The 72,089-nt window shown below is 39.8% G+C and overlaps 2 protein-coding genes across 6 annotated transcripts; one reads left to right on the top strand and one right to left on the bottom strand.

Annotated features, from left to right (window-relative positions):
- Positions 1-23,464: 23,464 nt before the first annotated feature.
- Positions 23,465-49,999, bottom strand: CYLD (CYLD lysine 63 deubiquitinase). 5 transcript variants are annotated; one of them, XM_041400532.1, is made up of 17 exons: positions 49,836-49,999; positions 45,220-45,880; positions 43,709-44,011; positions 42,745-42,850; positions 41,607-41,702; positions 40,329-40,445; positions 38,452-38,831; positions 36,870-37,035; positions 35,893-36,034; positions 35,259-35,381; positions 33,906-33,997; positions 32,787-32,853; positions 31,224-31,356; positions 30,709-30,817; positions 29,790-29,949; positions 28,978-29,194; positions 23,465-27,540 (listed from the first exon to the last, which is right to left on the bottom strand). In XM_041400532.1, exons 2-17 carry the CDS (start codon positions 45,724-45,726, stop codon positions 27,478-27,480), a joined length of 2,781 nt encoding a protein of 926 aa, XP_041256466.1. In that variant the 5' UTR covers positions 45,727-45,880; positions 49,836-49,999; the 3' UTR covers positions 23,465-27,477. The 5 variants fall into 5 exon arrangements, with proteins under 5 accessions (XP_041256466.1, XP_041256465.1, XP_041256468.1 ...); XM_041400531.1 differs by having other exon boundaries at positions 29,790-29,908; positions 49,836-49,998; XM_041400534.1 differs by having other exon boundaries at positions 29,790-29,908; positions 43,844-44,011; positions 49,836-49,997.
- A 5,657-nt stretch (positions 50,000-55,656) lies between these two features.
- SNX20 (sorting nexin 20) lies at positions 55,657-63,306 on the top strand. The gene is made up of 4 exons (XM_041400769.1): positions 55,657-55,824; positions 57,829-58,006; positions 59,729-59,880; positions 62,399-63,306. Exons 2-4 carry the CDS (start codon positions 57,841-57,843, stop codon positions 63,065-63,067), a joined length of 987 nt encoding a protein of 328 aa, XP_041256703.1. The 5' UTR covers positions 55,657-55,824; positions 57,829-57,840; the 3' UTR covers positions 63,068-63,306.
- Positions 63,307-72,089: the final 8,783 nt, after the last annotated feature.

Genomic DNA, 72,089 nt, shown 5'->3' with positions numbered 1-72,089 from the left:
GTAACCTTTCCAAAATGTTGTTGTCATTATTATTTTTCTCTATGCTATTCTCCAATACCACCTTTGAGATCAAACACAGAAAAGTATTCACCAGTCAGGGATGCTGTGTATAAATAATGTTTTTTCCATTCCTCACCTAAGCATTGAGTTAATGTTTACTGTCCATAATTACTCTCCCACTTTGCTAAGTGATACTAAATTATTAAGGGTGCCATACTGTGTTTCTGGTTTGGGGTATTGTTTTCTCTTCCCTTCCCCCCACCTGTGCAATACTTGCTTTTTGTCAGCATCTTGTCTCTCTGGCCATTTTATCACCAAGTTGCTCAGATATTCTTTGCCAAGCCTCAGTCAGTTTATGTTTTTACTGTCCTGGTAATGTTGTACTCGATATTAAATTGCCACCAGGATATGCACTTCTCCTTTTTTCTTAAATCAGTTATGAATATGTTACAGCACAAGTCCCACGACAGAGATCCATAGGAAGGTACATACCCTTCACTATGAAAAATCAATTATTTAGTCATCATTTAGTTACCAACATATAGGATGGATTAGTTTATATGCTGAAGAAGATGTTTCACTGCTCAGCCTGCCCTTTTTTTAAAATAGTTTTCAAGCTTTGTGGTGGCCTGGATGCAGCATAGCTCAGTCAATAACGAATTTGGGAATTCAACAAGGCATCCTCCTGGTCTGTTCTGTGGACTTATTTTGTGAGGAGCATCCAGAGTCAATTCTTGCCCCATTATAAGGTTGCAACAAATGAATGTTCAATCACTGTGCAGCTGGAACAGGCTGGAACAGGTTGTCCTCCAGGGATTTGTCAGCTGATAGGAATATCTATAAAAAAGTTTTTTGTGAGGCTGAAATGGGAAGTCTGGATGGCTTCTTAGGAAATAAGTTATAATGCCAGGTATTGACATTTTAGAGCTTTTCATTCACTTAAGTAAAAATTCTTGGTATTCTTATTAGTAAAGTACACATTTACTTTCTTTCCAGAGTTTCTATAGTGTTCCTTCTCTTTTTCACAGCCTCCTGGGACTTTCCCAGTACTGCATACAGCAGCCATAGGGCTGACCTAAGTGCCCTGTTCTTTGCCTAAAGACAATATTTGGACTACAGGAAGTTAGTTTAGGAATGTTATCCTCTTCCCTGTAGGAATACAGTCAGGAGATTCCAAATCATCCATACTGCAGCTACTGCCAGCTGTCAGACATCCCCTTTGAGTCCTGAGCTCCCTGTAGCTGTTACAGCATTAAAGGAAAGGCACATTTGCTCTTCCCTCCCACCAGAGCAGCCACACACCAGACCTCTTGAACAGAAGGGTCACGCCAGCCTTTAACCAATCCTAATGTGGGAAAATGAAAAACAGTTGAAGGTGGCACACTGTAAGCAAAGCTTCCTCTTTTTATAGCCATCAACTTCTAGGGAGCTAAAGAAATAAGCTTTGTTATTAGAAGATTCAATATCCATTTCACCACAAGAAACTCACAGAGCTGTGAAGTTTCTTGCTAACTGTTCATTCTTAGAGAGATGTACATTTTCCCAATACATCTGGAAATGTAAAAGAATACCCACAAGAATACCTATAATGCACTACCCAAGACATGTTGACAGCATGCTTATTTTACATTTCTCTCCTCAGAAAAGTGATATACTGCTAATTGCTACTGTTACTGTTACTTAAACCCAAGTGGATAGTATTTATTTGGGTAGTATCCTCAATATCATCCAAGTTTGCTTATCTACTCAATCACAATTTATGTATTTTCCTTTTGCAAAACTTATATCTCAATGAAAGATCTCTTGCTCATTTTGTGTTGGGGTTTTATTATTATTTTGTAATGTTAAATAATACTGGCTAACACAGGAAGTGGATGAAGTTGGGTATCCTGATTTTGGTCATCCAGAAGAAACCAGTCTGTCCTTGAGTGAGCTTCCAAAGGCAAGATGTTTATATCACACCTTAATTTTGGCTCTGAGTGTAGGAGCCAAAGTAGGCACCCAGCTATGGGATTCTCCAGCACTTCAGCCCAGGTAACTTTCGTGCTTCTACAGCATCTGACATGGAGTTCACCTGCTAGTGACTGACCCAGTGTTTAACAGTGATTCACCACCGGAAATAGTCTTTGAAATTCATAAATTCAAGGCAAGCCTGGTTTATGGGGACTGATAATGCTGTATTAGTTGCTGGAAGTTAATGAGGTCCTGTGTTTGAGTACAACCAGATTAAAATGAAAAACGAACCACATTACATTCTGTTTGGACAATTATTATCAGTTGGTTGTAATATAAATATGCAAATTTCTCAGCTTGAACTTTAACATCCTCTGTAGAGACCATTCATCTCTTTAAAGTATTAATTTAAGTTGTAAAAGGATCCATACATCATTGCATGTCATTTTGAAAACAAATATTAATCAATTTTACACTCTGAATTGCCACTGTGCAAGTGTAATGTCCATTATTTTGGAGCAAGTCAGTGGCAAGAAATTTACATATTCATTCTTGGCTTAAGAAATCATATGATAATACAAGTACAACACAAGAAATTCAAAAGACTTAAGACCTTATCATCATCTATTCAATGGCAAAAAGCCTGCCTTTGCATTCTCAATGCATTGGTATGCAGATTAGGAATATGTTTCTCATTCCTATCAGTATAACCTTGAAAGCTGGTGACAGCTGAAGTGTAGTCATAAGTTTTCTCTTCCAACAGAAAAAACAGAAAGAAAAAGAGGCAACGAGTGTAAAGGATACAGCAATTTCAAGTTTTATGATAAGCTTTTTGATAGTGTATCTGACTACTTAGACTGTGTGGGTATGTAGCTTGAAAGTGTGTTATGTCTAGATTTAGCTAGAATTGTAATTGCAAGTACATCTCTGCTACTAAACTGAAGTTGATATTTGTGATATGGGAGTTAAACCTGTCTTTTCATTAGCTAACACTATAGGGAATAGTTGCAGGTGCTTGCATGTTAAATATTGTCAAGGACACCAATTTTGATCCCAGCTGTCTCCCAGAGAAAGGAGGCAGTTTTCAGTTGGAAAACAAGCAGTGCCAGGCAAACCCTGTGCTGAAAGCCTTGTCCTGCTGAAACAAACTGAAGCCAAGGCTGCAGGCTGGGCAGTTTGCTGGTTTCTTCTGTGGGAATCATAGCTGCTGAATTCTTGTTTTCCAGTCAGAATTGCAAGAAGCAAGAACAGAGGATGGGTTAGGTGAAGCTTTGCTAATGCTTCAAGTGTACGTCCTCACTCAGCAGTGGTTGTTTTTTCTCAGGCTTGAGTGTGTCAGTGATGAAGGTGAATCCCAGCTGATGCCAACGAGAATGCTGATTCCACTTGAGAAAAGCAAATTGCTCTTCTGGATAGAGCTGGAGACTCCAAAAGTGCCATTCCTGAGCTCCAGGATGACACACCAAGAAAAGAACAGCAGTGCAGGTATCCCCCTCATAACTACCTCATCTTTGTTAATTATGCAATATCAGGTTCTGAGATAATTGGCCTGGCAGAGGTTATACATAAGCTCCCTCTAGTGGATTATTAAGCAGGAATTTCTAAAAGCACATCTTAGACCATTTTCTGTCACTCCATGGCCATGTGAGACTGCCATAAGCACCAAACTGTTCCATGGAGAGAACTGTTGTTGTCTGGCCCTGCTTGCTGCCTCAAAAAAGTCTGTGGAAAAGTGCTGCCTGTACACCTGCAGTTACAACACAAGACAACTGCAGCACTTTTTGGCTGGGCTCGCTGTTCTTCCCTCCTTGGCAGGGTCAGTTTGATTGCTGCTTCAGAATACTGATGCTTCTTAATCATCTGCCTTTGTTTTCTGGTTAAGTGAATGGGTGAATACTTTGCCACACATCCTCCATCAATCCAACACGTTGTGAGAGGAGAGTTGGAGCAGAACACACACTCTTGCATAAATTTGTCATTATAGCACAATCAGATCATTAATACCTACCCTGCTCTTGCACAGGCTAATTCTATATTCCTGAAAAAAGTACACGTGGTTACAGTGCTGTCTCTCTGTCCCCCTGGGTGTTTACTCAGACCAAAACTGCAAAGGCAATACACAAGACACTCGTGTTCCTTGTTTGCACAGTTCATGCAGGTCAGAGGAAAATCATAAAGAGGACACGTGCAAATGGCCAGATTAAAATGCAACAGTACATCAGATATGTCAACTGGATTTAGGATTATAACAGACATGTAAGCAATTAGGGTATTTGCTAGTTCAAAATACTCACATGAATGAACCCACATTATCTTCTGAAAAGCATAATAATATGTAATTGCAGTAACAATTCCTCTTCCATTATGTCCTAGACATCAACATCCTATAATATCCTGCACAACTGATTGCAGGCAAACCCTCAGTAAGAGAAATACTCCCTGATGTGGTAATGTCCCAACACTGTGGCTGCTACCTAATATTAAAGAATTACAGTAGAAATGTTTCAATAAGAAAGTAGAAGCATTTCAGTTTTTATGTGGCATAGATTGCCACAGACACTGCCAAGCAGCTTTATAGAGTTCTAAATCTTCATTCAATGCCCCTTTACATCATTTGAATGAAGATTTAAGCCTCAATAAAACTTTCTGAGTGCTTGTGGCCATCTTTGCTGTATAGTAATCAAAGTGGGGTACAAGCAGACGAATGCACTGTAGTGCTTCTAATGATCAACACTATATCTAGTGACATTTTCCTTTGTAAGATGAGTTGTCTTAAAGCCTGTTTTCATGGATGGTGCAGCAGTACACATGGAAAGAGGCATTTATATGCAGTTTTTATGCAATCCTTTAAAAGATTGCTTTGAGGGTTGTGAGACTTTTTGTTACTTTTTCCCCTATGTAATGTTAATTTGCTCTATAGCTATTTTGAATTAATTTATTATATGGAAGATTTTTGGGAAAAATAATTAAAAATAAATGAAAGCTAATAATTAAAGGGCAACCTTCCACAACACTACAGCTGCATTTCCTTGTTTACTTATCAGTCTCCTACTGTAATTAAGATATTGCAGTGCAATGAGTTGTGACATTGAATTAGAAGCTCAAATGAAAATCAGCTTCTAGTTAAGATATCAGCTGGGAAATTCAACACATGTGGTGCATAAGCTCACACACAAGGTATGACTGAGTGGAACTGGAAAGAAACTTTACTGTGAGAAGATGCCATTGATGGAGAACGTTTTGTTTCAAAAATACCGACACACGTTCAGGAAAACTTTGTAAAAGAAATAGACAGTCAGTGAATTGTGAAGAGGATTTGGAGTTTGAATCCTTCTGCAGAGGAAGGTGTGGCACCATTCTGTGGATTTGAGCACCCACAAACTTCCACAAATGGAAAGTACAACTTCCCTCTTGAAGTTCAGACTCCCACCACAAGGTATTTATTTTTCATTATGTTTACTTTACATAAAGGATTCTGGTAATGATTAAAGTCTCTGAAATTGCTCCCCTTAAGCAGTTACCTTCAAAGAGGGATCTGTCTGGACCCATATAGCTCTGTATTAGAAATCTGGTGAAGAACTGTCCCTGTTAAATGCATTTTCTGGATACTTTGGCAACATCATTCTTCCTATTGAAAAATAGGGAAATGCAAAGTTTTATTGGTAGGGATACTAAGAACATAATGTGGCAACTACTTTCTGTGAAGCATAGAATTGTTTCTGTGTAATCCTTAAAAGATACAAATAAAAAATATTAGATCTTATTTAGAGAAACTGAAGCTGCCAGCACTGTGTAAAAGCAGTAGTACCAGTGTGAAAATCAAGCTCTGGTTTTTTCCTCTAATTTTTAATAAGAATTTTAAAGAAAACCAACTGTGGAAATTGCTCAACCCATCTCCTCTGGGGAGCCATGCTGTTTCTGGTTCTGAAAAAGGCAGCAGCTGTCCTGCAAGGGGAATGCACTGGTTACCAAGGCACTCAAAAATGGGCTTCTCACATGCTCATGATGGAGCTCTTCCAGGTTTTGTAAAAAGATTTCAGGTTTTACTAAATCGAATGGAGACAAGCTGATTCTTTGGCCTTGTTTTGGAGGAAATTGTCTCATTTCCAGTTCCTTTGTCAAGAGATGCAAAACTGGAGGAGCTCCATAGAAGAGAGACCCTCCTCAGAGCACCAGGGTGGGTGCCTCCCTTGGACAAGAAGGGGCAACAGTAGCCCATCCTTGCCCTTGCTGGTTTCTGGCTCAAAAGGTTAACACATTGACTGAAGTCAAACTTACTGTTTCAAGTTAAGTTGAACTACAGTTTTCAGCACATAAAATATGCAGGATCTGAACTGTAAGAGAAAATGAAGGCCTCGTTCTCCAAAACACCATAGCCTTATCAAAATTTGCAGAGTTATCTCAACTTTCACCAGCAGAAAATCTCTAGGCTCAGTCTAGAGATTTGCAGCTGAAGGATCAGAGTAAAACAGAGTAAAACAGAAAAAGAGGTATATTTCCCTTTTGGATTCAAAATCAGAACTGAGTTTAACATAATTTCCAAATGATTGATCCCAAGCAATAGGTTAGGAGGGGGATGTTTTGAGCAATATTGTCCCTCAATTTCCCTTGTATTTCTTTGTAAATAACATATTATCTATATTAAGGTAAACTGAATCTATTAGACAATTACCTAAGGGGATTGTGAAACTGGGGTCTGCATTATAAAGCACGTGAAGTTATGACAGCTGTGACCCCAGAGGAATCAAGGCTGAATAAAGACTGTCTCCATTGCAGACAAATGATGATAAAGTGATCCTTTTAGCCAGCAGTCAATGGAACCTGACAAGGCCAAACCTCCAACTAATGAACAGCCCAACCTTTGCTACCAGGGAGATGTACTGAAAGTTTAATCTCAATAAGCATCAAAATACATTTGGCCAAACATTTTTAACGAAAGAGTGGCACATATCATTAAACGGCCGTGAAGTTAGATGAGTGAGGAGGAAAATAGGAGCATGGGGGTGTATGTTCTTACTGTATCACAGGTGCACAAAATTGCCTTGATAGAACAATATCTTATTTTTCTTCTAAAATTGAATTTCAGATGGTACCTACGTCACACAGACCTAATAATACAGAAAGCAATTGTCTCAATGATTCCTATTAAATCTGTGCATTTCCAGATCCTTATAGAGTAATGTCAGTTACAGAACAATGTCAGGCTGACGGACGCAGCACAGCGTTAAAGAAAAAAAATCATGCACACAATAGGCCAGCTGCACATTAATAAATATGTAATGTTTGATTAAAAATATGGATCGTATTTTTCCCCCCAATTGCTGACTACCCCTAAGGCAGAAGATGTGATCTGGCTCCCACTGATGGGTTTATTTCTTGCTTGCTTTGAAAATACAAACTAAAATGTTTTCCTGTCCCAGCTGTTTCCCATTGTTCATGTTTATCAGCTCAAAGGGTGAACGGAGGAATAAAAAATACGCTCGCATTTCAAATGTGCCAGTCAGTCAATCTATTGTTAAAAGAAGAAAGCCTAATTGTCTGTGCTGGCAAACTTCTTTTTGGTGAATGTCCAGTTTTTAAGAAAAGCTATTCAGCTGTGCCATTTGTTTAATACATGCATAAAAAAGCACATAAAATCACAAGTTTTCTGTGGGATGGGATGGGGGTGGGGGAAATCACATTTCTAAGTTATATCCTTGAAACACTCAAGTGGTGGCCTAAGTAGTAGTCCATGGATTACTTTTCTGGTTATTTATTGATCTGAATTAGTGGCTTAAAGTAATTTTTGTGGAATAAGAGCTAATTCCCTAAGACTGAAATTGGCCTCCTTCTCCAAATCTTATATTTTACTTCTTTAAGAAGCAGCACTTCTTCCAGATTGCATGATCAATGCAGAGGTAAAAGTCTTCCCCAGTTACATTCACAAGAGTTTTATGTTTTAACTTAAGCTCCTACTCTTCTTCAGAACCTCATACTAACACAAAATGGGAATCAGGATGGGGAGAGATCAGGAAATCCTTTCCTGAATAGGAGAATCTTCTGTTTGTCCCCAACTCTTGTGATAATGACACAGCTCTTTCCTGTCTTTGACTTGCTCTCCAGCTTGTCCTGGCAGTGCTACTCTTCCAGCTTTCTAACCAAGCCCAGTTAATCAGAAATGACGCTCATTTTATGCCATGCAAATGAGCAAATATTTAACTCACAGACTACTATATTGACCAGGACTCTGTTAGTCCATCTTTCTGTGGCCAGTGCAGTTTTTCTTTCAAAGCCTTTTGAGGAAAGGGTTTAGTTGCTCAGCTGTACAGCACCAAGTGCAAAACATTCTTAAAATCTGAAAAAAAAAATTAAAAATCATTAATATAACAAATTACATTTTCTATTTTTTTCTTCTTTTTGATGGGGGAAGAAACAAGTAAGTGGCATTGTCATGCAGCTATCACCCCCTTGTGACACTGAGATGTCACTCACAGCAAATTGTACAGATCATTCTTACATGAGGAGTTCAATAACTCCTTGTGACATCTAAATTACCATTCCTGTGAGTCTGGGTTAACACCTCACAGGAATGAGTAAGGCAATAAGGTAATTGTCCCAAGTGCTCTGCACATCCAAGTATTAGCTTTGGTCATTTTAGGCTCATATTTGCCTGGAAGTGTGTGAGCCACATACTTCCTAAAATTGGAAAATGAGCATCTGGGGATGAGCTACCTCACTCACTAAGGTGAGGACTTGGGATTTTTCTAAGTCTGCCTTTATTAAAAGTTACTGGCACATATGAATGTACTTCATACTGGAAAGCACAGTGAGCCCCACCCTCACCTGCCCCCCATGACCAGCCATTTCAGAAATTTCACTGACTATTTATTCACTGATTTGGTAGAATAAAAATTACACAGAATTATCCCAGAGAGGGTAACACCAAAGGAGAATTACTAAAATAAACAATTAACATGCAGGTGGAAGGGAAGCAGTCAGGGAGAAATTACATGGGGCTGAATTTTAGCAATTTATTTGGAAGACTTCTGTCTTTGTCTCAGGGATTTGTTAAGTGAAACACCAGGCACACAGCTGTGGAAGGACAGTGCACCCTGTGACAGCAGACATCAGGTGAAGGCTCCCAGGGGACAGTTTGGTGACCAGAGAAGCAAACAGATGGGAAGGGGTGCAAGAGGGGCCTGCAAACTCTCCTGGGGAAGCACCAGCCCTCTGCAGTTCTCCAGGAGCTCCAGTGCTGGAGCTGCTATAAACAGGTTCAGCCTCTTTCTGTTTGTAAAAATTATGGACAACAGTGTTCTCTTCTGTAAACCATTCATACTGCCACAGCTGGACAAAAAGCAGCAGGGAATTCTGGAGATACACAGGGCAATGTCTTTAAACCCACTATCAATATCCTGTAGCCCCGCTATGATTTTGTAGCAAAATTCTCCATTAAAGATGAAGAAATATTTTGATTTAGATTTGATAATCAATGATCTGCTTAAAAGGCTTCAGTTAGCAGATATGAACTGTTCATCATATCAAATCTACTGGATTTGGGCAGATTTTTTTTTTTTTCTCCTAGAAAAGAAACTGAATTTTAAAAAATAGAAGCCTGGAGTCCTATGACTGTGAATTGACACTTAGGGCTTGATCCAATCTTTGTTTACTAGGATTTCTCTGCAGTTGATACAGTGACATAACACTAGGAAATTTCTTAAGGTCTGGTAAAGCACAAAGCAGTGGCTCTCCTGAAAACACGCACTCATCATTACACTGATTTACCCACACTGAAACTCTGAGTGTTGCTGGCTAGGGATGTTCCAGCAACAGAAATCCAGGAGAGATGTCCATTGTCCTGTGATTTGTTAATCACTTGCCCCAGTCAGTGCAGACATAAAACAAGAACAGATCCAAGTGGAACAGGGCTCTTCGTGTGCGCTTGGGCCCAGGTCAGAGAGGAGCAAATTGTGACTCACCTGTCAGCCAACAGCACCAAGGTGAGCGTGCCTGCCCAAGTCCAGCAGGGACCTCCTGGGTTGGCACAGGAAAAGGAAGTCCATGAGATCAGCAAGTGCTGGAAATTGCCACTCCTCCAGCACCATTCTGGCACAGATTCTGCAGACACAGACATGAAATAGTGAGCCCACATGGAATTCACTGACCTTCCAGAGCAGAGAGCAGTCTGGTTATGAGTTACTATTTATTAAGTAATTATTAGCTATTTTTAAGCCTTGACTATTCCAAAGCTGATCCATAGGTGCAAGTCCAGCTCCTACTAGGAGCACTCCAAGGTAAATCCCTGCCTGAATAAATGGAACCTTATTTTAGCCTGACACCAACCATTTTCCAGTAGGGGAAAAGAATTCTTTTTCAGCAGATCCTTCCTTGGTTTCCTTGGTTTAAGAGAATATTTATTCACAATACTTCTTCCTTTAATTTTTTTTTTAAGAGGTAATTTTCTCAGTATGAAAGCATGAAGCTTTTCTGTATTCTTTGTCCTTTGGGAGACAAAATAATTGCAAAGACTTGGCAGAATTAGTAATATTCTACAACTTGTAATTGTCTAACATCTTAGTGTTCGAGATGGAAAATCAATACATTATGATGTGCCCCAAGCCAAATTAATATAATGTTAACATGGTGGTTTGAAATTCCTGTTTGAAATGCCTGTTTGAAATCCTGCATATCTACATCTAGTGATACAGAAGCTCATAGCAGAGGGTGGTTTGGTGCTCTGTCTTCCTGGATAAATCTGTCTCTTCCTGGCTCTTTGCTGTTTTCACTCTGTCAGGCAGGCAAAAAACTTCTGCTGTGACTCATTTTCCTCAGTGGTCCAGAGCTTTTCAAAGAATTCTGAAGGAGACAAGAAAACACCATGCATTGATTAACAGACCACATTCACAACACCTTTTTAAAATTATATTTAGCAGTTTCTCCTGTAATATAAACTTCTATCAAAAATAGCACTCAGTACAGCATGGGGCATTGGGCCAGACAGTTCAGGCACAATTTTATTACCATAACAATTCCCTGCATCCAACATACTCTCCATGACAGCATCCACATTATCCACCATACATCAGTTTTGCACAACACAATTTAAACCTTAGACCATAACTTTGAATTGGACTGTATTGTACTATAAATAAAACACTGTCACATCTTTTTAAAATTTAAAATATGAAGTGCAGCATAGCAGGGGACTTTCAAATGCAATTAGCACTAATGCAGGTCTCTTTGAAATCAAGAAATCTGTTTTCCAATGGTTCTCTTTCATCCCTGGTTGTGTTCTTAGATTTTTATAGAATGCAGCAAATGAAGCCCATGTCATGCTTTATATCATTTTCCTACCGCCATCAGGAAGTACACTTTTCGTATAGGCTTGAGGACCATCTGTTAGATATGAAATGCACTGAGGGCTAAAAAAACAGTGTTTTTCTTGGCTTCTGTGCTGCTTTCCTTGTAGATAGCAGGCACTGTTTTGTTTTGTGCACTATGCTATAGTATCTTGCAGTAAGAAGAATTAATTTCCTCAGAAATCATGGCCACACACCCAAAGTGAAGACTTTTGACATTCCATAATAGGTGTTATGTATAGTGGGTGTCAAGAGTTGCCTAGATATGCTGATAATGAGCCATACTTTTGAGAAGTCATAATCAATCATTCTTCATTTAGAAAGTCAGATCCATGAGCCTGTCATCAAAATGTCATAACCCATTGATCTCACATTGCAATCAAGGAATCTTGACTCTTATTAATGGCAGTCAGTTATGCCAGGAACATCAGCAATCTTATCTTTTATGATAATTTTATCATTTTAGTAGTATCATTTAAAACACTGAAGTTAGTGACTTAATCCATTCATCCTTTTCTTAATCCCCATTAATACCAACTCTAACAACTCTAACATAGCTGTTTTAAAACTTCAAATTATTTTAGGTCCAATACCATCTGCGTATGGAAATAAATAAGAAAAAAGACCTGTGAATCAGAAAGACCTGAGCGGATTGGATTCCCTTCTGGGGGTCATTCTACCTCTGCTCTCATAGTTGGTGATGTCAACACAATCTTTTAAAGAAGTTACTTCCTGTTATCTCAGTGCTGCCCATCTGTTATTCCCGTATCTCCCGATGACATGTCACCAGTGGTAGTGACAATTTCTTATCCACTGCTGTCAGAAAAAGAATAGCTTAGGAGCTTGGAAACAAATTTCAGACTAAAAGTTGCTTTGAAGTTTGATCTGCTATTCAGTGAAGCACAGTGTAGAAGAAATAGTAAACATGTCAAGATAAAGGAAGGAAAAAAGGGAGTGAGAACAGTGGAGCAGGATAGAGATGAGCTGCATTTGCATACATTTCCAATGTGCCTTTCAGGCACAGATACTTAAGAGATGCATAGCCCTGTTGCCATGTGGGATTTTAATCTGTGGTTTAGGAGCAGGGAACATACATTGTCTGGTTGAAGTAATTGTTGAAGACAGAGACTAATCTTTTTATTAGTGAGAAGTTTTCTGCGATAGAGGATTTTACTCTTCCAGAGCAATACTCTTCCAATATGTGGGAATAGTCAGGACTCTTAATACTAAAAGGATTTTAGCATTTTCACTTTAAATTTTAAATTTTACAAATCTATAATTACTATATGATTCAGAGGAAAAAATGGTAACAGCAGAACAGTATACAGCATGTGATTATTTTCAAATACATTACTTTTAATAAAATCAAACAACTCCATGGAAAGTTTCATGCTTGATAAACAGTTATTTCCTAGTAGGACAGTATCCAAATGGGAAATTTTACCTGGTTTAATAATTGCAAATTAACTGGGATCAGGTTTGCAAAGTCCTAGGAGCCCACTCCTGGCAGCCAGCTCCCTGCAAGGCTCTCCCTCACAGCAACAAGTTTGTGGAATCAAGCCCTTTGTTTGGATCAGTGCTCATCCCTTCAGGCAGAGCTAATTGGCTAATTCAATCACACTGGCTATTTAATTAATAAGGAAGCCCAAAATTCCACATGAGATGAAAGGATGAAGAGCCCAGGAATGACCCTTGATAATAATAAAAGATAATTACAACCAAGAATTGCATTATTCAGACTTTGTTATTGACATGATAAGCACTGCCATATGCCACGCAAGCTGTGATATGCACCCTACAGCTCGGAGGTGCAGCAAAGCTCTGAGGTGCCACTGCTCGCTGCATTTTCCATGAAAATGTGCCTTCAGGTGAGGAACTGAACACTGTGAAACCAGAAAAAACAAAACTTCCCAGAAGTAATGAGGGGAAAGCAGCCTAGCCACTTGGTTACCTGTGTTCAGGTAGAGCAGTAGCACTTGTAAGATTCATTTTTCTGTTAAGAAAAAACAGGGATCTGAAATAACAGATACATCTTGAGGGCATCAGGGTGCTGCATGGGGAAAAAAATCCAATCTGTTGTATTATTTGTGTTATTATGTTTATTAGGAAAACTAGGTTCCTTATAGAAAAATGACAGGTGTTTTTGCAGGACCTACTGGGAAAGGGATGGGGGAACTACACTGAAGAGCAGATTCCCAAAATATACAACAGCACGTTTTCATTTCTGCCAGAATGAAAAACTTCCACAGAAATTAGGTCCTATTTTCTTTACACAATGCAAAGTGTCTGCTGATCCCAGTAAAGCAAAATGTATTGGGTGCCTGAAAGACACTGGGCAGAAAGGACAATAACAAGACTACATAACCTGCAGCACCACTTTCCTCCCAAATCATTATTTTGTGTGCTAGTTCCTAAAGACAACCAAGTTCTTGGGAACTAGAATCAGAAAATGTAGATAATACATGGGCTTGTTTTCTGGCTTCACCTTTCAATTCTTGTGGACCTGGGGCACACAGAATGTTGCAGTGGGTCCTGTTCTGTCTCCTGTGATTTATCTCTTCAGACTGTGCATTTCTAACATAGAACCCACATCCTCATCTGGGTATAGCATAAAAAGTCCCCAATATGACTAGGCTTTTTCAGTTAAAATTTAAAGTTTTATAAAATCTTCCTCTATTCTTAAAGAGTTCCGGAATTTTATTGCTTGTTAAAAGTCCATATCTGAGAAGCAAAACGTATTTGATTTGTAATGAATGTAACCCTTCAGTAAGATCACAGCTGTAATGTTACAGAATCAGTCATGTAAAGAACAGTCACTGGAAGAAAACCTGTCTTCTTTTTTTTTCTCTTTAACCTCAATAGAGCAGTTCTTTTGTTAATTACAGTTACTGCACACTGTGATATTGAAGTGCTCTGTTCTCAAACATATTCTTATTTATTTTAGTCCTTTTTTTCCCAGGTAATGAAATGTCAGAACCCTACTTTTTCTGGTTTTGTAGTATGTTGATCAAAGTGACCTTTGCTTTGCGGCAGACACAAATCAATATAGCGCTCTGCGGTATTTGACAGATAAAGGTGCAACATATAATAAATGGCAATCACTGACGAGGAGAGCAAGAAAATACCTGCCAACTTCAGTTCATACCGGCAATTTTCAGACAATGCCACATGTTATGTTCAAAGTAAAATTCATTCGTCCATCTAATAACAGAGGTGGGGGATATTAAAGGACTCAGTTTTGTTAAAGAAATGTTTCAACTCACAGTAATAATTCAGAGTCCAGTCCAGGTCTGTAGTGGTTGGTTGCAAGTAAAGTTATTACATTTTGAAGACAGGTTAGAAGAGCAATTTTCCTTGCCATAAAGGAAAAGACACACACACACAAAGCTTTTGCCCAAGAAATGAAATAGTAATTATATACACCCATACAAACACAGTCTCTTACTCTTTCTCACACAAACACACACACACATTGTCTTAATATCCTAAAGCAGCTCTCCAGTGCAGTTTCACAGCTATTTGATTTTTCTCGTATTCTTTGTAACCTGCTGATAATTTACACACAAATGGAACAAATTTCTATTTAAATGCTTAATTACAAGTAGTGTCAGCAAAGTATCTGCCAGAGATTTGAAGTCAAGAAATCATCTGTATTTTCTTCTCCTCACAGGAAACTATTTTTATATTGTAAATGGAAGACCCTTTTATTTATCTGTTGTTCATAATATATGTAACTTTACAACTTGCATTTAATATGTATTTTCACAAGTGCTTTGCCTGAAGCTGCTGATACACTTAAGGCAGAAAAAGGCCGATTCACAACATACTTGAGGCTGTTCAGAGCCATTCGATGGGGTTCAGTGAAGACACAGCTAATTCATGAAGCCCCAGTGTCGATCGTGTCCGTGCAAGTGCTGTGTGTGTCTGCCAGTGCATCACACCTTAGCTGTGCAAAAACTAAGATTGAGATGCTGTGCTAACTTTTGATTAATATTTTCATGATTTGACCATTTATTAGTACTAATGGTCAAATTCAGTGTTGAAGCTTACAGCTGAGCCTGAACTGTAAAGCCAGCTGATGTTCCGAAAGCAGAGCAGCCTGCAGGAAGGGGATTGCAGACACAGGGGCACTTCAGGGGGTGACCAGAACACAGCATCTTGTACCCAGGCAACATGGAAAGGCCAGTTCCAGGGAATAAGTAAAGCAGACCAAAACATTGTAGGAATCTTTTTGATCTGCTCCAGATTCTTTTCAATTTAGTGAACCTTTCATCACTTATCCTCGTCTTTTTCAATAGAAATATTATATTAATTACTTATATTCTCCTGCGATAAAAATGAGAATTTCCCTCCTTCTGGTTACTACTGTGCCATTTTTTTTACTATTTTCTCACCCTTTCTTTATGAAAATTGAGTTTATCTTTGCTCTTTTTTTTTTTTTTTTTTGACAAGATATTGAACAGGAAGCAGATGTTTTTTGTCATTTGTCTGCAATAATGCCAGACCTTTTCCTAAGCTGCTGAATGCATGATTAACTTTAAACTGATCCTGCTTCTGTGTATAATTTTTCCTATATCCTGTTGTGTTAAACAGTACCCATCATTACCTGCATCTTGTACCCCAGTTCATGTTAACCTATTCTGAATTTCTCACACTCTCAAACTTGTGCAAAACAGATATTTCTATTATCATTATACATTTTGCCACACAATGTATTTTCTGAAATCAGTCACTTAGTGCTGGTCTGTAAGGAACTATTAATAGCTGACCTTTCCAGCCTGGAAAAATGTAGTTATATAGTGCAGCAAAACTTTTTCCTCATAGAATATCCTTGTTATTTCAAATGATGATTCCATACTAAATTATCACAGTCTGGCAAGTTGACAGGTAATTTACAGCTATGAAAAGACCACATTCATTCCCCCCGAAGTTGCATGCAGTGGTTGTGCTGCTGTAAAGTGTGGGTTTAGTAAGGAGAGAGTCTCTAAACATCATAACTTTGCTGAGGGGGTTTTTACCCCAACTAGCAAATGCTCAACTGTGAGCAACAGATTTATTACCTGACATAATTAATGGCCTAGATAGTGACATTTCCCATATTATAGACAATCATGAATTATGAGCCCAGCTGCTAGCCTTCTCATTCACTGAAATCGGTTGATAAATATGTTTATTCGAGGTCAGCTTGGCCTCATCCATTAGAAATATTGTTTTTCTAAACATTACATTGATTTAATTTAACTCTAATCAATTTAAAATGGTTCTGACAATTAACAAAAGCTTCAAATATGACCTTAAAGTAATAGGATTCATTAGCTATGTTTAGGATTAAACTTATCCTAATAGGGCTATTTTTCTTCTGAGGGCATGTAGTAGGCCGACTGGTGGTCAGTCAAAATGAAATCAATTATTATAAATTATACAGTTTGGGTTGATTATGTCATGCCTGCTAATTTGTATAAATAAGGACCTCAAACAATAGAAGCCATTTATTAATAACTATCTGTGTCCCAACCTGTATCACGCTTATGCTACAGCTGCAGGATCATCTGTTACCCATGAAGTATTATATTCTCTACTGCTAGGCATATATGCTAATTAAACCCATAATTAATTGTAACAGTTATAGTTAAAGTCAAAATGCTGACAGCCTTTTTGGCCTATTATTCATGGTAATCAACTGATTCAAAAGGCAACGTAATCAACGATTCCTGCACTAGCCAGGGGATCATGACACAATGGCAGCACCAGTGACAGCTGGCACCCACGGGTCTTCAGCTACAATAGGAAATATAAACCTCTAGAGCTGAAATGCCTCGTATGAACAGTGTTCATTGTTTTTCTGAGGGAAAATAGGAGTGTAAGTCATATTCAAGAATTGCCTCCCCAGTGCAGTGGTGAACAGAAGGGCACCAGAGCCCCAGAGAGCTCACCCAGCCTTCCTGGGGCACCAGCAGCACTCGGAGCTTGGCACCGCCCCTCAGGGTCCTCTGGTTGTACCCCCCACCAAACCCTTCCCCTGCAGCAGGGATGCTTAGATTAAGGATGGTAATTCTGGGGAGTGTTTTGGAATATCAAGAAAAGATTTTACTGGCTCTGTTCTCATTGAACTTGTGCCTGCTGGACAGTGGGCAGTGCCCGAAAGGTGTGTGCTGTCCCTGGGTGTGTACCTGCAGAGAGAATGTTCTCTCAGCCTGAGCAGAGAACATCTCCTTTCCCACTTACATCTGCCTGTGTAGCAGCCTTTGAACCTGTGGGAAATGCCTTTTCCTTTGTTCCCAGGCATAGTGGTGGATTCCAGCAGCCCTGAGAGGACAGGGTGGAGAGAGAAAGACAAGGGGACATCTGTCAGCAGAGATCCACAAACTCTTCTAAGACTTGCTCTGGAGCAAGTGTTCTGTGTGGCACAACTTGGGGTGCCTCCAGAGTGACCTGAGCTCTTCAGGAGGCCACCAAGGGCAGAGGAGGGAGTAAAGGCCAAATTAGTGGCCACTTTCAGCAGTGACACTTTGCAGCCCAGACGAGGGGCAGTGCCAGATGGGGCCACCCGAACCTGTTGCACCCAGAAAATACCTGTCTCTGTGTGGGTCTTGTCTCACTTTCCTCCTCAATTTAATTTTTAGTCTGGTATCTATCCCTCATGGGGCCTCAGATCACAATCTCTTCCTGAGCTGGTCCTTCCATGGTCAGGCCTACTCGTGGTCCATAGCACTGCCAGGCCAGCAAGTTTATACATACACATCTTGAGATGTGCTGCTGCTTAAACAAGGTTAGCCAGAGCCTCATTACTAAGATTTACACTCTCACTTACAGAGATGCCCATCCAATCTTATAACACATAAATTTATGGGCATCACAGCGAATTTTTTATTGTTAGAGCTCATATACAATGTGTGCCCTTAGTGACACATTTTTAAATAAAATATATTGTACTAGTGATTTCTAATGCTTAAAATAAAATAAAATAATAATCAACTTTTAGCTACAGTTTCCCCCTGGTTATTGAACTGAACTTAATGACTGGCTGAAAAGTATTTGTCAACACAACAGCTGGAGAGCAACACTTTCTTGTGGCTTTATGTCACAGCATATGCCAGCCACTCAGAACATGTGATAATTCAACTGGAGCTGGTACTACAATAGCAGATGGGTTGAAGCATTGTTATTCTCACTCTAGCTCCCAGCCCTTGAGGGATCACTAAATAAAATCAAAGCAGATGGACCATTACAAGCTCATTTGTGTTCACTACAAGCACCTCAACCTCCAGTTGTGATATACTGCACCTTTGTATAAAATGACATGTATGGTAACATGGCCTAATGAAAATAGCATCAGACTTGGCAAGTGAGGAATGAGAGTGGGAAATATGCACAGATCTATTTATCACTGAGTTCTTACCTTGCAGAAAGGGTTCATTCCTGTTCCTCTCTCCCTGGTGCCCCCACCCCCCACCCCCCCTTGCACAATGTTTATCATAGTATTTTTCTCCATGTTTATAATTTAATTTCCTGGCACTTGTCACAAGAACTAAGGTGGCTGCTGGTTCTGGCTGTAGGAGCCAAGCAGGGCTCCCAGCCCATGCAAAGACAGGATGAGTGCTACTAACCTGGACTGAAAAACTCGTTCCTACACACCCTTGATGAACGTGCTAATCCAGGAGGCCCACAGGGTCAAGGCTTTAGCACCTACTGGCACCAATCCCTGCAGGGACCAGGACACCGTGTCCGTTTCTCAGCCTGCTCTTGCCAGGAGGTGTTCCACAACTCTGCACGTTTGAGCTTATGGGGACTTTGTGCACAGAATCAACTGCTCCACTAAATTCCACACTTTTGTCTGTGAGGTCCCACTCAGCATATCAGAGTCTTCCATGGTATGGAAGACTCCTGCTTTCCAAGGATGAAACACACTAAAATTGTCAGTTTCTAGAGGAGGATCCTTTGGGGTCTGCTGACAAAGTCAGAGTTTGAACTGAAAAATTCTTCTTGCTATCCTCAGCAGCCCAAAATAAAATCAAAGGCACATCCAGTGCCTGCTTTAAAAAGTATCTTCTGAGCACCTTGCACAGCAATGCACCAACAATGTCACCTGAAGGCTCTGTCCTACAGTTCCCACCCTGACCATCCTGCTCCAGGGAGCTCCAGCAAGACGAAATATGGCAGTAAAGGTCTTGCTTCCCTTTATGACAACTGTGCTTCTCAACCACCCAGACACAAACACACACACACAACATATGTGTGTGCAGTTAGTGACAATTCCCAAACTGAACTCCTCTCAAATGTGAGCTCTTTATATCTGTATGTATCTTTTTTTTTTTCCTGCTGGGTTTTAAACAGCTTCTGCCCTACTGCAGACACAGCTGCACTCAGTGCTAAATAGAATATACTGTGAACTTATTCAAGGCTTTGAGGGTTCTGGTTTTTTTCCTGTATAAACAGGAAAAGTGGGAGTAGACAGTGTTTGGGGAGAGTTAAATGCATTCTGTCTGCATGAAAGACCAATATAAGACTATCAAACTTTAGCAAAAGCTCTGTAGGTCACCTGACTGCCATAGGTCCCCCCAACCAGCTGCTGCTGGGCTTTAAAGAGCCAGAGAGATGCAGCAGTGGAAAGCAGTTGAACTTCAGTGACTGCAATATGCAGTTGAAAGACTTGTCCAGCTTTTTCTGTGAAACAGCCTCTTCCTGAATGTCTGAATTGTATAAAATGATAAATGGAGCAGATAATATTTCTCACCTGACCCAGAAAGTTCAGAGCAGCTGGGCAGTGGCTCCAGGGAGCACACTGCATGCAGCTTGTGCCACATCCTGCTTTGTTTGTTCTTCCTGAGCACTTTCTGCTCAGTGCAGTGACTCATCCTAAACTGAATTGGTGAAACTCTGTTAGAGGTATGTGCAGGTCAGGTCAGGCATCAGCACTGCCCCTTATCTGCTGGCCAGCTTTCCTATCAGCCAAACTAATTTGCTAAGATAATTCTGCTTCCTGCCATCTATTACAATAAATCAACCACTGTAGCTTCATTGAATTCTCTGCCAACTGCTGCCCTTGAAATTCTCAAACTGTGTGGGGGGCTGGGAGGGAAACCTGTACTCATCTAAATATAAGATAGTTTTAGAAGAACAACTTGGAATTCTGGGCAATGCTGTATCTCCTCAGCCCCATATTAATGGTGTGCCAGAGCCAGCTCAGACTGAGGCAAACCCCAATGCATCAATCCTTCCTTTGAAAACAAGTTTTTGGAATGATGTGATCTCGGGTGGTAAAGCACATGTGGGTAAACACAAACAAGTGGCACAGAGAGACAGAGAACATGAGCACATGCTCAGGAAAGAGCCAGACAAAAATGACAAGGGATTCACTGTGGTGGCTGTTGAAGAAAGAAATAAAGGTGTTTCAATGAAATGGTAATTCTCTGACAATTAATTTTGAAGAGGAAAAGGATATTGAGGATGGATGTGAACTGAAGAAACATAAAGCATCCTCAAGCATGCATACTACAGGAACAAGACTTCAGGGGGGAAACTGTATTCCAGTTTTCCTTAGAGCAATATCAAATACTGAGAGTAGCATGATATTACAATTCACGGCCATATTTAAAACTGGAAGATCCACTAGTTTATACCCTGCTTGTATAGTTTTGTTTAGATTAGATATTTAATAATGACAATTTGTTGGGGACTTTTTTAAAGGGATCTCTATCCCTCATGAAATTTCAGCATTTTCTTTTGAACTATCCAGAAGACGAACACTGGTTTTGTAGCAGCTCTGCTGGGATAAAACTCAGCTTGTACCAGTTAGGCTGCTGAAGGGAACCAACTCCTTCCTCAGCAACATGGCTGGGTTCATTCAGTCAGTCACTTGGCAGAAGCATGTTTAAGCATAATTGCATATCCCCTCCCTGTCTTTAAATATTCAGAGGAAAAGTCACAGAAGAACTGATAATGTAACAATAATAATGGGGCTGAAGAACAGTATTATAGTGTGAACTCATCTATCCCTTGGTTTCATTTACATGTTTAACAGCTGCTTGTTTCTCCATTATAGAAAGATCATTACCTGACTTGTAAGAAGAGAGGGGGAGTCTGTTCACCTTTGGGCAACTAGCTCTGCATTTATTAATAGTTTTTGCCCATCTCATTATACATTTAATTGCTACATTATAATTTATTTATTCATTGATTTATTGTAATAGATGAGTAGAAACAAAATTACCTTTGCAAATTACTTTGATAGGTGGAAGTTTGCATGGTTAAAAATACCCCAACAAGCAGTGTGGAATGTGAGATGTTACCCAGTGAATAAACATCTTCACACATAAGCACTAGCAGAGTCAAACTGGTCTCATTACAAAGTGAAGGTAAATGCAGCTAACTTACATACTGTTAAAAAAATATATATAATTGCAACTTCTGTACAATTATCCTTAGCTTCCCAGATGTCTCTGCTTTGTGGAACAGGAAATCAGCTGAAGATGAAGGACAAAGAGGATGGAAAGCAAAGACTCATCAAAAATTATAAAGCTAAAGGTGTAGGAAGATAGCAGAGCACGTGGCGAAGCCAGGCCAGGCATGGTGTCAGCGTGGGTGGGCAGCTCAGCCCCACAGCCCCTGCACAGCACCAGCAACCACAGGGGGCCGTGGGAGTCAGGCACAGCCAGAGACAGAAATTACACACACGCAATTATTTCCATTTTCAGTTATTAACACATATAGGGAAGAGTTAGAGCCAGAAAAACTCCAATTTTTTTTTGTCAATTAATTAAAAATAACGATTTAATACAAGTGATTGGTAAATAACAATATCCACAATCGAATTTCTGCATACACAGATCGACCAGCTGCAATACTGCCAGTATAGAGGCACAAAACGCAGGTTGGTTTTGGTGGGGGTGGTGGAGGTTTTTTTGTCTTTGATAGCTGGAGGCTGCAGCAGCTCCAGGGGCGGTGGGACTCGCGCAGGGCCCGGTTCCTGAGCCGGCGGGGAGCAGGAGGAGCCTGGGGCCGAGGCAGGGCTGGGGCGGCCGAGCCGCGGCTCTGTGGCAGCTTTGGTGTGAAAAATTATTACTACATTCGTGTTCTTCATACCGTTTTTCATCAGCTTTCATCACAGTGCTGCAATTACCCTACGATTTCCTTGGCATTTTTAATCTGCCAGCAGTGCCTGCTTCCCTCACTCACGGGCACCATCCGGACCCAGTTTTCCCTGCCGGGCCCACAAGCGGTGCAGTGAGGCTGGCCAGCCTGGCCGGGGGCTGTGGGGCACACTGCCCGCCAGCCCCGGGCAGCTCCGGCTCCAGAAGAAAGCCTGGGGACAGAGCAGGGACAGAGAGGGCACAGACGGGGACAGAGCGGGACACGGCAGCGCGGCCGCGGGCTCGGGCCGGGCCGGGCGCAGGCGGGGCGGGCACTGCCCCCGTGTGGCCGCAGAGGGGAGCGGCCCGAGCGCCGGCCCCGCCCAGGCACAGTCACACCGAGCGTCACCTCCCTGCTCGCGGGAAGCTCAGCTCGAACAAACCCACCCTCCACAGCAGCCGGCCCTAAAAACAGCTTTTGCACCTTTTTTTTTTTTTTTTTTTCAGGTGTTTAAGGATTTTCAGTAAGATAAATATTTTAAAATTACTTAAATTGACATAATTCCTTTTGCATGCTCAGGTAAGATGCTCAGGTAGAATTTCATTCACTATACTTATCAGTTTTTATTTACTTATTATTGCTAAAATACTCAGGAAAAATAAATAGAAAGGTAAACCTAATCCTACTGGATAGGAATTAGTGTTTTTCTAGACATAAAATGCATAGAAAGTGGCAGCTGTGGATTCAACAGCAAAGCTACAGCATTATTTCAGGAGGAGTTGCTCACTAGGGTTAGTAAAGTGGTGTACTAAGAATTAAAAAATAAAATCCCCCCAGGAAATCTCGAGGAGCTATAGCTGCTTTTCAGTGGTTTTCCCTTACAGCATTAGGTGTTAATTGGTAAGATACAAGTAGTAATCTTAGACTTGATTTTATACTGTATAACAATTCCTAAATTTTCTAGAAATGTTGAAGGACTAAAAGAAATGTATAAACATAAAACCGCCTGTAAGTACACAAAACACCCTAGTTAATTCACCTTGTCTCCATGCTTTTTCATGACACTCCCCCATTTCCAAGCCCCAAAGAAATGAATAGAGCCATAAGAATAATATTTTTAATTAATATTAATACAGAAAGAGCACATAGTACATTCCTTTCCAGCAGCAGCTCATTCAGCCCTACCATTGGAAAAAAAAATAAATTAAGGCTAGTTGAGGGCAACCTGATCCAATGGTTTGTTTCCCTTATGCCTTCTTGGAGACAGCCTTGTAAGCTTAAGAGACTATTTGTGCACAAAACATGGGATGTTTATTTAGCAAAACATCAAGAACAGATAAAAACATGCTTTGTTACAGTGGTAAAAATACACAGAGCTTTCAAGCTGCTTTTTACACCAGCTCAGTTGGGAAACCACACCAGTCTGGTATGCAGCACAGTGGTGCCTTGGTATTGTATGGAACTGGCAATTGTCAGGGATCATGGTGACCACGCTCAGCTACTCAGTGGAGTATAAAGTGCACGAGAAAAATAAGTGCATTGAAATGAACCATTTATGATCAAGAGCAATTCTTGTTACACACAGTACTTGCTTAAAATGGGAATCTCACAGGCTGTTCAGTACAACACAGTACTACAATTTTCAAGAGCACAGAATCAGTATCACATATTAGAAAGATCTTTACTGAACACAGATATTTTTGTATTTTTTTCCTCCAATTATCTCCCCCGCCCAACAACAAGCCTTCTGATGTAACTTACAGTGGGTTTGGTTGGGGCTTTCTTGAAGGATTTTGTTTGCTTGAGTAAATCTGTAAGGCATCACCTTTAGCTAATACCTCCTCTTTACCCTCTATGTTCAAACTAAGCAAGGATCTAGTGGCACAGTGATTTGTTCCATTTTTAACCCCTAGTTCTAAAAATGTTTAGCAGAGCAGGCAAGTTGTGTGGGATGAAGGCTTTTCCCCCGGTTACAAAAGTTTGTCCTACGAAACTTTACATTTTTACAGGCTGTCAGGAACCATGTTGTCAATGTATTTTCCTACTCACAGGTTAAGGCCATTGTTAGCAGTGCTTATGAGCCAAACCATGAAGAATGATCAAAGTGCTATTAATTTGGGGGGACATTCACCATATTTAAAAAAGAAAAGAGGGAAAATAATTGATTGGGAGGTTTCCAAATGTATTAAACAACATAAATGTTGGGTGCTTAGTCACTGGACTCTTTGGGCATTACAGCAGTAGATGCTTAGAATGCAAGCTTCAAAATAGCTTATTCAAATCCCCTACAAATATATGCTGAAGGCTAAAAAACACTCAGAAAACCCCACCTTTTTTACCCTTGCATATAAGTTATTTTACAAGTTTCCTTTCACAGTGAAATCACTTTTCTGTTTGTATACTCATTTCTGAGAAAGGAAATAAAATTGGGGTTATTTCTGTAACATTTCATTTACATTGCTAGATCACCTCCAATGCAGTGCAGTACAGAACACAGCAATACATTTTAGATTAAAAGAAGACTCCTTGATTGCCAAAACTAATTTTTTTTTGCATGCTGTAGAATATATCTCTGCCCTCTTAAGTGGGCAACAAACTAACCATGTAATCATACAGTGCTTGCAAAACTATTTATCATTTTGCAATAATCTATAGTACAAAAGGCAGGCTGCAAAGCACTGCCTGCCTTTCCAAACAGTATTTGTCACCAAGAAGTGTGCACAGTACAGAATATTCCCTGTGTGTCCCACAGCAAGAGGCCACACTTCTTTTCCTTTTCCATTGAAAGGCCAGGAGTTTGGAGGCAAGAAGCCAAGTTCATTTACCCATGTGCATTAGTTCACTTCTGCTAATCAAGTATATCTCCTGAAAAGCTGGAACCTTTCCAGCTGTATGAAAGAGTGGATATTTTGCTACAAGATTATTCACCTAGGAAACTTTAATAGGGCCAATTCCAATTCTCTCCTCTGGCCATAGCAGGTCCAAGGCTGTTCTCCAAGCTCAGGCAGGAAGAGGTAACTGTACATAATGAGTTGGGGGGGAGGTGTTGGAAAGATGACACCAGTGGAAGACATATGAAATTAATGCACTAGGAAAGTCAAAAATAAATCTAGGGCTAGGGAAGAGAAAGAACCCAGACATTCAGACTGGTCTCCTGGGTGCAGGTTTGTGCTTGGTCTGTGTTTGCTCCTTGTTCAAAGGGGTCACTGCTTGGACCTCCTTCCAGGCTGGGACACAAGGGGCCTGGTTATAGAATCCATCACCTAAAATCTCACCAAATTTTTTCAGGAGAGAAAGAGGTCAAGAGCTCTCTACTGAAACAAAAGAGTTTTGCCAAGGAGCACAGACTGGTTAAATAAGGCAAGGGAACATGAAAGCCAGGAGACTCTTCCAGGCCAAAGCACGGGTGACAACTTCTAATAACCTTGTTGCTCTTGAGAGTGAAAGGTTAGAGCACAGTCCATGCAAAGGCTAACAGAACAGACCAACCCCTTCAGCAGCCCCTGCTTCTCACAGATTAGTCCTTTAAGCAGTTTTCAAACCTCTCTCTACTACCCTCTATGGTTAAGGGTGTCCCAAAGAAAGATTCTACGTTTTCCAAGAAAAACAAAGTAACCACACTTTCTACAGTAAGGGATCAGCCTCCATGGCCGTTAAAACAGTGGCTTCTTCAATGTAGCTTTTCCACTGTTACATTTTGTTATCTCTTCCCTTCTATAGACTTGATCCCAAAAAGGAAGTTTCCATATAAAACAGGTTAAGAGTTGAAAATGTACAGTTCATATAGATGCAATTTGTACGACCAGATGTTACTGTATATATATAGCTGCATGTTTGCTAGTAGTGTAGAGAAGTAGCTAAAAGGCAACTAAAACAACAGTATGTCATTGCAAACAGGAACCTACAGACTTTGAAGTATAGTACTTTACATAAACACAGGTTTTGCAGCTTTTCAAGTTAGTTTTCATCAGATACTTGGTATACAGTAAAACTCTGATCTACCTTTATGTATAGCTTCATCTTTCCAGGCAGAGATTTTTAATATTCTCTTTTTAATCTTACTAATCCTGAAATGAAGAGTCAGATGTGTAACATTCCCAGGCAGTAGCTTAATGTACTGTAGAAAATTCAGTTTTATTTACCAAGGTCGAGAATTCACTTCAGTAACATTCCCTGAGGCAATCCATGATTTTATTGTTTTGTCCTGGAATCATTTGTGTACAGTTACTGTTCTGTTCCAGACTGCTTTGTTTCTTTAAAAATAGACACTTAGAAAAAGACATCTGTTAACTTTCATTGCTAATTTTATATTTTAGCAATTATGCTTCCCCTTAATATCCTCTTCTTTTCCTCTCTTTCCCCTTCAAAAGTTGCAAGTTAACAACACAGCAAGCCTGTGTGCTTGATTTTTGCAAGACAGGGATTCAGATCTTTAAATGAATGTTAATTTGTGGAACTGAAAAGAATGTAGTAGATGAGAGAACACAATACGCAAAGAGCAGTCCAAAATTTATCTTACTCAAACTGAAGTTATTCTCTCTTTGAGAGAGAATCTATGGTGCTAAAAAGATCAAGGATGAGGAGACAGGGTGGGGGTAGAGAAACACGTAAGAATCATCATCCCTGTCCACAGAAATGCACTGAGCTAGAATACTGTATCCTTACATTCCCAATGGACTAAGGAGATTTCTCCTGATATAATTCCACCTTTAACATTTTTAAAAAGCCTGTGTATCATCAATTCACTTAAAGCTTTTAAGTTTTAGTAACTTAACTTTGTTTATAAAACAAACACACACAAGCACACTTCCTAGAGTGCAAAATGCTTAAATACTTCAGTGACAGAACTCCATATGTAGTTTTTGGAACAGTAAATCCTCTTGATGTCATAATCAACTTCTTCCATTGCCAGCAACGGTTGCATTGAACTACCCAAAACTGCAGCAAACCCAAGAGTGGGTGCCTCTGTACTCTCTCCTCAGTTCTGCAGAGGTTCATTTGTATAAACTCATTGTTGGACTCTGATACATGCACATGTAAGCATCACAAAGCAGTCTTCGTGCACAGCCTTGGATTTTCCTGGAATCCAGTGAGTGCAATTCTTCTAGAGACATCTTCAGGTATTCACCAACTTCTGGACACGGGGTAACTTGTGGAATGTTGAAGCCATTCTGACCTCCTTTTAAACCATTAGGAAAGAAGGAGAAACAGATTAGGAGAACATCTACATATATTTGCTCTTCATAATGTACTTTTGTTATGACAGCATCACCAGGTCTTGAAAACACCTTCTAAAAAACTTAAATGGGCCACACTGGACTGCTGCAGGGTAAACACCTATGAGAAGTGTATTGTTCCAGAAATCACTGTTAGAATCAGAATATCCTGTAGTGTTTACCCACAAACACCACACAAAACCAGGGAGAACTCCAGGTTTTCATTAACACTAAAAATTCTGTGTGACTTTAGGAAGGTGACCTGAATACATAAACCACCTCAATCTACTGAATTTGTTAATAACATGACAACTGGTAACAGCTGATGAATTTACAAACCATGTCTGTACCTGACTTGCAAGACTAAGGCACAGTTTGCTCCTGGCCATTTTCATAAAACTGAGCAATTTCAAACAAGTATGGACATCCTGCTGTTCTCAGCAGAGATTTTTAGCTTAAGAAGAAAAGGTGGAGAAAAATATTTGCAATACTTAAACCCCCCCCCTAAGATCAGCAGGAGATATTTCCAGAATCTCATGTATCTAAATTCCTGAAATAAAGTGGTTCTTTACAAACATCAGTCACACATATTTCAAGCACTCTGAAACGAAGCTCGATTGTCTTCTGGCTGTTGTAAGAAAGTGACTTCACTTCTGCAGCAGTATCATTTTCAACAGGAGGCAAGACTCTTCTCTCCCTGCCAACTCACACTGTAAGAGGGGTTCAAGAATACTTCATGCAAAAACTGTTACTATGGGTCTGACACTTCATCTATTACTGTTTTTCTTAGGCACCAGAATTTCAGAGCCCATATTTAAATGGGATTTGTTTAAAAAGCAGCATCTAAGAAAACAGTTGTTTTACTGACATTTGTATTATTACAGGGTAACAATTTTCCACTGATAACTCTAAAGGGATTCAAAGGAATAGCATAGATGTTGTAATGTGTGACTACTTCCTTTATTCTAAAGACAGCTACCATAAGTCATTTAAGAAAAAGTAATAAAAATATTTGTAAGCTAACTGATAATCACGTACATCAACTTAAATATAAACGGAAAGTACATTCCTGCAGTTGATTATTTAAAATGAATTGTCTCTGCCTAATTTGCAAAGCACAGAAAAATGTATAGGGAGTCCTACTCGGAAACTTCTGCAGTTACTTCTGTACCATCTTATTACTGAGGTATCCAACTGAGGAGGAACTCAGAATACACAAATCAGCAGCTGCCATGAAATCAACGTGCTAAGGTAAGGCTGAGCCAAGATCAGTATCCCAGCATCAAGTACATCAAGTTAAACTACACTAATATCCCCAACACTTTAGAAAATAGTCACTGAAATCTAAACTACGGATACAAAACTGTAAGGGAAAGCGAAGAGAGCAAAGGAGAGGTTACCATCCCGATCTGCCATGCTGTCGAAGAAGAGCCAGGCGGAGTCGTCCCTGCCGTACTTGACAAAGGCCACGTAGTGGCTGGTCTCGATGCACAGCACCGCAAACAGCTCCATCTTCTGCGACGGGATGCAGCCGTGCCGCCAGTCCCAGTCGGGCAGATCCTTCGGAAGTGACAATGGATTGAATTTATGACTCTGTCTCTTGGGATGAAGATGAACCTACAATTGAAGTGATATTTCAGGAAAGAAAAGTAAGATTATTTGTTTTGGTGGCAGACAAAGCTAAAAAGGACATTACTGCTGAACAGAAGATTAATGGTGTTAGAGAAGGAACTGCAATAACAGCAGCTGACTAAACGTTTCTTCTATTTTTTCTCCACCAATGTAGTTCAATATTGCCCAGAAAATTCAAATCTAAGGTTAGAAGGGAGAACAGGTTTAATGCAAGTTTTCTACTATGCTCAGATTTGAAAACAAGCCATGACTGACATCTTCATGCAGCTGCCAAACAAAAAAACATAGCATTTATGTAATGAATTTATCAACTCTACAAAGATAGCATGAATATAAAATTAGATTTAAAACACATGGTTACTACTTCTCCAGTGTCCAGTCTGGGATTTGGCAGTTGCCATGCTGATAAACACATTGCAGGAGCTCCTGATCTGTCACCAAAAGAGACACTTTACTTGGTGGGTGGCAGCTACACTGGTGCTGGTGAAGAAGTCTCACTATCTCTTCTGCCTCTCTTTCGATTACCACAGCATTAACCATTTGGGTAAAACCCCTGTAAATACCAAAGACAAGCACTGACCTGTGTATTGCACGTTTTGCAGAACTGCTTGATTTTGCCAGCAGAAATATCAGTGTCTTCATAACACTCCCTGCACTCGTACATAGCGAGCCCTCTGCAGATGCGGCACTGCCTGGGAGCTGCAGTGGCAACAAAGGTATTAGTCTCCAGGCTGGGGAGGCTTGGTTTTTCAACAAAAGGAATATGAAAATGAAGGAGAACTATTACTTTAAATGGAAAACGACACTACATTAAAAAAAAAAAAAAGTTAAAATGAGATTGCTAATCAAAGAGAAATGAACCACTCTATTTAACTTCTCTTTGGTGCAATGTGGATTAAGAGAAAAACAGTTACACTGCTAAGTGGCAAAACAAGATGATAAAAATCAAGTGCATGAACAAGCAAAAACAAGCTTTTAAATCATGTTAGCTCTCTCTCATCATAGTGGTCTTAGCTCCTACAGCTGTCAACACCAGGAAAAAAGAAAAAAAAAAAGCAAGCATAAGCTGATGGCCAATACGGTGAGAGAAAAGGCCATGGCAACTTCAGAGGTTATTATTCTAAGGAATTTTGGCAGTTTTATTAATTCTTAACTTAAATTTAAAACCAGGTGTCCTTCCTTAGGATAACGCAATTAATGTCAGAAACTTAAGTCACAAAAAGAAGTGTCATAATTATGGCTAAAAAATGCACAGCCACAAAAAAGGAAGTTGTTTTCTATACATTCTTCTGAATTAGAGCTTCTAATTTACATGAGGGGAAAAAGCCTTCTGTCCAGTAAAATTTCATTTCTCCTCAGCCCGAGCATCTGACACTATCTTGGTAAATACCTAACAGGAAAAAAAAATCCCAACAAACCACCAGAAGTATCAGGAATACTTTAACTGTCTTAGTCAATCTCAGCAACTCTCATTATACAATGCAATGTTATATACTTACTGTCTTCAAGTAAATCTGTTATATTTAATTCCAAGGATGGAAAAATTTTATTGAACATTTTGAAGTCTTTTCCAAACCGGGGCATCTGTATAATGAGGCAAGAGGGTGCCTAGGTAAAATGCCAGAAAATAATGTAATGAAGTTGAGATAAATAATTATCTAACTTTGTAGATAGTCTTCTAATGCTATAAACACATTCATGTTTTTTAAACTCACAGCACACTGACAGAGGTATCTCAAAGTATTAGTCCTTAAAACAACTCAATGGCAGCAGCTAAGAAGTTTTCTTTTAGTAATTCTTTACCTAAATCACTTTGATCTGTTCAACCAAAGAATATATCTCATTAAGTTAACTTTAAAATGCTTTTGCTATGTAGGTATCCTGGATCACTGACACAGTATTACCATTTCCAAAATGTCTGCATGTTTTTGCACCAAATCTTGCTTTTCTCCCATTGCTGAATGGGCAGATATTTAGGTATGATCACTTCTAACAAGGAACTGCTGTCACCAACCTCTGCAAACTTCAAGTTGCTGTTGATGAATGACCACTCCAGTAACTGCTGAATTGTTGGGACTCCAACTTTCTCATTTTTGTCCATAAAAATTTGATAGAAGTAACAGTCTTGTACTTTCTGACCTGCTGATCTAAAATCAGTTTTAAAGAAAAAAAAAAAAAAGAAAACAAAAAACAGATTCTGAAGCTCTACTGCAAAGATAAATTGTATATTCTAGCTAAATAACATCTACATGAAAATAGTTACCAAGACATCCTCTCTGCATTGAAATATATTGTGCTTTAAAAAAACCCAACAACAAAGCCTGGCAAAGCCCAGCCCCCTGCCCCCAAAAACAAAGTGCCAGGCAGTCAAGTATTAACTTTGAATTGATTATGGAAAAATTTAAAGAAACAAAATCAATGTGAGTTTCAGAGCATGTTTTAAGAACATATGCTTGTGAATGGCTGAACTACCAACTAAGCATCTGCATCAAAAACTCCAAGACAATAAAACAGCTTTCATTGGAGAGACAATTAGGAGTTTCAGTAATAAAATATCCAATGAAATAACACTAATTATCTGCAGTATGATGGGTTTAATGAAACATTTCCTCTAAATCAGGGTGATATTTACACTGCTTCCTGCAGTGGAAGTCTCACACAGATGGCTAATGTTGCTAGACTTGCTCTATAGTTAGCAGAGAACTCTCCAAAAGGATAATCCAAATTCAAGGCTGTCCAACTGTGATTGTTAAGACTCCTTCCACACCTAGGCCAAATCTGAGGCAGATTACCACACAAACTGCCAATGCAAGCCATAGAAAGTAGTCTGGAGAAACTTCTTTATCCTCACCAAAATAAAAAGGGAAAAAAAACCCTTTCCATTAAATACACAGAATCTTACCACAAACCAATTATCCTCCTCAAAAAACAAAAACCACAAAACCACAACACATCTTGTATAGCTAGGGAGAGGGACACAGGATTAAGCTACCAATTTAAGTGTGTTTTGAGGTCAGATGTTCAAAACATATTGAAGTATCAAGTATCAATGTTTTCATATCGTGTTTCTGTCAAATAAACATAACTCAGATATATCTGTGAGGAGATCTTCAGATAAACAATTCAAATCTTCTGGAAGTACAAAAGAAAGGATATAAAAATGATGCTCAGGTTGAAGAAATGGTTTCTGCTACTACAGAGAAAAAACATGCAGGACTGACTAGCCTCTAACAGCAAAATAAAACCATTAGGGTGGAGCTGTTTCATCTCAGCATCGAAAGTTCCTGAGAACTTTCACCTAATTTGCTATAAACTGTAACCTCCTCCAATCCCAGCCAGCATTTAAGCCAATGCTGCTTTTAGAATCCTCTTGACACCTGAATACTCTAAAAAGCATGATGCTCAGTGTTACCACTACTAAGAAGAAAGGAGACTTCTGCACTGCCCTTGAGGAGTTCAGGTATGTGCACAATACACACAAACTCTGCTGCTAAAGCTGAATGGTGGAACAGAAGTTTTGTTCTGTGTATGGCAGAGACACAACAAATCCCTTGAAGGCCAAAGAAATAAGATTCACCTTATTTTCAACAGTGGCTCAACTCTCAGAATATGGTGAAATAAAATATTCAAAAATTCTTCCGGATCTGGAGGCAGGAGAGAAAAAGAGTTTTGTCAGCATGCAAAACCAGATACATTACTCAAGACTCATTGAAAGTGAAGGTTTTCAAAATTTTCATAGAAAAAAAGTAACAGTTAATTTTTACAGCTTTATTACCCCAATAAGACTATGACAAACTAGGAATATTTTCATGACAAACCTCTATTAATTCTTTTAGTGTTAGATGGCCCTAATAAAAGGCTCAACAGGGTAACAAATCTTTTCAGTAGTTAAAAAAGATGCTCTGTATTACAGAGGAATCATTTAGCACCACAGAACTTTTCCAGGAGAAAGAAAAGCTTTCAAAAGGAAACAGTGAATCTGCAGAGAGCCACTGAGGAGCAGTGACAGTAACACAAGACCTACACCATAGTCCCAAGTTCATCTAAACTAGGGACCAAGTTCTCTAATCAAGAATGCAGCAAACAGCACTTCCCAGAGGGCTGTTCTCCCCCACCACAATTTGCTGGTGTATTTCACTCCCTGCCACTAACTGCAGTAAATACTGGTTCAGCATTCAGTATTTACAAAGAAAGTAGTATTCTCTTGAATAAAAGAGAAACAGTTACATAATGGAATGTTAATTAATCAATACATGCAGCAGAAGACCAAAAAGTTGGGAACTGATTTTTCTAAAATGATTTGAACATTTTAGTTCTTAATATACTACATAACCATTGTAATAATAAAATGTTGTAGTGCAAAAGTTTATTCCTCAGGCATCAAATGAAAATTTGAAAGAGGACAAACACCCCAGCCTTATCAGTCTTCTCCACTAACTTTAAGGGACACAGGAAGGCACTAAAGAAATCTAGACAGTGGAAAACTCCAGAGTTGTTCAGCTACAATTCCTTACATAGCTGAGGAAGGAGAAAGTCCTTTCTAGCAGCCAGTGGACACGCAGATCTCTGCTCAAGACACTACTGCCATAGAAAAATATCTGGGTATTTTGTTCTGGTTTAATTATGTAGCAAGGTTCCTCAGTTCCTTCATATTAGATTCTGTAAGTGTCAAAGAAAAGCAAACCTCCCCCATTACCTTTTTCCTCTGAAGTGAATCCTGATGCAGCCTCAACTTTTTCAAGTATCTTCCTCAGTTTCATTATTTTTGTAGCACATACATATCCATATCTAAGATAAATGAGTTTAATAAGCTATTAGCTAATTTGTGATCAAGTCAGAGAAGTAAAAAAAAAAGCCAAAACCTTAGAAACTCAAATACACGTTCTCAAATCCTTCTTTAACTGCACATGGTATTTTTTCACAACTACATACTCATTACTCATATTTAATCTGTCTCCTAGTTTTCTTAATGTAGTATAAACTTCATGCAGTGCTCAATGCTCTTTTACAACCTTTAAGAGCATTTTTAATCATCAACTTACCACGATAACTATTTTTGGATTTGTCAGTTAATTACTTTTGATTTGTTTTCATGCTAATTTGCACAGCTTAATACATCATTTCAGAATGTCACAAAATAACAACATTGTCGGAGTTGTTAACAAAAAAAAATTTCAATATTTGAGAAAGACACAGAACTGTACTGCTGACCTAAGAAGCTGAGGCTTTGAGCATTCAGTCATTTCCCCTAAAGTTTTTAAGCACGATAAAAGGACAGTAAGGCATTCAGGCACCTGAGATTTCTGCTACTCCGTGTGCATCCTGCTATCCTGCCTGTTTACAGACCCTGAAACACACCAGGCCAAGCACACACTTCCTGTGTGTGTTGGCTTCAGGGGCCAACATTTTTATTTCTCAAAATAAAAACTTTGTCAGAAATTATTCAGTGACAGCCCACAAAATTCTGGAACTACAACTGTATTATTCACATGTTTGAAAAAAATTAAGCTTAAGAACAACTTTTCATGGAGATTTTTGTTGCACCTCCTTTGCTCATTGTGCCTGAGAAATTACAAAGGTCATTATGCTTTTTCATAAAAGCATTTTGGCCACTTGCAGACCACATGTAAAAAGTAATGAAACTTGTAAAGCCCTACTAAATCTATCAAATCGTGAACCTCCATATAAGTAACACAAATAATTTTCTTGTCAAGTACAATAGTATTAAAAACATGTAAAGATGAATGTATGTGAACAAACATAACTTGTATTTATCAATACTTTTGTATTCACACTTGTACAGATTTTACAATAGCTTTGTGCTGATCCATTTGCAAGTAAGAAACTAGTGAGAAAATATTTCTCACCAAACAATGAATAACTTTTTCCAGTTATCACTGATTAAATTTGCTATGAAGAAAAAGTAAAAATACTTTAGAAAGTACACTGAGTAGCAGCAGATAGCAAAACTTCTCAGATTTGCAGTAGGAATGCAAACACTGCAGGATCTCTCTAATTCATGTCAGACTAGAGACCAGTTTTCACTTACATTCTCAGAGGATTCACAATCTCTGTCCTCAGCAGCTCCTGAGTCTCACTGTAATACTCTACATCATTCATTTCTTTAGGTCTGAGTAGCACAGTGTCCAAAACAGAGCTAAAAGAAAACAGGCTACAAAGAAAAAAGGAAAAGGAAGGTTGTTTTGACCATTCAGATGCCCGAACAACGTAAGACAAACCAAGCAAAGCCACAGAAGAATTAAAGAACTAAACAATTCGAAAAGAGGCAGTTATGGCCAGGGGACACAGCTGCACTAAATAGCAAAGTCCTCTCCAACCCAGTATCCTTTCTGCAGCAAAGTACAGCCCAGGCAGGATTCTGCAAAGAAGCTGTAAGAGGCATTTCCCTCCCTCCACACCCTGGCCTGTGTTCTCCTTATCCTTCCACCATTTACAAGCCAGGACTCCCTGTGTCTAAACATGCAGATCCATAAGGGCCAGTCCAGTCTGGACATGAGCAGCACTTCACTGCTGGCACTGGGAGAGCACAGGGACTGCAGCACAGGCCACTGGGAGCTGCACAGGAACACACACAGACAGTCACTCAAGCAAAGATCACATGTTCTGCATTTCTAGCAAGGGACACAAGTCATGAACTTCTGCTATACAAATGATGAACTTACCAGAATAAGGTGGAGTCTAAGTAACAGGAGTTGTAATGACCCTGGATACCTTTCTTCTTTCCAATCATTGTCTCTAAACCTTCTTTTTCCATTTTTGGAGGAGTGTTTTCTTCTACCACTTCACTTAAGTAACCTCCAAAGGCTGAAATTTTTTTTTCAAAAGACACATTAAAGCCTCAAATTTTATCCCCCTTGAGATCTTCCTAGTAATATTCTATAGCTAAGTTGCTGCCTTAGTGTAAGCATTCCTTCTCTGGACTAGAATAGTATTTTATAATAGCTGAGACTCACTGTCTTCCAGAAAGTGAACAACGCCTTACATTCCAGACTGGAGTGCCTCAGAAAGCCTGCAGCACTGAATTAATTTTATCCAGTAGGAATGAAGCTCTCTTTTCATTACAAATGCCCTGTTCACATTACCTTACAAGTATCAGACACTATTCTTTGCTGTTGTCTCAGACAATACAATGTGACCCAAGAACTCTAAAATACTTGAAGTTAGGGGAAAAAAGTAAGTTTTTCACCACTAACTTCCATCATAAAAATACATGCTTTTCTTTGTTAATACTTAGAGACTAAAATAATTTGATATTATAGAAAAATAACTGCCTTTATTTCTTGTAACGGAATTATTATGTATTATTACTACGTAATCATACAGTGCTAGAGTTACAAATACCATTTTCAGTAAGAATGTTTTACAACTTCCAATGTAAAAAGTGTACAGCATAAAAAATTCCCATAATTTTATTAGATTTCTTTAAATATATGAACATTTTCTTGTTTTAAATCATAAAAGAATAATTCAACAATCACTATATTCTGTACAGGATGATCAGTTATTCATTAATCTCAATTAAGTAATACCTGTACAGATTTCCAAGTGCTCAATCAAAGCACTTATTGCAGGAATGAATGAAACCAAAGCCCTGGCCAGTTCCCAGCTGATAAACAAGAAATAAGCACAAGGTCAGTACCTAGAGAGTTGCAGCGCTCGATCTGGTTGGAAACAGGCTGGAGTGAGGCAAACCTGGAGTCTGGCCTGCAGCTTTTGAGTTTAACAAAAAGAGCTTTCTTTGGAGCACACGTGAAGTAGCGAGTTCCTTTAAATGTCCCATCCGTGCAGCCAGCACATTCATCTTCCTGAAAATCCAAGGGAGAATTCAGCATTTTTCTTATTTCCACAATTCTGCAGTAAGACATTTGATAAAGCATCTACCCATAAGTCACCCTTCTGCTACTCTGAAGCATGATATACACTTGTTTCTGCAATTTAGTATCCAAAGCCTCAACTGAGGTGTTGTTAGACTGGATTTATTGAGAAAATTAAGACTTGCATGCACCTTTCTTTCTTCAGGCTTAAACTTGCACTACATCCAAAATAAAACAAAAATTCCATCAGAAGCAACATGGAGAAGGTAGGAGGAGAGACTGTGAATTCAACCTGGTCCAGATTCCTTCTGTAGTTAGAGCACTTTTCACCACTTAATTAAATCACCGCGCTTGGGGTAGTGTGAACATTTTTTGCGTGATTTGGCTGCACAAGAAAAATGCCTGCTTCAAAACACATACAAAATGTACATCAAAGAGTTAACACAAACTAGGAGTGAACAACAACAAGCTGTTATCTTTGAAAACAGGATTTAAGGTACACTGCCTGCTTACTAACAACAGCTAGGCTTTAATGCAGAAATGCACGAGTGGCACCCAGGTTAAGGCAGGACACCCTAAGGAGCAGGCTCAGAATGCCTGTGGCAAGCTATGGCTTCAACTTCACCCACAACACCCACAAGGATCAGGACTTGTTTGTAACAGCTGGAATTCCAGTCACATTCTCACATACTTTGCTTATGTTTTACATAATTTTACACTGTTTTATGTAATATTTTATTGAATGTTGTCCCAAAATAAAGACCCCCATCTCCCTAACTGTGTATACATTAATTTAACCAATACCCCATCACAGCCTTGGCAGCAGCTGCCACAGAGGGAATGTCAGTACACAACAGCAATTCATGTTTGAGGCAAATGTGGGGGTTTTTTTACAGAGGGCCCACAGAAACACATAAAGCACATGGCTGTCAAATCAACAATATCACTACTGTCAGTTATCAAAACCAGCCTTACGGCTCTGACAGTCGTCACTCTGACTGCCTGTTTGCTGATATGCAAACAACAAACAAAAATTACATTCAGCAAAGACTACTACAGCTAGAGAATTCTATATAAATTTCCACTTAAAGGACCTTTAAATTTCATTTTTCAATTACAATCTCCATAATGTAAGCAAAGGACACTCCTCTAAAGCAAGGAATTGACCAGTCCTACAAAATCCTCTGCTCACTGTGATACAAACACATTTCAGAGCCTACTGACAGGGTAAGGTGTGGGGCAGCCATAAAAGTCAGAGCTTATGGAAGAACTCAGCACCAAGCAAATCACTTGGCAACCTGTTCAGGCAAAGCCTCCAGACTGGCTGCTTTTGCAGCGTATAAAGGCACCAGCTCTGAGAAACAAAACTAGTAATTAGCATTAATGTGAACCAGAATTTATATTTACCAGTTCCAGTCCTGCTAATACTTCATTTACTCCAGGGGGCTGGCCAATCCAGCGGATTACTCCATAGAAAGGAGGATTTTCTTTTACTTCAGCCAAAGAACCTGCTTCAAGACCATGTGAGTTTCCAATTGGGCTTGCTGATGATGGACTCTCCTGGGTAGCTGTAGTATTCACATCACCCATGACAGACTGAACAGATAAAGAGAGAGGACTGTGTGCAATAGTACCATTAGTACTTGTTGTTTTTGTCAAGCTAAAGGGGAGGGAGTGAAATCTGTTTTCTGTAGACACAGAGTTTGTTAAAGGTGGCTGCAGTGGTGGTGAAGAATGCCCAAATCCAGAAGATGAATCAGTAAGTGACTTTGAAGGGTCTTCAGCAGCTGTTAAAATTAAAACCAAGATGTTAGTAAGTGTTGGGTTTTTTTATCTTGTACTAAAAAAGGAAAGACTTGGCTCTCAAAGCAGCAACATCTGATGTAACAGGTGGGAAGCATTAACAGCTGGGGACATTTAGGAAGACTTTTGTCACTTGGCAATACTGGAGATACAGAACTGACTGAGCAGACATTGCTGCAGTCCCACCACTTTTATCACAAGCAACAGAAATTAACAGCACAGAGAAAGGAGATGTTAGAAACTACAAGAAAGTTTGAATTTTTATTTTTCATCATCACATGAGGTTTTTCCTTTGAACATGAGTTAACAGCCCCAAGGATTATGACTGTAGGGGGCGAAACTAGAAAGAGCTCACTGGGCATTGTGACTGAGGAAATTATTTGGTTCACAGCTTATAAATGCATAAATAATTGCTTGAAGATACTTGCAAATGGAAAAGTGCTTATTCCACTGACTTTATCACAACATACTTTAGTTCTAAAACAGGGAATCTATCAGTGTCTATAAAGAATAAAGGACTTAATATGTCATGAACAATGCAGTGCTTGATAAAAGAGATCACAACTACATGGAACAGCACAAGCACTCTGTGTCTTCTCTCATCTCTCTACATCGTCATAGAATACCCCGAGTTGGAAGGGTCTCTAATACACAATTGGTATTCACAGAACAAAAGCCTCTTCATCTTCACCCATTCTCCCCATGTTGTTTCATTAAATGAAGCTAATGTCTTAAAAACATTACAAAAAAAAGACATTTGTTACAGAACCAAGAACAATTTTAACCCATTTTCTTTTGTGGTTCAAAGAATTCAGGGGCTACTGCTGCTATAGGTTTTTGGTGTAACTTAAGTTTAGTATTTACCCCCTTCAGTCATTAAGCCATTAGCCATACTTTTCTAAAGTTTACCAGGAAAAAGAAAAATAGGTCTGGAAGCAAAGCAAGATATATTGATCCTTGAAGTACGTGCACTCAAGATCCTTCATACTTTTAAAAACAAAAAGAGAGATTTTGCAGAAATAATTTTTTTAAAAACCCCATGTATACTTAGATAATTTCCCTGCTCCCACTTCCAGACTGATTAGCTGGCATGGCACAGTATTACTGTTCCCATGGATCTGTAACACAGCTACAAAGACAGGCAAAATACAATTATTGTGTGCACTCAGCTACAAAGAATACTTCTTGTCTTCCATTGCCTCAGCTTTTATTTTGCCTGTGAGACATGTGCGTTGTCACAGAGCTGCACATGAACTGCCAAGAACATAATCTCCTACACGCAGAACAAAACCAAAACAGAGTACATTTTCACAGGAGTTTCAAGATACTTTCTGTGATGTAGTATGTATTCCACTATGACAACACAGTCCAACTGTTTTACATTTCATCTCATCCTTGTTTTATGTAAAGAACATAACACACTCTAGTTTTGTTTTGTGGGTTTTTAAAATACATATAAAAAAATTATCCTCTCTGTTTACCTTCATCAATATACCATGGGGATTTTGTTTTTGTTTGAGGCTGAGAGTCAACTGATGAGCCATTTAATGTGTAGAAGACTTCAGATCTGCTTCTATTTCCAGGTTCAGAGGTAGATCCTGGAAAACAACATAATTTTATTGAAGAGATTAAACTCCATTTACAAAAGGCCAACTACACTCTTATTTCCCAGTATAAATTTGTTACTACACTTTGAAGAAGACAACTGCCTTTCCACAAAGAAGCAAACACAGGCTAACAAAGCTCTAACCTTACAACAAGGTAGAAGTCTACACCAAACCAACACATACTGAGCTGAAATCTCAAGGCAGCAAGCTGAAAAGAAGGCAAAAAATTCCTCTCAAGAGCAAATTTTTGTGACTGTAAATTATGGATATAAGAGGGTATTTGCAATACAGTTACAGTAGGGGGGTTTTGGTTTTAAAGCACTAGAATTTCACAGTACGCAAATAAATTACTGATCCAATTCCAAATTTATAACTTGTGCCAACGTATAACCACAGTTACTACAGTGAAGATCATCTCTGCTAGCATCCATTGCCAGGTAAAATTACAACTTACAGAATATACTGTCATAGTATCCTACTACCCAATGTAGCCACTAGTAAAATCAAAAGACACTGAATTTTGATTTCTGCCTTAAAGAAAAAAAAAAAAAAAAAAAAAAAAAAAAAAAAAAAAAAAAAAAAAAAAATTTTTTTTTCCCTCCCGAGAGGGTTTTCAGACTTGAACAAAAACAAAGTTAAGGAAGTTTCTATTTTGGGAATTCAATTCTGGTTTTGAATCACAGCAAAATTAATACAGTCACTATTAAGTAGATCTGCTCCTGAGCTAAACATTTTGAAGTTACTAGTTCTGCAAGAAGACAACAGCAAACTGTATTTATTAAAAACCAAAACAAAACAATAAACACACACCACACTTCCAGAAAAACTGAATGCAGCCCTGACCTGGTAATACTAGACAACTAGGTAATATGGTCAAGCATTTTTGCTAAACCTCAAACTCTTTTTCATGAAAATTAAGGCAGTTTGAGCAATCTTAACTTAAACTATCATCTCCATAATGATTAAATGCATATTAATACTCCAGAGAAATTTAACTTTTAAGTACAGTTGGACTTGATCTCAAAGGTCTCTGCCAACCTTGATGATTCTGTATAACTGAAATAATGCACCAACTGACAGAAAATACTTTTTTTGCAAGCAACAAAATTTTGTAATCTTACAAAAGTAAAGAAAATCCCTTCCCATACATACCTATAGCCTTTGGCTTACTATGATTGAACAAGCCTTTGTCACCACTTCTTGAGGTATAGGCAAGCTTGGGAGGTCTCCTGTCCTGTGACACAGTCTCTAAGACATGGTACATGAAGAGTATTAGCTTCCCTTTGCTATGTTTTTACTATGTTACAAAAAGCTCACCTCAAAACATAACTGAACAAAGCTCAGCCATCAAAGCTTTAACACTGAGCAGAACAAAGCCTTGTTTGGCACATGAACAACATTTTGTGTGTATACAATCTGCTTTTATCACATCAGCAATTGCTTGCTGCAAAGTCTACCACTACTTCTTGAACACATCAAATAGGTTGACTTCACATCCTTTAATGCAGGTATGTATTTCCATTATGAGAAACAGATAAAGAAATTTTAAGTTTTTTTCTACAAACACATCTACAATAAATGCTCTTTTCAAAAAAGGGAGAAGTCCCTGTGAATTCGCCACAGAAGAGCAGAAAATTTGTGCAAAATCATGCATATCAACTAAACCAGCAAGTAGGAGGCAGACATAAGAAAAGTCAGTCAAACTGAAGTGTGAGAGCAACAATTAGAGACTACAGACTCATTAGAATCTGCCTAGAGATAGTACCCAACAAAAGTCTCATACAAACTTTTTTTTCAGAAAAGGAATCAGGGAACTGTAGTTGTTACAAGTTAATACTATTCAGTGAATCACTGCAGTGAATTTTTTCCACAGCCTTGACAGGCATTTCCAAGTATTTATTCCCAGAATGCATACATAATCCTGTCAACACCTTTCAAGCACAGAAAGAACAACTTTCTGATCAAGATATTTGAACCCCGGCAGTAAATTGAACAACAGTCCATAGAAAAGATTCCCACTACAGACACTCACATATTCATGAAGATTACACACTGCACAGTATTGTAAATACTATACAATTTAACAGGAATTTTGTTCAGTATTAAAGCTTTTCTACTAGTGAGACTGTAACCCAAAGGAGGGCAATACTGAAGAGAAATAGAGAAGTTAATTCAAGAGAACTGAGGAAATTAATTCTGCAGTATTTTTTTAATCATATAACTGTGCCCAGGCGGAGGATGTCCTAGATGTTATCAAAGTCTGCCTTCTGGTTAAGAAAGCAGGGCATACCTGGAATAACATCATTGATATGCAAAAGAAGTGTACTTTCAACACTTGCAAAACTGCACAGCTGTACTCCATTATATCTTCCATCCCAGTTTCCAATCGGATTATCCTAAAAATAGAAAAACACATTACATGTATCCCAAAAGAAGATTTACATCATACTGAGTACACACATATGTCTTTAGGAATATAAATAGTAGGAGAATGAAACATTTGACAGCATCTACTTTCTCCTGTAACTAATTTTGTATTTAGAATAGCCAAGCATTCCAGTCTTGAAGGCAAGCTTAAAACATTATCTCTTGAGAAACAGCTCCTACTTTAACAAGCATTTTTCTTTTAAAAAACATTACTGATAAACAAGCTAGAGCAATTCCACTGCATTTTTAGAAAACAGGTAATGCAACCACAAAAATGGAAGCATGTAACCAACAAAATCTTGAACTACCAAAAATTTTAAAGCTGTTGATTTTTAAAAATTCATGTTACTAGAAATAATTTTTCATTACAAGTTTCACATTTTCTTGAAAGATCAACTTTTGTCCTTGAAACTCACACTTTTAAGGTAGAACAAAGTCAAACAAAACAGTTACATGAAAAAAAAGCTTTTAAAAATGGCTAACAAAAGAAAAAGACATCCAGCCTACTTTTTTAACAGGCAGAACAAAGCCAGTCTCACAAGACAAACACTTGACTCCATGACTGACACCTAACATGGCAAGTAGCTCAGTGGAGGCTCCTCAGAGTATGCAGAGTATTTTGCTGAACTGTTCAGCATCAAATACAACACCATTTACCTGATGCCAAGAAAATTACCACCAAATGCATCTTTGAACACAGTGTTTATTTCCCATTTTAGGTCAGCCTCCGCTGAAGTAGCTTGTGGATAATGTTTCTTCTTCTACGTGCATGTCATTCACTAGCTAACACACATGCAGAAGTTATTAAAGTCAGATTATTTTCTTACCATGTCCACTCCAACAACGTATCCTAAACTTTCGTTTCCTGGTAAGACATCACAGAATATAACTGTGCCATACTCTATACTCTCTCCTATCTTCAGAGAAACCCTGGAGTTGATCTCCAGAGGAGGAAGTTCTACCTGCATTGCGTCAACTGGAGCAGCATAGTCACTTTCCAGTTCATTGTCATCATCTTCCACCAGCTCCAGTTTGTCCAAAGCAACAAAAACCCCACAATCCTCATCACATCTGAAAAGCTGCTTGCCTTGGTACTGTCCATCAGTAAAGCCCTGACCACGACCTTCTTCCTAAGTGGTGGAGGAGGAAGAAGAGGAAGGGAAAAAAAAAAAAAGGAGATAAAAAACCAAATAATGCATTTTGTGAAAAACAGTCTACTAAAAAAAGCAGTAACATAATCCAGTGTTTTGGATAAACTGTACTAAGAATTTGCCTGATGCTCTACTCTTATTGAGAGAATTCTGCTGTCAGAATCTGTGGCAAATATACAAACTGTCTATCTTCAGGGAATAAAGAGCAAGATGTCCCTAGATTAGAGAGTAGCTGCAGGCAGAAGCATTTAAACTCAGTGAAGCATGTTTTCTTCAGGTGCAAATTTTGCTTCAACCATCAAATTCTTGCCATATCAAGACAAGACTACTTCATACTAGACATAATACTAAGCATTCAAAAATTCCACTTAAATGCCATATAAAGTGGGATGATTTTCAGAAACACTTGGGCCTGAGGTTCTCAGTGGGCATTACAAAGAGTTCAGGAAAAGTTTAAAGAGTACTTTGAAAAATATACTACTACAGCAAGAGAACTCTCCTGAACCTAATCCCTCAATAGCTTATGGCTGGCATGAATTTTGCAGAAATATCTCACAAGAAGCAAAGAACAGATACATTCTGTATTTTAACTAGTTGCCATTGGACTTTTAGAGATCTACAAAATCAGCAGCCCTGAAATCCAACCCTGCATTTACAGACTGTATCCTGACACAGGCAAACAAAGTACTCAACAGAAATCTGAGAGTCAGATATTCACCATGGTAGAGCTGTAAATATTTTTGCCCAGAGGAGCTGTGGATGTTCCATCTATGGCAGTGTTCAAGGCCAGGATGGATGCAGCTCTGGGGAACCTAGTCTAGTGGAAGGTGTCCCTGACATAACAAGGGGTTTGGGACTATATAATATTTAAGGTCTATTCCAAGCCAAACCATTCCATGATTCTATGATTTAAATTTTTCTGGGCTAAAGGACTCAGAGTATATTCAAGTCTTTCTGCCAGCCTGTGCAGCACATCAAGCTTCAGTTAACATGGAGATTACAAGACTGATGTGATATGGCACATTCACATAAAAGTGTTTATGACGAGACTGAAAAGAATGGATTTTAGAGGTAATATGCTTCCAGAAAAAAAAAAAAAATTATTAGGACTTCCTCTTTATACTCAAGACATATTTTAGCTCACCTCATAAAGTATATCTGATACCACCCCTTAGCCAGTAACTTACCAGCAACTCTACTCCAAAGTATATCCCTGTCAGGGACCTTTCTTGCATTAAGGGTCCCCTGAAGCGAACAACTCCAGGATATTTCTCATCCCCTGATCTCAGCTGTACTCTAACAGGTGAGCCAATATCTATCTGGAATCCTTTAGCTAACCTGCTTTTGCTCTTAAACAAACTGTATCTTTCCTCACAGTTAGTAATAGCCAGAAGCAACTCAGCTAGTTTTTCATTTATTTCTATAACATCCTTCTCATCCACAAACAAGATTGCATGAGGTTGTTCCAGAATCTTTAATCCAATCTGCAGTTTCTTGCCTTTACATGGAATATTTCTGGAGTGTGCCACAGAAGAACGGTCTTGAAAAAACTGCCCAATGCTACCTTTGGGCACTTTCAAGAGCTTTTGAGTCTGCTTGTCTATGACACTGCATTCTTGGAGAAGCAAGTAAAAGATCCGCTCTTCCCAATAGGATGAACTTGCTTTTTCTTGACTCCATAAGCCTGAATTCATTGTGATTAAAACTTTAAAAGCTGGACAGAAGTCTTCAAGAAAAATAAGCTCTTGATTTATGTGCAGTGATCTTTCCAAATTCTACTGGAGGGTCCAATCTTTTTGAAATAAAGCAATATTCATTTTGCAAAGAAACACATTCAGAGCAGGAAGCCTAGAATAAAAAGGAAAAAAAGACAAAATTTAATTGGGTAAGCACAGCTAGCATTAAGTAGAACAGAAACAATTTAAATCCGTGACCAGATTCATTCCTCATATAGATCAGAGTTCAGCAAAATGCAAGGCAGTAACCATAGACCCAGAACAGCCACTGTACTGCTGATCATGGACACACCCATTTCTCCTCCTCACTGTAGTGTATTTAATTTCCTTCTTTAGTTCCTTGAAAAAAAAGCGCTGTGGAAAACATGTAATGAAATGCAGAAAATTAAGAAAACACACATAAGTGAAAGCAAAAAGAAAACTTAAGTGCAAATAAACATAAATAAACAACCTGCTCTACTTACAAACAGTATTTTAATGAAACTTTCCACTATAAAGCTCTTTTCCCATGCTTAGTGACTACTTATTTCTGACAAAGTGTACTGCATCTGTCATCCTGCATAACATTTTGATTTAGTGAAGCAGAAAATTGTGTTGACAAAACAGAGCAGCACAAAATGGGAACTTTAGTAACTTATAACAGCCATTTCTTTAATAGAAATGGACAGTTCCAGTAATATACAATACATGAAAACCAAACTGTGTCAGCATTGCAACATGCAGTTCTCAGACAAAAAATTGGAGGCTCTTATTTTTATCATTCCAGAAAGATAATTCGCTTCAACAAAGTAAGAAATACCTCACTTTCAGTTATTAAAATACCATGGAGCAAACATCTTAGTTAAATGTCGTCTTTGGAACTACAGTTCACAACTAATAAAATGGAAAAGAACAAATTGAAAATACTTCTTTGAGCATGTTTGTCTATAGTTTTGATCATAGTGGATACATGAAGAAAGATCTGCAGTACCTTAGGAGGATTTGTTCTTCTAAAGATGACAGCAAAGGGCAGTGTACAAATTCAGAATGTATTGTCACGTAAATGCTCCTGTTCCCAATCTGTGATGCCACAGTTTAATTCAGTTAAAGGACAATCTCAATGACTATTTATACCTAAAGGCAAATAATCTTTGTCCTTGTACCTAGGTACCCTATTTCTCCAAAACTCTTCTCTGATGGCATTCAAACAGCACAAAATCTATCACTATTTCTCCTACCCAGTTTGAACCCATTTTCAGAAGCTATTGGAAAGCAATGAAATCCAGTAGTCCTGTATTTCCCTCATCTTTTTAAACAGAGTATTTAACAAACCTCAAAGAAAAGCAGTAGCTAGAGGCAACCTGAAACTTGGGCAAAGCCTCATCTTTCAGTCCCTAGGAACTCAGATTCCTTGCTGCCTCGGTGAGGCCCTTGTACCATGCACAGATGTGACACGAGGGTGTCAGTGCCAGCAGCACACAGCAGTTCCCACCTGCCAGGTAAGTAACATCTGAGGGGCAGGATCCAGGCAGCTCCAGACCTCGCTGAAGGAAAGGCTGATGGTCCATGCATGTGTTTCCAAGTTAAAAAAATATTTTTCCTCGTTTTCTTTTGAAACACATAAATGGGCTTTAATGTTTGTTAATTGATGAGTAACAAAAAAGTGGTGAGCATAGGACTGAAATAGTTTATGTGGAAACTGATGAAGAACACGGCAAGATTCCACCCCTCCTGCCCCACTACTCAGATGGTAAAATAAGAGTTTCATACAAGTTCTCAGTAGTTTTCTCCCTTTACTTTTTCCACACAATAGGAAAAAAAACCCTCTTGTCTTGTTTTTCATAGCTGCATTTTATGTTCTCAAGAACATTTATGTTTTTTCAAGAGCTGACACACTTCACTTTCCTTTTTTTTGAGCCATTCCACAAAGTTTCTCAATCCCCAGGGGACCCCAAACAAATATCTCCAACATTACAGGGATCCTGATTTTTCCTACTTCATTTACACAAATAATTAATTTTAGTAAGTATGCATGGAATAATATACTAAAAGAGAAAGTTCAACAGCTTAAAAAAGATTTTTTTTTTTAAATAAGCTTTATCATATCTATTTTTAATAAGTATATCTTGTTTGCAAGTACATTGCTGCAACAGTACAATCTTCACATGTTTAGTAGTGAAGAATTCAGGCTGAAAACTTGTCAACAGCTGCATTTAGATTATGTAATAACTTTATGTGGTCTGTGGTCAGTCTTTCAAAGCCCTAGTCACCCACAGAAATGTTACTAAACCCACTGGCTATAGTACCAAAAGGCTTTTCTTTATTAAAGAGCTCATTATCACTATTTAAAATGCCTTCCTTTAAAAACTTATCTACAACCACCGTCCCATACAGCTTTAAAAGCCACATACCCTTCTTTTAGAATAATACAAGTGATAAATTCGTATTTTAAGAGTACAGAAAAGCCTGTCAGAAGGGCATTAAGTTTTGGCAATGTATCAAAAATACATTTACATACACCACTCATTTTAGGATTATTCTTACAGCCATTTTCCACATAATTCTGCGAGTATAGAAAAATCTTTTCATAACAAACAGCATAGTCGAGCAGACTATGACCAGAACAAACATTAGACCACTGTTGGATTAACTTGGGAACCAAGCAACTTAATCCTTACCACAAAGGCATCACTGCACTGCACAACACACCTGCAGCTACAAGACTTGTGCAAACCCAAGAGACCTTGACCACCAACAGGGACAATTTAAGTGTCAGAGCCTGTTCAGCTGCATCCTTCTATTCCACCCACTACCTGAATTTTTTCATGCTTAAAAGACTTTGGGGAGAAACAGGAAAAACACAATTATGACTGCAACACTACATACTTCAGAAGAAAAAAACATTTTATAAATTGTCAGGAGTAGGCCATAAGCTACCTGACTTCAAAGCTTCCCTAATTTCCTTTATTCCCCAGTTGTGAGTCACTGTTGTCGCTACAGAGACGTCTCATCAGAATAACAGTTTGCTCTGAAATTCAAGACCTCTGTTCCTACCCTGCAGGAGCCTTAGATGAACTATATTAAGATATTTAAACCAGCTATCAAATTTCAGAATGAACAAACGTCTGTGGCTCTGATTCAGAGTATAAAATGAAAAGGCTAAAATAAACTGTACAGTTTCTTTTAAAAACTAACACCTTAATACCAGATATAATTAAACCAGCTAAGATGCAAAGTTCTTCAACAGCCCAAAACCAATTTTCATGGGAAGGTTAAAACTAGGAGCAAGGATATTTAGGTGCAGGTCAATGCACAGAATTACATGTCGGCAATACAAGCCATGAGTGGAAGAAATAGAAACTGCTTCTCAAAACAGCGGTGCAACCAATGTATACAACGATGTCCATATACCGGTAGCACGATTCCTAAAAGAAAATGCACCTGCAGTTGTGTTCGGCGTTATAAATCTGATACAAATAATGCCCGTGAGAGGAAGAACAGGGATCATTCTCAAAGGCCAGAATGCTGTGGCGTTATGGGATTTACCAATACGGCCGCTCTGCGGACAGCCCGGGCCAGCCCTCCCCAGAGACTGAAATACGTGCGCTCACGTTCCGAAATTACATCGAATATCGTATTTCACCGCTTCTCCCACGGACTGTTTCATGGCAAGGCACGTCCGTGCGACCCACTAGGCTCCGTGCACGGCTCAGCTCTGGAGAATAATGATCCTCCCCCTGACCCACAGCTGAGCATCTCCTCTGCTCCCCGGGCGGCTCCGCGCAGGACGGGGAAGGAAAGTCCCGAAACTCTCCCGGAGCGGCCAACGCGCTGCTCGGGGAGTGAGGCTCAAGCGGCGGAAAGGCCCAGCAGGGCCCGCCAAGAGCGCAGCCACCGCCACCCCCGGCCTACCCGGCCCCGCCGCGGGGCCCGGCTCCCTCAACTCCGCAGGGACGGCGGCGGGCCGCGGTGACCGCCCGGGGAACCGGCCGGAGTGCGGCCTGAGCAGGCGGCCGCGCCAGCCGCGCCCCTGCCCGACGGCGCCGAGCGACGTCCCGCGGCCGCGCCGGGCCTCGCTCGCTCCTCACCTCCTCCTGCCCGGCCCGGGCTGGGCCTCCCGCCCGCCCGCGTCTCCGTCCCGAGGCCTCACGCGCCCCAGGCGCCGGCCCAGCCCTCTCCGCGCTGCCCCATCGCCGCGGCCGCGCAGCGAGCGCCCGCACACCCGCTCCTGCTGCCCCGGCGGGCCCGCCCTCCGCCGCGCCTGCAGCCAATCACAGCGCTCCGGCGCCACCGCTGCGCAGCGCTGTTGGAGACAAGCGCCGCCAGTCACCAGCGGATTCGGGGGTTTCCAGCGCATCGCGCTTGTATGAGCCGCAGGGCAGGGGGCGGATGGCGGAACACTCCCCCTGGAGGGCGCTGATTGGTAGTACAGGGCGGGAGGGCGGGACTTCTGGCACACCGGAGGCGCTGATTGGATGCCGCGCGCGTGCCCCCAGCGGCGGGGCCGGTGCTGCGCGCCGGTGTTGGTGCGCGTGCCACGCCCCGCTCCCGGCCCCGCGCGGGGGCCGAGCTGCCTGAGGGCGCTGAGCGCTCTGAGGGCTGAGAGCCCCGCGGCCTTGGGTTCCGCTGCTGGAGGCCGCTGCGCCCCGACCGAGCCCGCCCTGGGAAGAGACACGCCCACGTCCAGCGCCGAGTCCTGAGCCGCAGTCTCTGGTCGTTGTGCCCGCAGCACGTGGGGCGGCACAGACGCTCCTCGGGAGGCGGCAGAGACATCGCGGTGCGCTCAGGAACCTGCCCGGGCCGGGAGCACAGCTACCGGCGGGATCACGACAGGCCCTCCGTGTGCCTGGGGGCAGCCAGGAGCGGTTTCAGCCGAGGGCCGCTCCCCTGCCCAGCCCTGACCCTCCCGGGAGCTTGGCGGGGTTCCGCTCCGGCCCCAGAGCCGGCTCGCAGATGGCAGGCTTCGCTCTGGCTTCAATACCCGCTTCTGAAATATTTTTACTCCCAAGAAATTGAAGTAATGCTACTGAATATTTCATGTAATAAAAGCCAAATGTGGTTCCTCTTTACCCGACCTACTTTTGATTGTGCCTGTCATCTGAATGCTGCGCTGTTCTATCCACTTAGCAACTTCCACTGTTCCACTTATTCTGTCTGCTGCTGTTTATAGATAGTGAGTTCTGCTTAAATTATGAATGAGAGAATGAGCTCTGCTATAGAAGGGAGTTTCTCAACAGGACAGTTAGGTTTAAAGACTCCATTCACACATTCAGCATTTAAAAAAAAACAGTTATTTTAGAGAAGATACGATTTTATTCATGTAGGATTCTAAACTAGTGCTTTAAATTTAATTTAAAAATATTTTTAAAGTTTTGCACTTTTAGAAGTGGATTTCCTACAAAGAAGCATCTTTTAAGGATACAGCATTTGATCATGTACCTCAGGAGGTTACAGTAATATTGGCATATAAATAAACACTTCCCTGGTTTCTTAGCATCTGTAGCATTCTCTTAATATATGTTTTTATGTACTTTAGTGACGTGCAGTTCAACATTAGCTAAAGGCTGTTCCCGTTATCCTGTTCTCCATAGCTCTCCAGAATCCAGAGACAGTCAGTAAGCAGATCCAGTGCAGCCCCAGATCAGGCTGGAGTGCCCATGTCTAAGCTCTGAAGCACTCTGACTCACTCACTGCCTAGGTTTTTTCTAGGAAGATGGGAGGTTTTATTTGGGGGTTTTATTTGTGTGGTATGTGTAAGATGGAAAGGACACAGACACCAGCAGGAGTTTTTTGGGAACTCCTGAGGAAACAATGAGATGTCACACTAATCATTCCCCCTAGTTCCTTAAAAGAAAAATTGCATTTGAAAGTCTCATTTCATTTTTAAACAATAAATAACATTGAAAATATATTATACTAAGCAATATACTAAGATTTATGCCTTCCTCATTTTGCAGAAGAGCACAAAGTAACCCCGAGTCATGCTCTGCTGATCCTCAAGGTGGCTATCTACACACAGCTGCTGCAGCCTCTGCTTGTGGAGCTGCCTTTTGTGCTACTGCAAACTGCATTTACGTGTCTGCTCTAAGTCCTGTTATCCCAAATTTCATTATGTTTACACATTGGGTATAAATAAATCACATGTGGAACAGGACTGTAAGTATTAGCCAAAGTACACCATAATTATATGTGAGGAGAAAAGGGGACAAACACATTATGAGTATAAAATATCAAACTGCTTGATAGGAATGACTACATTTAGTGTTCCTAATAACTCAGAACCAAATATTTAAAAATACTCTGTATTCCATGTAATTATGCACTTAACCCTCTGTGAATCCAGCAGGAAAAATGACCCACATGGCCCATTCACAAAGCCTGTCATTCTGCAGACAGAACAGTGCTTGTGACATTAACCCAAGTTAACATCCTATTGACCCACTGGGCTTGCACACAGCTCCGTGTCACTGCCAGACCACAGATGAAAGGCAGGCCAGGACTGCTGTTTACTCTAAAGCTCCCTCGTACTCCTTCAGAAGTATGAAGGAGTTGTAAAGTGATAACAGGACTTTGGCAGTGTACAATGGGCCTGCTTTGTCTCTTTTATGTTGAAAACCCTGTCAGTAACACCAGCACGAGACATTTGCCATTAAACAGCAAATGATTTCTTTAAACTACACTCTTGTTAAGAGAGATATGTTTTGTAATAATGAAGTATGGTAAACAAATTCCACTTCCAAATGACACAACACTGTGCAATTACATATTATGGCATAGCATGGAAGTGAGTTTTGTGCTGTGCCAGGATAGGAGTATGGTATTCATTTATCACAGCATTGCCCCAAAAGTACAGAATATTCATCAAAACAGATGATTTTTTTTCTGCTAATTCAAACATGGAAATGGTTGGTATTTATCCAGCTGCATTTAAAAAAAAAAAAAAAACAGAGAGGAAAGGTTCTTGTAGAAGCATCAAAGACAATATGACTACGTTTTCTAAATATTAGTTATATGATAAAAAGGGACTTGGATAAATATGTCAGGTATTTCTGCCTGCCCTTGTTTATTTAGGGCTTTTTGTCATTATCTACTGTTCTAACGAATGATTTAGTAAAATAAACCATGTTTAGCTAAATAGTTTGGGGCTTGAGATGGAAAAACAGCACAGACTGTAAAGTTGCCTGAAGCTGCACTTCTTAGGACAGAAGGTGAAGAGTATTTTGTAAGAGGGATATTACAGCCACATTCTTTAACAAGAATTAGACCTTGCTCTGCCTGTGATAAAATGACAATAAAATCTGCCAGAAAACTGCAGTTCATATATGACATTGATTTAGCTCCCAAATTTTCCAGCTGATACCAGCTTTGTAGTCTATGGTTACATATTGTATGTCAGGGTTTCTGTAATCTGTCTGATTGGGAAAATGGGAACTGCCCAGATCAGGGTATAAATCAAGGCAGAATGTTTGACACTGGGGCAGCAGTCCCTTCTGGTTCTTTAACTATCAAAAGCACACAGCCTTTCAAGAGTGGCAGGCATCCTTTACATGGCATCACAGTGCTGGCTCATCTCTTGGCTGCTCACCAATTTTTGGCCATAAACTTTCCAGCTTCCTTCTTAAAATGAGTCATTTCATCTTAAATGGATATGGAGGGCATAACTCACATGACAGCCACCTTTATGCACTGCACTGTTATGATTTTAACCTTGCCTTGCTCCTGCACTATTGCAGAGCACACATTTCCCATATCCCCTGGTAGGTGCATTGTAACACCCTGGTCTTTATGTCTGACAAAGTGCTTTCACAGAATACAAACTCGGAGTGAACCACTGCATCAGGATGCCTTTTCCATCCCTGACAATGACAGAAAATGCTTTTCCATAAAAATTTACCACAGTTTTATGAGTATTAAGGTAAATTGATGGTGTAAGTGCACTTGCCTGTCTCTCAGAATGCTTTGCTGCCGTTGTAAAAATTTTCTTTTCAACTTCTTAACCTTTACATAATATTTGGAAGCATAGCTGAGAATATAGAAAGAAATATTAGTTGTGCATTCTGCTAGCAAACAACACTGTGTACTGCAGTGTGTTTTGCACGTGCTAATCAAGTAGACACTTAGGAAAGTAAAATGCTGCCAGACTTACAGCACTGGGTCCCAGTGAAGGACAAGGTGCTGTTTGGACCAAATGTGAGCTCCTGGGAGCAAGATGAGGAGTTGCAGCCTGCCAAACCTGCTGTGGATGTCACAGCTCCTGGGCGTGTGGAACACCCTCAGGAGCCAGCTGTGACCATAATAGCTGCCTCTATTGAGGCATGCAGAAGTCTTGTGGAGCACCCTGGACTGGTAAATATACTAACACATTTCATTTATTTTAATCATCCAGGTTAATTTTACTAGAACTTACTTATTCTAAAATAATTGAAAGTAGAGGTCACATTTAATAAACTGAAAAATGTACTTTTTTCTTTTCTTTTCGCTTTACCAAGAGCAGGACAATAGCACTAAACATCACAAAATAATACACTGCTTTTTGGCAACACATAAATTAACTGTTTCCAAATTCAAAGCTTAGATACATCTGTAAACTGTCAGCATGAGTGAAATACACTGAAATCCCCCTCGGTTTTTGCTCACAATTGTAACCAAACCCATAAATCTAGCTTTAAAGGAATGAGAGTAGTGCCAGGAACCCATGCCTTGTCTGCACTTAAAAGAGTTGGCTGGTATAGCTACACCTTAGAGCTGAATTGGCAAGCACAGATTTCTTTTCGGGTGTAACTTAAATCACTTTTCTCATGGAATGTGCTAAAGTGGCTGAAGGACTCTGCCAATATAACAGCATCTACTCCAGGGCTTTTGCCAGTGTGAGTGTAGCTGCATGCAAGGGATTTTTCATCATTCTGACAGCTATTTGGGCAAAACTACATTTAGACTAAGTCCAAGTTGAAGTTGGCATTGTTTTATGCTGCAAATAAAGCAGAAGAGAAGTATTAGCAGTTTATGGCCCTGATTTTACATTATTTTAAATTGTTCTAAAGGAATGTGTGGGGCAGCATCCATGTGGTCCTTTGGATGCTTGCCTCCTACATTTGTGCTGCATTAAAATTGCTTGGTTTTTCAGTGATTGAACTTTGGCAGAGGGGAAACTTACCTTACTAAAAAAAGATAGCCCATATTATTTACCCCAGGAATAGCTATCCTGATAGTTTAAAGCAAATTTCCAAACTGAACTCCAAAAGGAAGCATCTTGGCCAAAGGACATGTGGATTAACACATTATTCTTCTTTATCTTGTCCTCAGTTCAACAATGAATTTAAGCACATATAGGATTAATTTTAGGCACACTCCTAAGCCCATCTCAAGTTTAGTAATCACGTCAGATATGATAATGCTCCTATTTGAAATTTAATTGAGCAGATATTTGAAATTAATCTTGTGTTCTGCACAATGCAGAATCAGGATTTCTGTCAGAAGTGCAAGTTTACGCAGAGCAAGGCTGTTTGTTGTGATGCCATGTGCATTTTTTTTCCTGAACTGGATGTTAAGCCTATATTTTAAAGACATCCCAAGGGGCATTATTTTTCCGCATAAGTACATTTTACGTATTTAGCTCTTTTCTCGCCCTAATCTCCCTCTTGCTAAGAGTGTTTTTTTGTTTCTCTGCCCATGCAGGGTAGTTTGCATGGGCTGTGTTGGCCGTGTCGCTTGCTGTTGAGGTCTCTGGGGTGCCCGGGGGCGCCGGCCCGGAGCCCCGCAGCCCCGCAGCCCCGGAGCGGGGCGGCCCCGGCCGGGGGAGGCACCGGAGGCTTCGTGCGCAATCGGGCCAATGGCACGGGGAAGTGTCATTTCATCGAGCCTTCTTCCTTCCTTTTTGTAAGACACGGAATGTGCCCGCTCGAAGAAGGCACAGACATCTTTTTGCGCGCTCTGCAAAGGCCAGGCGTGCCTCGCTCGCTGTGTGCCACCGGCGAAGGAACTCCGCGCTTTGCTGGTGGGTGCTCCGGGCGCTTGGGGGTTCGTGCTGCATAAAACACTGCGGGAGCTGCAGCAGCACTTACCCCGACACGGAACAGGGTGAGTGTCTGCTCTAGATAATATCCTGTATTGCAGGAGGCTTTTGCTGGTTTGCTTTTTTTTTTCCTTTTTTTTTTTTTTTTTTTGGTTTAAATACGGAAAAATAATTAGTAGCTTAGCTATAAGAGCTTGCCTTGAGTTTTAGCTGTGAAAATGAAACTGTTTGCATGAAGTGCTGTTAGTATTTAAGGTACATATATTCAAGGTAGAAAACTTGTGTGCCATAACACCCACTTCTGCATTCTTCTGTTTACAGGTGTGTTATGTATCCTGGTAAACAATGTTTTCAACCAGTACATATAAATAAATAAATAAATATGTATGTATGTGTACATGTATATATGCACATATATGCTCATATATGTATTTATGAATATAAAACTATGCACATACAAAGTTTTTTTTTCAATGTAAACACAATTTTTCTTATAAAGTGATTGCAACTCATATCCAAGAAAAAAGTTGTCATTTAAAGCTGGCCTTTGTCAGATTCCTCATTTAATCTACTATATATGTTCTTGTAATATATGCTCTTTTGTGATTTTCAAAAGACTGAGCAGTTAAACAATAAGAAAGTGGCTATTCTTCATGTTCAAAAAGCAAATCATAAGGAGGACTGAAGAGCAGTAAGAACTTTCACTCCAAGAATAAGAGTTTCCATGATGCTTTCATTAAGGAGGATGACAACATCTGTACACTTACTTGTGCAAGCCAGCCAAAGGATAGGTTTCTGTTAGAGGAAAGTGGTTTGCACTTCCATTATTTCCAGTGAGGAAAGTAATTTCTTTTCTTTTTATAGCCTTGCAACTTGCCAGAAATCAATAGGTCTGCTGAAGGAGTTTCCTCACCTCCATATCCAGCATTGCATAACTGTGTGGTAGACGAGTAGAGGCAAAATGATATGTAGCAACAACCCTCCTAAAACCTCCCATTGCTTAATAACTACTGCTTGGGCATTATTTCAGCAGAGCTTCTTGGTTTTCACTTGTTGGCTGAACTGTGAGCAACACTTTGCTCATGCTGAGGGAACACGGCACCTTGGCAAAGTTGTTAGGATGTTCTTAGAACTTTTTCAGCTTCTCGTGTAACGCAGTGGTGTAACAGGCAAGTTTTGTTTGTTCGTTTAAAAAAACCCCAACAAATCAAAGAACATCCTTAAGTGTGGAGATATGTAAGCAGCAGAATGGCCAGCATGGTCTATGGAGTAGGAGTATATTGTGTAAAGCATTTTGTCAGTACATGGTAAAACAGTGGTCCTACCAGAACAGATCTAAAGTAGCACAGTATATCTAGGGTAAAAGAACAAGTAAAAGGAGAATACTTCCTGTACAATAATAAAAAAATTCACATCTCCTTCCATCAAGCCATTGTAAAAGTCAGTTGTTTTGTTTTTACAGTACAGAGACAAGTCTCTGGAGGGAACCTAAAACTGTGAAATATGATAAAAACTTTCTACTATTTTAGACATTTTCACCCTATTTTGTCCTACAGGTTGTGATTAAGAACAGACAATAAGTTTTTGAGTCCTGAGAACAATAAATTTTAGCAGTGTTAAGAGAACCAGGCTGCTGGTTATACTAATTGTCTCAAAGATTTTTGGTTCATCTGAGTTCATACTTGCAAGCTTCTGGGCAAAATACAAGGAGGAAGAAATCTGCCCATACTGAAGTTCGTGATAAAATTCTCATAGGTAATAACTGAGTTCTCCATCTAATATTATTCAACATAACTTCTTATGGTTTTCTTATTTGATTTTAAGCTGACAGAAAAATATCCAAACACTTTCACTGGTAAGAGTAATAGGCATGGTTCTTGCTGTGTAGATATTTCTATTTATTACTTTAGTTTTTATGAAGTTGCACTGATACAAGTTCACAGAGAACATAGAATGAAAGCTGAATGAATAGAATGAAAACAACAGAATGAATAATACAATAAGATTGCCAAAGTGGATCCCCTAAAGGTGTGGTACTAAGAAATGTCATGGGGTTTGTAATCTTTCAGTGATAGCAAGCAATGGACCAAGATTCACACTGCACAGCAGAAAGGGAACTGTTGGAAGCTGTAAGCAGAATTACTACATCTTCTACCACAAATCCGTCTGATAAAGAAGAAAATCAACCCAAAGCTGAAATTTCATGTGAAGTGAGAAAAGAAGACCCAGAAAAGGATGAGACACAAGGTTGATGCTATCCTTTAATTTTATTTTTCATCTAGCTGTTTATGGAGTTAATATTTTGTATTGAAAACTTTGCTTATTTATCACAGCAGTGGTTCAAAGCTGTACTGCCATCCTCCACTGAAAAAAGCCTTGAGTGCACTTGTAGTAATAATGTAGCAATAGTGGAACCCATGCTCATCCTGGTGTGTGTATACACACACAGATGTTTCCTTTCAAATGCCTCCTGCCTGAAATGTATTTAATTTACACACCAGCAATGAAAGCAGCAATCACCAGATGGCTGCTGTTGGGAGGGCACTTTCTGTGCATCACCAGTCTGAGCTCCTTGGCAATATCAGCAAGGACACCAAACTGAGTCTAGTCTCAAGCAGGCAGCTCTCACATGCCTTTAAAGAGGCAGCACTGAACGTTCACCGTGCCTAAGATTACTCTCATCTGTTATTAAATAAAATGTTATGTATAACCTTAGATGTATATAATCTCATCAAGATTTTAAATATGGAAGGATGTCATGAAAACCTCCTCTCCTAGGAAATAGATGCTTTGAGCCAAACCCCCAAGGCCTTGATAATTGAAATTGTATGGTCAAATGATTAAGAACATGTAAAAGGGAGGCCACTGAAAGAGTACTGTGGTGCCTTTACAAGTCTGTTTCTTCATCAGGCTGTTCTCCTACCCTTCAGTTGTGCTCCTTCACCTCCATTGGCTCCATACACTGCAGACTGACTTCAGCTGACTGCCTTGACAAAGACATCCTTGATTAGAAACTGGGACCAGTGTGGGCACTGAGATACAAATATTCCATTTATTTTATCCACTTATCTAGCCTATATGGCACCTGATGAAACCTATTGTCAGTAGATTTCAAAGACAGAGAAATATTTTAAATTTTACATCAAATTCTCCTTTAAGCAAACTCTCCAACCAGCTGTCCCATATTTTTTGTATGTGCACAAATACATATATATATATATATATATGTGACTGTGGGAAGAGAGAGACGGGAAAGGAGGGAGGTATATAAAAATATATATATTATATATGTAAAAAATTTATAGATTATATATATATATATTTGTGTATATAATAGGTGTATGTGTACATATATATATAACATATATATAGCTGAACTCTGCCATCAGTTCAGCTACAGAAAAAAAAAAAGAGAGAGAATGTGGGAAATCCTCCTTCAGCTGGGCTGGTTATCCAACTTTGAGCTTAGGAGATTCATGTTTTCTCAGCTTTCTCCTATTACTGCACAAACCCCATATTTGAGTAGGGTCAGTTTTTTGAAAATATGTTTGAATTTGCAGCTGCATTGTATTATCTCATCCATTTAGCAACAAAGAAGCCTGGAGAAACATCTGTCTCAAAAGACTCGGTCAGTGTTTCTTAGGGCTACTTCTGGGACGATGAAGAAAATCTCCTGCTCAGATTGTGCCCTAGGTTACAACCTTGACATACAATATTTCATGGCAGTAGGTTCTCTACAATTTTGTATTCTGCAGGTGATATCTTTTCTTTCAAAATGTCAGACCCTAATAGCTTTCCTCAGAGCATCTGTTCCTGTCTGTTAGCAGTGAAATCACTTCTTTTATCAGTCTTAAGGTCATGCTGTTACAGCAACAGAATATCTAGACTGTCCTTTCACAATAGATACATAAGAATTTTCTTTCCAAATGCAAAGAATATAATCTGAAATACTAAATATATTGATTTTAGATTCCAGTGCAACCCTAAGTCCCAACTCTTCTATGACCACTAAGGAGCTTCAGGAATACTGGAGGAATGAGAAACGCCAGCGCAAACAAATCAAACTCCTTTTTGAAATCCCATCAACCAGAATTGTAGAGCACCACTTATCTAAATATGTGGTAAGTTAAGAAATGAATATGTAAGAAGATCATTAATTTTTATTCACTCTGCAGGGGTCTGCACAGCACACAGCAGGCCTCACTACATGAAAGCCTCAGCAAGGGCCAAGTTTTGCAAGCCAGGATCACACTGAATAGAACCTGTTCTCACTGATTGTATGGGCCTGCCTGGTGGAATCTGCATCTTAAAAAGCCCTCTGACAGTCAGTTCACAAAATCTGCTGCAGTGGAAAAGTGTTATCAAATAAATTAGTATCTTGAGTATCCTTAAAACACAGAGTTTTGTCAACATTAAGGAAATTCACACAAATATAAAAATATCTGTATATTTACACTTCCACTGAGCTAGCCAGCTGTAGCAGCTGCAGTGAATTTGTATAACTTCCACATCAGAGTTTTCTCTTAGCACAAGTGCAGAATTCTTTGATGTTGACAAAGTCTAAGACATTCTCCAGCTAGATCACTTGGGATTGTTCCCCTTCCCTTCTTGGAGCTCCCTTAGGTGGCATGTTTCTGTCATATTTTTAAGATGAAACATGAGTATGAGGAGTGGGAACAACCAAGTAGGTTGGATTTTTGTATCTTTTTCCCAGTACTGACTGTACAAAGCTTTTATTTCTGATTCTGCTCCTGGCCTTCAGAAGGACTGATCTAGACCGGGTGCCTTTTAGTACTCCTGTGAAATTCAGACAGAGATGATTTCCTTGTTTGCTACAGTCTGTGAGATCTGTAGATGAAAAATGCCAAGAATCAGCATTGCTGATACTGGGTGATCCGGTTTGGTAGAATTTGAAGCACGTAAATGTTTTGGAGACTGTCCTTACATCTTGTTGCATACTGGACACACCTACTTAGTTGCTGCTTTTCTTGCATACACCCCTGAATATTCAGCTTCTGAATAGCTAGAAACTGATTTTGTGCAACTGCATGAGAGCAAGAGTATCAGCATATGTGCAAATAAACTTTGTCATAAGTCACAAGCCTAGGCAAAAAGATTTACATTACAACAAAACTGAGCCAATTTGAATGACAGTCTAATTAAGTGCTACTTCTTACCTTTTTCATGCACGCTCCACAAATAAAAAAGCAAGTACTTGTAAATTATTCACTTAGCTGCCCTTGATAAAATGATAGCTTAAAAAAAATGCTCTTATGATTGTTTTAGAATGCATCAGGCATATATACACTTTTCAGCAGGGAGCAGGACAAAGTATAGGAAAATGTCACAGTGCTTACAAATGAAAAGAGATCAGAGAAGTCAGCTCAAATTTAGAAGCCTTTCAAGAAGTGCCTGTAAAGATCATTTACAAAGATTAAAAGAGAGAATTTCTCTTTAAGGAAAAACAAGGAAGAGAATCAGACAGGCATAGTGCGAGTGCTGGTTTGCAGCCTTCAACAGCAGCAGAGAAAATAACTGGCATGAGCAAAACCCCTCCAGCTCCTGTGTAATTTAATGGGCACAGGGTGAAGTTGGAAGTGAACATGGTCATCACCCAGGAGGTCAGCAGTCTATGTCCTTAGCTGGTGTCTGGTGACACAGTTAAACTGAGCTCTGTGGAGCTACCATGGTTTACACACGTTAGGGACTGGCCCTTCCTCAGCATCACTGTGCTTGGATCAGAACCAGAAGAGATTATTTGGACAACGCAGCACAGAATTTTGCAGCTATTTGCCCAATACCACATTTATTATGGTCTTTTTGGGGCTAGTGAAGAGCTGAGGAAGATGTGCTCTTGAGTACTGTTAAGTGGGGCAGCACAGCTGTTAGCTGCTAGTGAAGGGCTTTGGAGAGCAGATTGCTGTAGAAATGTTACTTTTTTGGTATTATTTAAATGTGAATTTAGTTTGAATACAGGACAATGATTTAGAAGAGAGAAAAGTATTTGGAGTTGCTCCATCTTATTATTGCACACACCAGATATATTGCCAAATACTCCCTCTTCCTTCACAGCATTACTAACACCCCAAATCCCTAGGAATGTCTTATACATAGGGCATTTCTGAATATTATGATTGATGTAAAATAGATTACATTCAATATTAAGTCTGGGAAATCCATTCAGTTCACTGAAGATGATTGATTACAGCAGCCATGGCTGTTATAAACAAAGTACAGAAATGCTTTGTGAGTGTTTTCATGTGCTTCAGTCTGCTGCTAGTTTGCTTTCCCAGCACCTTGCAGGATGGGATCTGTTAGCGCTCTCTTTATGTACAACTTACTTACGTGCTAAGCCTAAGCCTGGTGACAGAAGTACAGAACAGCAGGAGGTGGGAATTTTTAGTTTGATGGCTGCAGATCTTTCAGGTCTACACTGAGCATGCACTGTAATCCCAGGCAGTAACTGATTTAGCAGCACTGCCATAGGAGTACATGAGATTACACAGAGAAAATTGGTGCTGGAGTGTTCCAGCCAGAGGACTGAACAAGAACAAAGTCTGCTTTGCAGACAAAATCTGACTGCACTGGGGCTAGAATGGTCCCTTCTCATGCTTATTTTTTCTCTTTGATTGTGTTTAGATGTATAAAATCATCATTTTGCAAACAGGGAGTTTTGACAGCAACAAGTCTGTAATTGAGCGGCGTTATTCAGATTTTGAGAAACTGCACAGAAAACTGCTGGAAGAATTTAGCGAAGAACTGGAAGATGTAACCTTTCCCAAAAAAGCTCTAACAGGAAACTTCACAGAAGAAATAATCAATGAAAGAAAATTAGCCTTCAAGGACTACCTGAGACACCTATATTCTATGAAATACATCAGAAGATCAAAAAAATTTATTGACTTTTTAACAAGGCCGGAGCTTCAGGAAGCATATGGTTGCCTGCGGGGTGGCCAGTACACCAAAGCTTTGGAAATCCTTTTAGAAGTCATTGGGCTGCAGGAAAGGCTGACGAGAGGGAACCCTGTTGCAATTGTCCCTACTCTCTGTGCCATCGTGGTGTGCCACAAGGACCTGGAAAACCCAGCAAGTGCCTTTGAATTTGGAGAAAAAGCTCTGTCACGCCTTTGTGTGCATACCAGCCACAGGTATTATGTGCCACTGTTAGAAACAATGATCACTCTGGCATATGAGCTTGGCAAGGATTTTCTGTCTTTGCAAGAAAAACTGGAAGAATGGAAGACAAAGAAAGATCCCATACGGGTTTTTACCCTGAAAGAACTCGCAGTTCGGGAGTACGTACGGTGAACACAAGAAAAATTTAATGAAAGAGCAAACTCTTGAAAGAATGGGAACTGGAAATTACCTGATTGTGTTGCATAGCATTGTATTAATAGGAAAAAAATTAAATATCCTCTATGTTCAAAGGGACATTAACATCTATGTTGGAATATATTACATCTACTGTACAGATATGAGGAGTTCCCGAGGAGCACTTTAAGGTTTCTTGAAGGAAAAGTGCAAGAAAAGAATAATTTATGATTTGGTTATTTTGAACATAGCTTGTTTTGTGTGAAAAGTCAGAATAAGAAAATACAATTAATAAAGTACTTGAAAATCTACAGAATCAGTCATTACTTGTTCATGCGGAAACTACTTACTTTCTTTCAGGAAGAAAAATATCTTCTCAGTAGATGCAATCTGAAGGGTACATCCTCAGACACTGAATGTAGTTTTTTGCTTCTCCAGCTGGGACCTGGTCAAATGGCACTTTGCCATTTCTGAGGATGATGGGGTTGGTCCTGTTCCCACTTGCAGAATTCAGCTGCTGTGGGCAGGAGGACGGGGTAGGTTTACAAACAACTTGGGTGGGAGCAAAAAATACAAGTGATGGTCACTCCATCACAGATGAGGGAATACACTTCATCTCTTTTTGGAACTAACGCAGTTTTTTGACTTTTCTGCATTGAAGGCACCTTCTTGTTTGCTTGTCTGCCTTGGTAATTTCCCTCCACTTTAAGGTCCCTCCCATACACTTATTTTAACAATCTGGTAAATTAATTCTCATAAATATTGTAATAAGCTTGTCATTATCTAGCATGGGTCATTATTCTCTGCTGAACTTAGTCCACTGAGTACTTTCAGCCCTGTACTTCTGTTACAGATACTACCTGCACCACAATGACATTGTCTATAACTTAGGAATAACTGTATTAATTTTTCTCCCCGAAACATGAAAGATTCAGCTAATTGGAAGTGCACTGAAGCTGAAAAACTTTGTTGTGTATTGTTGCAAGAAGGATGTCTTGAAAAAAATACAGAATAATAGGACTGTCTAGGGTGGAATGTTAATATTTTAAGTAGCTATTAACAGCTAGGCATTAAACACAAAATACATGGATTATTTGTTATTTGACAATTATTATTTTTGCTAGTTATACAGAAGTAATAGAATTAAGAGTAATTAATTAAGAGACTTAAGGGCTAATCTTCCCACAACATAGCATATTGCAGGACAGTTAAAACGGATCAAAGGTAACACCTTCTTAGAGGATGTGTGAATCAGTAACAAAGCAGTGAAGAAAGAAGCTTGTCTGGGGTCTGTATCACACTCAGGCAGTTTCAAGTTCAGGCAGAAAGGAAGCATAGCCTTCACACTGCTGTAACACCACAACAGATTGTGGAAAAAAATTATTTCCTCCCTTTTGCCCCCTCCCATCCTTGTGTGCAGCATCCTAGGCACAGTTTTCTTGGATCCTCCTCAGTTTCTATGGGATGGTCCATGAATACCTACCTGCCTCTTTAAAGGCATGTGAGAGCTGCCTGCTTGAGACTAGACTCAGTTTGGTGTCCTTGCTGATATTGCCAAGGAGCTCAGACTGGTGATGCACAGAAAGTGCCCTCCCAACAGCAGCCATCTGGTGATTGCTGCTTTCATTGCTGGTGTGTATATTAAATCTGTGATACATTTCAGGCAGGAGGCATTTGAAAGGGAACATCTGTGTGTGTAGACACACACCATGGTGAGCATTGGCAGGTTAGGGTTAGGGTTGGGTTAGGGTTATGGTTAGGTTTACAGTGAGGGTTAGAGTGAGGATTAGGGTTAGGCCATTAGAGTTAGATTTAGGATTAAGGTTAGGCCATTAGGATTAGCCTGTTAGGGTAATGGTTAGGGTTAGGCAATTAGGGTTCATCCTTTAGGGTTAGGGTTAGAATTTGGCCATTAGGGTGAACGTTAGAATTCGGTTTAGGGTTAGGGTTATATTTTGGCAGTTCTGTGTTCCCCCTGACATGCCTTTTGCAACAGCAGTGTGCTTGGAGCTCTGGGCTTTGTGGTTTTTGGATCCCTAACCCTAGGTTCAACCCTAACCCTAGGCAGAGCAGTAAAGTACCCTTGGACAAGGGCTGGCCCAAAGGAACAAGCTGTGCCAGGAGCCATGTTGTGGCAGTTCTGTGTTCCCCTTGGCATGCCTGTTGTAGCTGCAGTGTGCCTAGAGCTGGAGGCTGTGTGGTTTTTGGAACCCTAACCCTACACGGAACCCTAACCCTAGGCAGAGCTTTAAAAGCAATCCTGGGTGACGTCTTTTTCTAAACAGAAAGGTGTGGAGGGAACCTTGTTTTGGCAGTTCTGTGTTCCCCCTGGCATGCCTTTTGTAGCCGCACTGTGCCTGGGTTTCACCTGGCACTCTGCCACAGACTTCGTCTGAACTCGGCACAAGGAACTGAATCTCTGTGCCCGTGTTTCCTCCCACAGTACTTCCCCATAAAGTTTCCTGATTCAGATTCTCAGTACTCATGAAACAGGACAGTTGTGAAACTTGACTGAATGAGTCCAGCATTTAACTTGGAAATGTGCATTAGGATAGAGGCAACTTTGATTTATACAAGCCTATTCCAATTCTCAAGGATATCTTGAGGCAGAAGAGAATTTTAGAGGGATTGAGTTGCCAAACCTGTGTGCTTATTGTGGATTGCAGTTTCTCTACCACTGCAGTCTTATTTTAGAATTGGGTGTTATTTCTTAATAAACTAGAGAAGTTACAAAATTATCTCTATATTACATTTTACTCTAATACTGTGATGAGACCAAGCTGGCTGATCAGCCCCACAGAAAATCAGCCAATTCTGATTTCTTAGCTGTAGAACCGCAGAGTGGTTGGACCTGCCAAAAAAATTCTGCTTCCTTTTACTCGCATTTCAAGAGTCAACCTCTGCATATCCTTTTATAGCTGATTTTTACAACAAAGTGAGTTACATGTTATTACATGTAATAGAAGTTACATGTTGTTAAACTAAATTGTAATGGCATTCCTGCTCCCATACTGTCTTCCACTGGTAAGAAGCCTGCAAGGACCAGGTTCTCTCTGGCTTTGTCTTCCACAGTCAAAAATATGCAGGCAGGTAGGACAGATTTCCTGCAGGCAGTCAGACAAGATTAGCATCTCTCCCATTAACTTTGCAGCAATAAGCAGTGTTGCTGTATTTCCATAAGATGTATGTATAACAATGGAATGGGTGCTCTACACCAGCCACCTCATCTTAGTTTTCCTCTGAATAATGTTTTGAGAATGGCTCAGAAGAGAAATAGCTGCCATTTTCATGCACATCTACCTGTCTTGCTTATCTGTGTCCCTCCCTTACCTCCTGTTGAGAAGCCACTGGAGAAGCAATGGCTGAAATGTTTGTGCAGTCTCTAAAGGCTTCATGTGCTGTCCCCAGAGCACACATCTCACCCCTCCAGGTGCCAGGTCAATGAAAGGGAAAAGGACTGCATCAGTGAGACTATTTTGGAAGAAGGAAACTTTGTCACTGCCACATATGCAAGAGCATAACATAAATTAACTAAACAGGTGGTTCCTGCTTCCCCACAGCCATTTTACTTCCACTCTTCACTGCTGTACAGTACTTGAGTGATAAAAGCATGTTTTATAAATAAATCCATTTCATCCTTTTCCTGTCTCCCCAGACAATGTGTCCTTTTTACAAAATATTTCTTCAGTTTAATGAAATAGATAGAAGCAAACATTTGCTGGCATTTGTCCTGTTTGCATCACTAACCTTCATCAGCCATTTTCCATACCTGGAAGGTGGCTGGAGTCACTCTACAGCTGAAGGTCTTGAGACCCAAGCTCTGCTCTTGGCAGTGTCCCAAGCCCACTGAGTGACTTTGATCAACTAATCAAATCTCAGATTTCTTTTGAATACCAATATTACTTTGTCTTCTTCTATAAAGCTATATTTTATATATATCTTAGCAGTACATTCCAACATATAATTTTCCCCATTTTACAGCTAGGGGAATTGTGGTACAAGTAAGAGAAGTGATTTTTCCCCAAGTCTAATGCAGTGGTCTGGAGACCACACTGACTGCCTGAAGAAATACTGAAGCACAACTGGAATGCCAGCTTTGCAAAAAGAGACATGCCACAGTTGTATGTTAAGTACTTCTTGCATGAGCAGCCCCAGCATGGCTTCACCTGTGCCTGCTGTCATAACCCTGAGAAAACTGCCGGAGGTGTCGATGCAAGAGAAAACATTTCTGACTAATTAACATATTTGAAGAACTGATAAGCGGTTGAATAGCACACATATTTTAATCACTACTTTATAAAAATAAAAAAGCAAAAGTCTTGCCTAAGAGATTTTTAGAATATATAAAAAACCTACAGACTTCAGTATCATTTCCTGCAAGAAGGAACAAAAAAATATTTTCAAACACATTTTTTCCAGTTTTAAGTATTTCTTAGAACTTTGGAATTTCTTTGCAGTGCTCTTGTAGCCTAAACAAGAAGAATCCCACAACCACTACAGAGTGCCATATACATCAGCAATCTGTTACTATCCACTTTTCTCAACAACAGCACACAGTACATCAGAGCTTTGCAGTATGGTCTTACATTTCCAATTGCTATTGACAGCTCTGAAGTATACCTACAACAGATACCAATCCAAGTATAAATTCACATTTAACTTGTTCACAGGAAAAAAGGTAAAAAATGCTATCCAACCAACATCTGCCTAGCATGTCTAACAAACTACAGGCTGCATACAAGTGAGGAAAAAATTTAAATAAAATCTGGGCAGATCATCTCGAAGAGTCCATGGAGAGTTGCATTACAATCTATTGAGCTTTGCCCCATTTCCATATCAATTATTATATCATTTGGGGCATTAAGCAGATAATACTGTTTACACAACTTTCTAAAATAACTAAAGAAGCCCATGAGGATGCCTAGTTACTTATGAAACATATGCAGACAAGATGCTCTCTGTGCAATGCAGCATCTTGTTTACAGGGAATCCTGTGATCTTTATCACATACTTGTTATTAACTCCTGTTATCTGCTGCATCACTGGAGGATAATATTTGCTTTCCTGAATCTTAATAAGGCTAAATACATTTATTGAATTCAACAGATTTGTACAATCACCATGGGAGTGGAGTTCAGGACACAAGATGAAATCTAGGTTTCGTGGCTGAGACAGCAGCTGAGCAAAGCAAATCAAGAATGTTTATTTTTTTATTAGATCAAAGGCAGGAGCAAGATGTGTTGAAAAACAAAACACAGTTGTAATGGTGTAAAATACTGAATGTCAATTCCCATCTGGGTGAGGTGAGAACCCCAAAGAACCAACCTATTTACATTCAGATCACATTACAACATATGTTCATCACACTTTGTGTATATGCATATGCTCTGTAGATGCACAAGACACAAATTTTCATGTCTGACCAGTAAGAGCTGAGAGTAGCTACACTGAAATAAATTAAGTTATAATGTAGTGGAGAACAGAATAAGTCCTACTGTCTGTATAGACAATCCCTATACTCAGTGGATGTGTGGATGGACAGATGGTTGATGAGGGGAAAGAGCAAGCAAATTTGAATGTTGTGATGCTTAATAAATGCTTTCCAAATGTTTAAGAATTTTGGATCAAAGTTACTTTTACAAGCACCTCATGGTTTTATATGCATACATATATATGTAGAGAGAGAGAAAGTGTGCCAGTTTTAAACATACAACCTCCTTTTATTAGAAATAGGAATACATATGTAACTGCGATTACTCAGAAAAATGCTGCAGAGAAATACACTGGATGAACTTCCATATACTAATCTCTCTAAACTGGTGTAATTTAAATATTTTTAGTTCAAGACAGTGCAAGACCCTGTGATAACCGATAGGAATTATTAAAGAATTTTTCTGAAAATGCGGGACTTAAATCCCACGATTCCTCCCGGGTGGCAGTGATTGCCAAGGCTTTGCTGCCCCGGCAGGGGCTGCAGTGCCACTAGATGGAGCCGCAGCATTTTCAGGAGCTCAGGACCCTGCCAGCTCAAGGGAATGGAGCAGAGAACTTTTTTTAATGACTTGAATTTTATTAAAAAAAAAAAAATCTACTCTAAAGTTTAACATTTAAATTTTAATATGATTAAACTAAATATATATCTCTCAGCTCCATTGTGGGCTCAGACTGTAGTGCCTTGCTTTCCAGCTGTCCTTCAGGACAATTTACCACAGCCCTTTATCAGGCAGAGCTCTAGGAGCTGGCTGGAAAGCTGAAAGAGAAAATGTTCTTGCAGGCTTTTAGACCTGGTGAGTTCAAAGCCAGAATCACTGCAGCGTCTCAGTTCCTACAGTACCTTTTCCTTCTGATCAAAAGGAACCAAGTAAAACTCACAACTCTTAAAAGAACTATCAAATAATGGGGGGAGGGAAGTAAAAATAAATGGGCCCATAATGCCTTCTGAATAGTGCTGGGGAAAGTTCAATGACTCCATTTTAAAAAGCTGCACTCCCAAGTATGAAAACGAGATCTGATCCTGTTTTCAGTCCGACTACTATAAAATACATCTGTTAATTTATGTACAGAAATACACTGCAGACAGTATCCATAGGCATGTTTTGATATTGAGCATTGTCCTCTGTTGATAACATGGAAGAGGAAGAAATGATGACTAAACCTGGACCATAGTTCCCAGTCATCTTCTTTATCTGTGCTTTAAGCTGCAAAACACAGAAATTTGGTTTTGGAAGCACCCCTGAGAAACACAACAGATCCAGCATCGGCCTGCAGTTCCTTGAGTTGTTGTAATGATTTTTATCAAGTTGCAGGGATGGCCTGGATTTGGAGACTGGCTTCTCCCCCCACTGACTGCCAGCTGCAGACCAGAGTTTGAAAGCAGCCTCCCCCTGCATCAAGATAGTTTTTTTTCCAAAAGGTTTCTGCAGAATCTGCTAGCTTTTAGAAACAGCATGAGGGAACTGGGCAGTCCAGAGGCAGTAAAAAGCAGGAAGACTTTGCCAAAGTCTTTGAAAGAATAGTCTCAGGAGGTGAAATCCTTGAAAGGGGTGTCTGCCTTCTTCCTATTCAGGTTCTTCCAGAAATCATGGAAGGAAAAGAAAAAAGAAAGAAAGAAAAAAGATACAGTGCTTTTATAGTGCTTCATGTGTTCAGAACATTTTATAAATACTGGGCAAGATTAATCCGGGCTTTAAATCTGCATAAACCTTGGCAGAGGGCTCTGGTGCCCATGAGATTATAAAGTCCGCCATGAAACTAAATTGTGATGATCAGAAAAGGAGACTCAAAAATATGTAGCCAGGAAAAAAAAGTTTGTTATTTGTGAAACAAGAAGACAGAGAGAAAAATCTAAGAAGAGAAACAAATGGTTGGTCACTTGCAGTGGGGTGTAAGTTTTCATTCATTTAATCTCCTTTGGAGAGCAAAGAGTCATGCAGATCTTTATGGTAAAAACAGTGCCTGCCCCAGAGAGACTGACAGGGAAAACTGGTTTTGGTTTATGCATTTATACACTTCTTATCTAAGAAGATAGCAGTGAGGATACTTGGTTATAAGTAAACATAAACAACAGTATTAATTATAGTCTTCACAAGCAGCAGTAAGCCCAAGTAACTTATTCCTTGATTATTATGCTTCATGTTCATCTGAGTGGTCCACATAGCAACTGTAAGAGGCTTGATTTGTACTGCATCAGAATGTATTTTACACGTACTTAGATTTGAAATGTATTTAAAATTATGATTTGTCCTGCTGTGCAGCAGCTTAATGATAACTGACCTAATTTGCCATATAAATCTTCTGTATAGGAAAGGAATTCATTTTCCTTTTGGAAGGCAGAGCACTCTGAAACAAGCTTTGTTTGCTGCTGCCACCCCAAGCCCCTTCCAAACCTAAGGTAAGAGGCAGAGGATGAGGGCAGAAGGATATTCTTTATCTCATCTCAGCATGTTTTCCCTCTGTTGGCCACTGATGCTCACAACAGAGGATGAGGGAGCAGGAAACATGGCAAAAGCATCAAGTGGAAAGTTGAGACAAAGCACAATTCCACAGCTAACCACTGTCAGAGGAGCCGTGTGCTAGAGCTGGGCAGATTATGTGTCACTCCAGAGATTCAGTCATTCCCCTGGATGTATTTGTAGCTGCTATTTTGCATGTTTCACAACATCACTGTGTGTCTCCAGAGACCTCTCTGCTCCCTCCTCCATCCCATTCTCTCTACCTCAGACACTGCAATTATATTTGGAGCAAAATAGATTTACTAGCTATAGAAAGGTCTCTAGATTTAGAGCACTGACCATCTCTCCCCCCCACCACTGCCTAATTTGACAATTCACTACAGCACACAGACAGGACTGGCTGCAGCAGGACAAGCCCAAGAGGTGCCCTTAACTTCCCAGCTGACCTGGTCTGTCCTCAGGCCCAGATGGGGTTTATTCACTGAACAATATAGTCTGAATGCATTCCCTCTCCACAATTTTTCTTCTTGTTTTGCTAAACTTCTTAATTTCACAACAGTACACACAGCCTTAGAAACCTAAAAAGCTCAGCCTCTGGGCTTTTTTTCACACATACATGCTCCCTGCCCATCCTGCAGGATAAGTACAGCTCAGCTGCACTCTGTAGTAAATGTTCAGCTACAGCCTGGGCCATAAAGTATTGAAAGGATATCTCTACAGAATCTCTACATCTCTATGTAGAGATCATCTCTACAGAAAATGCAACTTGCTTGATCTATTGGCTATGCTTACAAGAGCTTATTTCTCCTTGTACTGATGCATTTAAAAATCTGACTACATGTTTTTTCATTCTTCCTTGTAACAAATGCCAGACTTCAAATACTGTCTTTCCTAACAGCGCAGCTTTAAAATGCCTCTTCTTCACTGCCTTCAGGTTTTCCTGCCTGTTGAAGATGACCCTGAAGCATCTGCACTGGTCATGCAGTTGCCATGGTTTGAGGTTGCCACTGATAACCTCTGTCTCACTGCTCAGAAAGCACCAGGGACAAGCCATGGTGGAATTCCAC

The sequence above is a fragment of the Onychostruthus taczanowskii genome, unplaced genomic scaffold (assembly GCF_017590055.1).
Source record: "Onychostruthus taczanowskii isolate IOZ18803 unplaced genomic scaffold, ASM1759005v1 scaffold18, whole genome shotgun sequence".
NCBI classification, from domain to species: domain Eukaryota; kingdom Metazoa; phylum Chordata; class Aves; order Passeriformes; family Passeridae; genus Onychostruthus; species Onychostruthus taczanowskii.
This window is presented reverse-complemented; position numbering and strand designations above follow the sequence as displayed.

Coding starts and splice junctions, on each gene's coding strand:
- CYLD (XM_041400531.1), bottom strand. CDS start 45,726: ATGAATTCAGGCTTATGGAGTCAAGAAAAAGCAAGTTCATCCTATTGG. Junction 35,382..35,892: donor TTAGACTCCACCTTATTCTG/GTAAGTTCATCA, acceptor TTTTCTTTGTAG/CCTGTTTTCTTTTAGCTCTG. Junction 32,854..33,905: donor ATTCACTTCAGAGGAAAAAG/GTAATGGGGGAG, acceptor TCCTGCCTCCAG/ATCCGGAAGAATTTTTGAAT.
- SNX20 (XM_041400769.1), top strand. CDS start 57,841: ATGGACCAAGATTCACACTGCACAGCAGAAAGGGAACTGTTGGAAGCT. Junction 58,007..59,728: donor AGAAAAGGATGAGACACAAG/GTTGATGCTATC, acceptor TATTGATTTTAG/ATTCCAGTGCAACCCTAAGT. Junction 59,881..62,398: donor ACCACTTATCTAAATATGTG/GTAAGTTAAGAA, acceptor GATTGTGTTTAG/ATGTATAAAATCATCATTTT.